Source organism: Tachypleus tridentatus, chromosome 4 (assembly GCF_004210375.1).
Source record: "Tachypleus tridentatus isolate NWPU-2018 chromosome 4, ASM421037v1, whole genome shotgun sequence".
Classification (NCBI taxonomy): domain Eukaryota; kingdom Metazoa; phylum Arthropoda; class Merostomata; order Xiphosura; family Limulidae; genus Tachypleus; species Tachypleus tridentatus.
In genome coordinates, this window is record NC_134828.1 from 111,218,550 (window position 1) to 111,290,638 (window position 72,089).

The window sequence follows — 72,089 nt, forward strand, 5'->3', positions numbered from 1 at the left end:
TGACCATTTTGTTTCTAAACTATTTATCCACCAATTTGTTTAGCAATCATTAACATTGTTGGATATATTAACCTTAACAGCACGAGTCACTTAGAAAAAAACAACCCACCGGTATTCCATTTACATGAACTAATTAACGTTTGAGTGTTCTAGAAACGGTTATTATTTCATCTGAATAATTTATTTACTCCACCGAACTAAGAAATTCTCTCGTAGTAAATGTACTGGACGACAATCCGAGTCTTAAGGTTCGAGACGTAGAACATATTCTGACCTGGCCGTTTAGCTCATTGTTTGTATGGAGTGTCATTCAGATAAGCAAACAAACTTAACAGTGGATACACTGAGCATTGGATTGTAACAGCCAAAAATATATAAATTACTCAATGTGATGGTACCAGTGGACCCTACCGACGATGAATAATATATAAACAAGTCGGTAACTTCAGAGCTAAGGTTTGATCTTGTGAAAGTAATAAAGAAAGCTAAGTAAGAAAACAAATTATTATGTTATTAGGATTTTTCTTAATTTAAAGTATTTTACATTGCTAATTGCGTGTTCTATTCAAATTTGTGATCTATACACAATAACATATTCACAGGGCTTTTTAGATCAATTTGACGTATTTTAAGGTCACAAATTAACATAGAAATTTCTTTTCTTTTTCTTAACCTTGCTATTCAATATTCCAGCATTTAGTGTTTCACAGCTCGGTGTTGTAAATCGTTTTCATAGTTACAACAATACCACAGCAAAGATGATTACTCGTGCCATATCGAACTTTTAATCAAATACAGAAATCGTGAAGATTCCAGCAAAATATCTTGTTTGTGTTAGATAGAGATTAGTGACATCTAGTGTAGAGAAATGTCATTATAGTGAAATTATGTAGAGTTGTGGAAGACAAAGTTTGTTATTGTAAGAATAGTGCCAACACGTGCAAAGAACCGTCAGTCTCTAAAAGCACTAACTAACACATATATATATGTATAAGTTGTAGGGTTTCTTTTTATTGAAGTTAGGAATTCGCGGCTGCTTTAGCGTGTGAAGCGTATAATTCGCCTCATATTAGTACAGCGATTACCAAATGTATTAATCGGATTCCCAGCATGGCCAGGTGAGTTAAGGCGTTTGACCCATAATCTGAGGATCGCGTGTTCGAGTCACGGTCGCACAAAACATGCTCGCTCTTTCAGTCGTGGAGGCGTTATAATGTGACGGTCATTCTCACTATTCGTTGGTAAAAGAGTAGTCCAAGAGTTGGCGGTGGGTGGTGATGACTAGCTGCCTTCCCTCTAGCCTTACACTACTAAATTAGGGACGGCTACCGCAAACAGCCCTCTAGTAGCTTTGTGCGAAATTAAAAAAACAAACATTATTTGGATTATGATTCAATATTGTCTATAAAACTATATTTCATTATTATACTTTTATTAAATACCGTAATTATTAGTCCGAAAATTATCTTAAATGGTTTAACTGCGGAAACCAACAATAATTCTTCATGAGTAGGTTAATAGTATGTTATTAGTGATGTTTAGAGATCAGCATATATCTGTGCTTTAAACGGAATTCGTTACTGCAATGCGCTTCAAGATAAACTGTGGCATAATACCTAAATCAATTACAAACTTGCTGGATGGAAAACTTCATATAAGTACGGTTTCTTTAGTGTTGCGTGCCTTTGTGTAACTTAGTGTGAACGTTCAGTTTGAACGTTCTGTGATCTTGTTACAGAGCTGTGGGTTTATCTTTACTGGTTACGGGAAATGCTGCAACCATATTTTTGTGCTGTTGTTGAAGTTATGAGTATCCGCAGGCTTGTTACGGTATATAACCTTGAAGAACACTGCACTTTGGTACTGTTGCTGGGTTCGAGCCTGGCTTTAAATATCGTTTCACTTTTTAAGCTAATTTTTAATAGAATTAAAGCCATAATTGTGTGAAAAAATACTGAAGACAGAACTCTGTGTTCTTACACTTTCATGTAATAAAGATTTAAACCTTGTTTTATGAAAACAAGACTGCAGTTTAACATTATGTTAATCATAAATATTAACACCCTTAATTTAAAACCTGTTTCAAATATTTCGGTTTTCACAGTTAATGGCTCCAGACTATTGATAATCAGTTTAAAACCTGTTTTGAATATTTCGGTTTTGACAGTTAACGGCTCCAGACTATTGATAATCTGTTTAAAACCTGTTTTGAATATTTCGTTTTTGACAGTTAACGGCTCCAGACTATTGATAATCTGTTTAAAACCTGTTTTGAATATTTCGGTTTTGACAGTTAACGGCTCCAGACTATTGATAATCTGTTCAAAACCTGTTTTGAATATTTCGGTTTTGACAGTTAACGGCTCCAGACTATTGATAATCTGTTTAAAACCTGTTTTGAATATTTCGGTTTTGACAGTTAACGGCTCCAGACTATTGATAATCTATTTAAAACCTGTTTTGAATATTTCGGTTTTGACTGTTAACGGCTCCAGACTATTGATAATCTGTTTAAAACCTGTTTTGAATATTTTGGTTTTGACAGTTAACGGCTCCAGACTATTGATAATCTGTTTAAAACCTGTTTTGAATATTTCGGTTTTGACAGTTAACGGCTACAGACTATTGATAATCTGTTCAAAACCTGTTTTGAATATTTCGGTTTTGACAGGTAACGGCTCCAGACTATTGATAATCTGTTTAAAACCTGTTTTGAATATTTCGGTTTTGACAGTTAACGGCTCCAGACTATTGATAATCTGTTTAAAACCTGTTTTGAATATTTCGGTTTTGACAGTTAACGGCTCCAGATTATTGATAATCTGTTTAAAACCTGTTTCGAATATTTCGGTTTTGACAGTTAACGGCTCCAGACTATTGATAATCTGTTTAAAACCTGTTTTGAATATTTCGGTTTTGACAGTTAACGGCTCCAGACTATTGATAATCTGTTTAAAACCTGTTTTGAATATTTCGGTTTTGACAGTTAACGGCTACAGACTATTGATAATCTGTTTAAAACCTGTTTTGAATATTTCGGTTTTGACAGTTAACGGCTCCAGACTATTGATAATCTGTTTAAAACCTGTTTTTGACAGTTAACGGCTCCACACTATTGATAATCTGTTCAAAATCTGTTTTGAATATTTCGGTTTTGACAGTTAACGGCTCCAGACTATTGATAATCTGTTCAAAACCTGTTTTGAATATTTCGGTTTTGACAGTTAACGGCTCCAGACTATTGATAATCTGTTCAAAACCTGTTTTGAATATTTCGGTTTTGACAGTTAACGGCTCCAGACTATTGATAATCTGTTCAAAACCTGTTTTGAATATTTCGGTTTTGACAGTTAACGGCTCCAGACTATTGATAATCTGTTCAAAACCTGTTTTGAATATTTCGGTTTTGACAGTTAACGGCTCCAGACTATTGATAATCTGTTTAAAACCTGTTTTGAATATTTCGGTTTTGACAGTTAACGGCTCCAGACTATTGATAATCTGTTTAAAACCTGTTTTGAATATTTCGGTTTTGACAGTTAACGGCTCCAGACTATTGATAATCTGTTTAGAACATGCTTTAGTAAATACGAATTTTAATATTCTTTTATTCAAAGTTTACAGACACTTGAAAAATCAGTTAAACGAAAGCGTGCAATCACGCACGAATGTTTAATGACGTCATGGAACAAGTAGGCAAGTTTCCTTATTTGGATTTACTCTAAGCCAATAAAATGTGCGAGATAGAAGTAGCAAGAAATGAGATATTCACTTCTATCTACGTACAGAGACGACTGACTTACAAAAACTTTACGAAGAAACCAGACAAGAAATAAAAGGGTGTGGATAATGAATAACTAGCAAAATATCTTAGCTTTTCGAAATGTGATGCGTTAAAACATTGACGCGAATCAGCTGTGTGTGTAAAACGAAGAAATGGTGACGTCATGCAAAAAGTCCTAATACGAAGCAAGTTATAGTTTATATTATCAGGGGACAGAGAAAGAGTATGGATGGACTGTTTGTTTGTTTGTTTTCTCAGTTTCGCGCAGAGCTACACGACAGCTATCTGTGCTAGCCGTCCCTAATTTAGCAGTGTAAGACTAGAGGGAATGCAGCTAGTCATCACCACCCACCGCCAACTCTTGGACTACTCTTTTACCAACGAATAGTGCGATTGACCGTCACGTTATAACGACCCAACAGCTGAAAGGGCGAGCATGTTTGGTGTGACGAAGATTCGAACCCGCGACCCTCAGATTACGATTCGAATGCCTTAACCACCTGGCCGTACAGGGCTTGTATGGGTGAAAAATGTCAAAGAATGGACTTCTAGACTAAAACAGTATCGAAAAGAGGCAAAAAAAACGAAACATGGCAGACAATGGTCTCTAAACTCTGTGCACTAATTGATTGAAATTACAACGAACAATAACATTCACAGAAACACATTAAACGTTTCTTTGACCTAGATACAACTTAAAATACATCTTTAGATTTATTTGAGTGATATATTATTGTACTCATATAGCCCGAAGTCATAAGTTTAGTAGTTTTCCTTACATAACGAAAATATAATCCCTGTTTCTTTAAAAGCAGCCCAAATTCCATGCCATACTAAAGCAAACATTAGAAATTACTTTCTTAAACCAATATACCCAGTAAAAAAACTCTACAAAATCTCTCTTGTAATCGATATTAAAGTTTTTGTTGTTGTTTTCTAAATCTACGTTAAAAACTAATCTTTAATTACAGTAATGTGTTTTCAAACCAACTTCTGTCCACAGAGTTTGGAACTAAAATGAAAATCTCATTTCAGTTGAAATCCCAGTAAATCCTACCTGGATGAGATTACATCTCAGTTACCAGTTACGTCGTACTTAACGACCATGAGGGTGTCCCTTTCAAGTTCATAAGTTTAGTCATAAGAATATTTTTAAGTATAAATGGAACTAACAGTATTCGAGTGTTTTGCACTAAATAAAATATTTATTGCTTAAGTAAAGGCTTTCAACAAAAACATATTAAGAAGCATCTAAGTGGCAAGAGTTTCAAGAGGAATATTTGTGACACGAAGTTCTAGAACTAAATTAAATAACCATTTATATGAAGATTTTTCAATAAACGATTAGTTTAATATGTGTGGCCAACAACACTGAACCTTTCACACAACATAACTGTTTGTATGTTTTGTGTTCTTTTTTGGAGTTAAGTACGAAGCTACACAATGGGCTATCTGTGCTCTGCCCACAACGAGTATCGAAATCCTGTTTCTATTGTTGTTAGTTCGCAGACATTCTGCTGTACCACTGGGGGACACATAACACAGAAGTGTAATGTTCGAGCCCAAGATATTCCACGGAGTACGTTGTAAGAATGACAGTTAATCCAGAAATCGGTTTAATAGTAGATGTTTAAACGGAAGATATTAAACATCCAGTAGTCAGTTCTACTAAATTTCAACAGCCTTGCCAGAAAGCCGGGTTTTACTTATGGGCTTGGATCCTTACTATAGATATCTGTGACTTGTTAGCGATAAACGTCAACAATAAAAAACCAGAACAGAGTCATCTTGTTCTAAAATAATATACTAAAACAATTAAAACTTGTATACAAATGTTTGTTGCACTGTTGGTTACTACAGTTGCACTTATAGAGCTATAAATAATTGTCTATATTTTATCAAAGTCCAAACAGGATGGTTCAACTACTTTAGAACACAATTACTCTTCTTTACTCTGTTATTACAACATAATCTGTGATAATTTCACTTTTAAAATTGCCACTGTTAGCTCTATATGGCTAAATTCACCATCACGCTGTCTAGATCTATCTTTCGAACTAAATGTTTGAAACGTATTTATACCCCGACAGAAGCCTAGAAAGTTCCACACTCTACTACATATTATGATACAATAATATTATATGAAAACCACGAATAAACTTAGAGGACTCATGACTCAGTAACACAACAATGATCAATTTTCAACTATTGAACTACACTGTGCATGATTCGCAAAACTTTACGTAAACAAACTTGCAATACACTACCGTTCATAAAACAACTAAATTTAACACTCGCGCTATATAAACTATCTAACTCATAACACTTCTAATAAACTTAAAAAGAAACAGGCATGCGTTTCTAATACCAAACCTTCGAGTTTCTGATCTAGCCGTTTAACCCATGTATTGCGTCAGATGGCTTTCGGGCTCTCGTATACTCCCAGTGGTTCAGCGGAAGGTCTGCAGGCTTACGACTCTGTAAGAAATAAATTTCAATATTCCTGTTGAACACAGGACAAATATCCCCCTGTGTAGTTTTATGCCTAACAAAAAACGAACTTTACAGGCTGACATGCTAAACGTGTGTTTGGGTAGAACATTTCTGGTCCAAGATGAGCGGCCTGGCATACCAGGTGAGTTAAGTCGTTCGCCTCGTCATCTGAGCAGTTGCGGGTTCGAATCCCGGTCGCACCAAACATGCTCGCCCATTCAGCCGTAACGGCGTTATACTGTGACTGTCAATCCCACTATTCATTAGTAAAAGAGTAGCCCAAGAGTTATCGGTGGGTGGTGATGACTAGCTGTCTTCCCTCTAGTTTTACACTGCTAAATTAGGGACAGCTAGCGCAGATAGCCCTCGTGTAGCTATGCGTTGTACTAAAAGAAACGAGTTGAGCTGTACTTCACATTACGTGAGCTGATTATTGTAATGAAATATCTATTTAAGGCGTAAAAATATTTTACAGAGAAGATATCCTTTATTCATTTGATGAATACATACAAATTACTATAATGAAAGAGAAAATCAATTGTTATATGTTTATTAATATTATTGAAATGTCGTTCAATTTACTCTCACACACGCAGATATATATGTATATATAGAAATATACATATACATATAACTTTACGAAAACATCCAAATAGTAATCAGACATTAAATCCATTCCAGTGCAAACATCATAACTATATAACAATGTTATCTCTTCATCTGCAATACTCAGATAAACCTGAATGTATTTTCAGTTGTGTTTAAGAAACTTTTAAAGAATAAATACATTTTTCACATTATTTTGTACATATTTAACTTGTGCACTGAATACTTTTATAACGAGAATTCTAAATATATTCAGGCGCATTCCACTGCAAGAACCTTGACAAATTTTGTCTTGAAAAATATCCGATTTCATTAAAATATTGATATAATCTCCGTCTCGGTTTCTTTTGGAGCTCGCGTTCACGTACGTTTCTAGCTAAATAATCTAATAAAGTAGTAAATTATATGTGATTTATTTTTTTACTAAAGTTGACTCAACACTATTAATCGTTTACTGAAACATCACAAAACATTTAAAATAAATTATCATTAGTCATGGAGCAGATAGAAGATTCGTGGGAATATTTTATAAACTAAAGTTTGCTTTAAGAAAACACAACGTTATTAACTGATTTTAGGCATTACTCTCCAAAATATTCATTGAACTGACAAGAGAGGTTTGGTGATTTCCACAAAAACTGATAAGGCTTAGAAGACCTCAAATGTAAAATACGCAACACATGAAATACGTAAACCATTTTATATACATGTCACGGTGTTAATTTAATGAATAAAGATAATCTTACCATAACTTACAAATATTCTGACGGTGGACAACAAATGTACACACATTATTTAAACAAATATTACATATTGTTGGTTCAAATACCTGAATCTTCTCGAGTTTCTATTATTCTTTATATGATGCGGGTAACGTTAAATACCACAGTCATTGTTATAATACCAAACCCACATCGGTTTATATGCTGTGTTTGCCAAGGGGAATCGAACCCCTGGTCTTAGCGTTGTACATCCGTAAACTTACCATAATACCAAGGGGGTTTAATCTAATGGATAGCGATAATGTCCACCACAGAAACAACTCCTACGCTCCAGGCAAACGCTGGTCGTAAAACATTCACATACTGTATATTGTACTCTGCCTACAGTTAATTAGTATATCAAACGTACCGTCGTGAGAATGTTACCAACTAACAAAACCTTCACGTGTAGTCTCTCAAATGGTAGACATTATTTTAGATCTTCATAAGCATAAGCTAGTAAACAGCTGCATCATTAAACGTGTCACACCAGGAACTGGTAAGTTACAATTGTCGTCATTTTAATAATCAGTGGTATTATATTCATGAAATGGGTGTAAAACGTTTGAAAAGCCACAGGTGCTGTGATTACAATCTTCATTCTTAAACGTGGTATCAAATAAACAGCGGTATATTAAACACAGAAGTTATTAAACAATTAACAAACTTTCACACATAAACATCAACAATGCTTATTTACTGTTCCTCATTCTTTGGCATCATTTAGGTCCCAGGGCCTTAAAGTGAGAAGTGTAAATTTGTGGGATTACTGAGTATTTAAAGAAACTGCAAATTGAAAAAAGTCCTTGTCGAGAAACCGAGTCCTGTGGATGGTATTCCAAGAAGCCAAATGTCACTGGAAGCGCACATCACGATAAATATGTGCTTATAAAGTGTGCAATAGAGAATAGAATGCTTTGATTCCTCGAGTCGGTTCATTTCGTGACAAAGAACAATTCCTGAAGGAAATTCCAGAGGATAGATTACCAAATGCACGTGGCTAGAAAGAAGGACGTCATAAGATGGTGGACAACGAGAAAGATTCTTTCACCCACGTTTCTAGTGTGTCCTAGTGAATAATTAATATATTCTCATTAGATTACACCAAAAACTAACCATCTTCAATTTCACAAAATAAGCACATATCTTAACATTCACCGCCTTACTAAAAATATCTGAATAACCATAGCATATTATATCGTAATATTTTCCACAATATAGGAATTACTATCCCACAAGGCATGATATAAATTAGGTTCCAGAATCTATTTTCTTTTCATAGTTATCTGTCAGTAAAATAACATGGTGTAAGACAGTAGTATGGTTGTTTATTTAACGTTCCACACCTTTCACACACAACTGCACTGTACCTGTTCTATTTCTACCTATGTACTTACTTAGTTCCCTTGAAGTAAGTGTAAATAGAGTAGAGAGTGATGTTACATGTTATTAAGATGTGTCTACAGATACTTCTGGTAGCTTAGTGTTTTATAGTTTGGTTATGTCACTTCTTTCAGATGTGTCTACAGATACTTCTGGTAGCTTAGTGTTTTATAGTTAGGTTATGTCACTTCTTTCAGATGTGTCTACAGATATTTCTGGTAGCTTAGTGTTTTATAGTTTGGTTATGTCACTTCTTTCAGATGTGTCTACAGATACTTCTGGTAGCTTAGTGTTTTATAGTTAAGTTATGTCACTTCTTTCAGATGTGTCTACAGATACTTCTGGTAGCTTAGTGTTTTATAGTTTGGTTATGTCACTTCTTTCAGATGTGTCTACAGATACTTCTGGTAGCTTAGTGTTTTATACTTAAGTTATGTCATTTCTTTCAGATGTGTCTACAGATACTTCTGGTAGCTTAGTGTTTTATAGTTAGGTTATGTCACTTCTTTCAGATGTGTCTACAGATACTTCTGGTAGCTTAGTGTTTTATAGTTAACTTATGTCACTTCTTTCAGATGTGTCTACAGATACTTCTGGTAGCTTAGTGTTTTATAGTTAAGTTATGTCACTTCTTTCAGATGTGTCTACAGATACTTCTGGTAGCTTAGTGTTTTATAGTTTGGTTATGTCACTTCTTTCAGATGTGTCTACAGATACTTCTGGTAGCTTAGTGTTTTATACTTAAGTTATGTCAGATGTGTCTACAGATACTTCTGGTAGCTTAGTGTTTTATAGTTAGGTTATGTCACTTCTTTCAGATGTGTCTACAGATACTTCTGGTAGCTTAGTGTTTTATAGTTTGGTTATGTCACTTCTTTCAGATGTGTCTACAGATACTTCTGGTAGCTTAGTGTTTTATAGTTTGGTTATGTCACTTCTTTCAGATGTGTCTACAGATACTTCTGGTAGCTTAGTGTTTCATAGTTAGTCACTTCTTTCAGATGTGTCTACAGATACTTCTGGTAGCTTAGTGTTTCATAGTTAAGTTATGTCACTTCTTTCAGATGTGTCTACAGATACTTCTGGTAGCTTAGTGTTTTATAGTTTGGTTATGTCACTTCTTTCAGATGTGTCTATAGTTAGTGTTTCATAGTTAAGTTATGTCACTTCTTTCAGATGTGTCTACAGATACTTCTGGTAGCTTAGTGTTTTATAGTTTGGTTATGTCACTTCTTTCAGATGTGTCTACAGATACTTCTGGTAGCTTAGTGTTTTATAGTTTGGTTATGTCACTTCTTTCAGATGTGTCTACAGATACTTCTGGTAGCTTAGTGTTTTATAGTTAGGTTATGTCACTTCTTTCAGATGTGTCTACAGATACTTCTCGTAGCTTAGTGTTTTATAGTTAAGTTATGTCACTTCTTTCAGATGTGTCTACAGATACTTCTAGTAGTTTAGTGTTTTATAGTTAGGTTATGTCACTTCTTTCAGATGTGTCTGCAGATACTTCTCGTAGCTTAGTGTTTTATAGTTAAGTTATGTCACTTCTTTCAGATGTGTCTACAGATACTTCTAGTAGCTTAATGTTTTATAGTTAGGTTATGTCACTTCTTTCAGATGTGTCTACAGATACTTCTCGTAGCTTAGTGTTTTATAGTTAAGTTATGTCACTTCTTTCAGATGTGTCTACATATACTTCTCGTAGCTTAGTATTTTATAGTTAGATTATGTCACTTCTGTAAGGAGTGCCTCCGGATACTTCTGGCAGAACAGTTGTTTTGTTTTTTTTTCTTTTTTCAGTTGGATTAACAACTACTTCTTTTTATAATTGACATTTGATTATCAACTAATCTATTATATTATTTACATGTGACTATCAACTATTGTATTATATTACTGACATGTGACTGTCAATTATTGTGTTATATGATTTACGTGTGACTATCAACTATTGTGTTATATGATTGACATGTGACTATCAACTATTGTATTATATTACTGACATGTGACTATCAACTATTGTGTTATATGACTGACATGTGACTATCAACTATTGTGTTATATGACTGGCATGTGACTATCAACTATTGTATTATATTACTGACATGTGACTATCAACTATCATATTATATGATTGACATGTGACTATCAACTATCATATTATATGATTGACATGTGACTATCAACTATCATATTATATGACATAAGTTTCAAAAACAATGCAGAGGATAAGTTTTAACACAACAAATACATTACCTTAGATATGTGGTTTTTTTATTTGTTCATAGATATTAAAATACTTTACTGTAATATCCTTGCTTTCATTGTTTTATTTTAAGTGTGTAATGCTACACAATGAGGTTAATTGTGCTGTACCCACCGAAGCCCAATATTTAGAATTATATACAAGACCTCTGATTTACCATCCACCGAGAGGCCCTGGGTTGTACAATCATTAAAGTATAACATATAAGTAATATAGCCTATTTAAGCATAATGTTTGATATTACACACTAGTCACTGAATAAACGTTCGAATTACACAAATAAAACATTTGCTTCTGAATTATATCTTCGTCAGCAGAAATTAATATCGAAGAAAGAGAGTTGTTGGGGTGGTCTTTAGTATATTGTAATAAGAATATAGACAGCATTTAATATTTCTTTATTTAACATGTCAGTGACTTAAATCTTATGTTTAATCGCAGACAATTATACGAGAACCAAGTAATGTAGTAGAACAAATTAGAACCGTCAGCACGAACTTCTCTGGTTCTAGCGCTGGTTTCCTGAATAATAAATACTTAGAACTTCTGGACGTGATAATTGTAGGGTAAGTGGCGTTAACACTTTTGTCGTCTTTGTAAATAGACATAAACATAACTTTTATGAAGGAACAAAATAAAAATGGTATTTATTCTAAAACAAACTCTGATTGAAATATTCCTTCAAAGCGTTTCATAATACTATGAGGGAAAAAATGATATGTTTCACCGTTTGTTCTATTTTCAGAAGTTTAATGAGATACGGTTCAAAGTAGTTTGGTTGTGTCATAAATAATATTAAAGTTATAGTTATCATACGAATTTTCTTGAGAAATAAAACACAAGCTGTGTGTGAGTTCGGTGGAGCTCAGTCGACTTTGATAGGCTATATGTTTCATTAAACTGACAGTGTAATACATTCATTTTCTAGAAGTCTGCCGCTAGCTACTTTTTAATGGGGTAATTTATTAAAGCTAAATAAATCTTTTATCTAATTCATCCATGATAAGGCAAGCTGTCTTACGTCGTGAAACGTAGGCAAGCTGTCTTATGTCGTGAATCGTACGACACGTATAAAAGTGAACTAGAACTCACGTATAAAATATCCTTCTTATTAGTTTTGTCTACAATTTATAATGATATTAAGAAACCATACTTTAACAAGCTACTGATCATATATTAGCCTAAAACACTAGTGTGTAATTAAATTGCTATAAACCTCTTTTTGTTCCTTCTATTTTAGTCATTAGATATTAATTTAATATTTGTCGCTGGCACTATTATTAAACGTTTTGTAAGAGTGATTTCGCTGGCCTACTTTACTTCCTTCCGCTACTTTTACAATCTTCTGCCTACATCCATAACAGGTTTGGTTACAAAGAAATCAAATTCCAACAGGGTAAGGCTCGGCATGGCCAGGTGGTTAAGGCACCTGACTCGTAATCTGAGGGTCGTGGGTTCAAACGCCCGTCATCACACAAAACATGCTCACCCTTTCAGCCATGGAGGCATTATATTGTGACGGTCATTCCCATTATTCATTGGTAAAAGGGTAGCACAAGAGTTGGCGGTGGGTTGTGATGACTAGCTGCCTTCTCTCTAGTCTTACATTGCTAAATTAGGGACGGCTAGCGCAGATAGCCCTCGTGAAGCTTTGCGCGAAATTCAACAAATAAAATCGTAAAATTAAATATGCAGAGTTGTAGCTTTCTACAAATACATTATAACTCTTATACAAGTTATAGTATGTAGGTATATATATTATCAGTGTTATATCAGTGTTATATTAGTGTTGTACGTTTGTTTACAGTGTTGGTAAAAAATCACAAAAATTGGCTCACGTAGATCGACACTTTTTTCAACTTTTGATGTGGTTATTTGTTGTTGTTTGTGTGTGTGTTTATATGAAATGTTATTTCCAGAAGTTGTTGCCTTATGTTGTTTCTAGACTCAGTCTTCATTGCTTACTGATTTCCTTTCAACTTATAGAACTCATTTTTTTTTTACATCAGTGGCTGTACGAACATATGCAGCACGTCAACTACAGACTCACTGGAGATTTTGTCTGTTTGGTCCTGACCACGTGTGAACTTTCTCCACACAGAAAGATAAAAGTAATATAAGTCTGTTTCACTGGCGACTTAATACCAACTTTCATTCTTTATAAGGTAATAATTCACTACGTTGACAACCATGAAAACATCGACGTAGCATTGCAATAAAAATATAAAAAAATGTTATCCAAAGAAGCGACAGTCCTTAATAAGCTAATAACATATCTTGATAAACGTTATATAATAATTATTATTATTCAGTGGTTAGTTAACAACATACGGGCTCTTTATTTTCAACTACAGTGAGGGTTTTTTTTAAATTTTACTTGATAAAGCACTTGATAATTTAATTAAGTTTCTTTAACTCAGTAACAGGGTTATTTGGTTCTTTTTTTTTACTGTAACGTAACGTAATTTAAAGAGAAAAGTCCTACATCTGAACTTACTCTAACATAGAGCGCCATAAAATATTCCTAACTAATATTATCTCACTTGCTTTATAAATTCATATTTCACGTCTTACACAGTGGTGCACATTTCAGTAAAGCAGCCCTACCACTTACAGTGCCCAATTTCATGATGCAGTAATAATATTCTCCCTCTTATCATATCCTATTTCATAACTTACAAGCATAACACAATCTTTTATCATGTCATAAGTCAGCAGTTAAATATAACCTTTATCGTACAGTTTATATTTTACCAATACATGTCTATCTCTTATCTTTACCGAGTTCAATAGCATATTTTATCCTTTATCCTAGCATAGTTCATATTTAACCAACAGAAGTTTATCTTTTATCCAGCCATAGCTTATTGTTCAGCAATAAAAATTTACCTTTTACCTTTTCCTACTAAAGTTCAGCAATAAAAATTTACCTCTTACCTTTTCCTACTAAAGAAATTTCTACTTTTTATGCACACGTTGGAGCGTGCATATATTTTTTCGGACACATTTTTATCGTATTTATATGCAAAAAGAAACAGAAATTCTTGCTATATTTAGTTTAATATTCTATTTGGTAAAAACCTGACTCTTACCGTCATTTTTATGTGCATGTTCTCGAAGACCTGAAAATTTATCCTTTCCAAGATGGCGTCGATTTTCTGAAGCAAGAAACCCTTTGGAATCTACAGACACAGAAATGAAAAAGCGCCATTTAATATCCATTTAAAATAGCTTTATATCACAAATGTTTTTCAAGATTAAAAAGAAGAAAACGTTCTCCTGCAGAATACACACGAGCACGGGAGAGATTGACTGTTTTCCAAGAGCAGTGACGTTTCTCTCACGACAGATTGCTGAGCATTATTAGCTATTTTATTGTGATGTTTTATCGCTTTTGATGTCTTTAAAGTGTTTTCAGTTTCGACGTTATAAATCACTTAACGTAACAGTTGCATGTCAATTGACAAAAAGAAATACATTCAATTTAAAAGTAAATAGAAGATTTCCAACTATAATTGGAACGTTAAGATGTACAGTTATTACACATTTCGTGTGATTTACGACGTAATTTTAAACACACGACATACGCCATTTTTAACTTTTGTAAATTAATAAACCGTCCCCTAAACTCTATGAGGTTTTTTTTTCATATTTCTATTAACACATCCAGTGTGTGTAAATGTATTGTTGGTAGTAGGTAGCTAACGTGGTTTGATTAAATTCGGAAGCAAATGAACAGGAATTAGTCATGATAGTTTGGTTTGTAATTTCGCGCAAAGCTACTCGAGGGCTATCTGCGCTAGCCGTCCCTAATTTAGTAGTGTGAGACTAGAGGGAAGGCAGCTAGTCATCACCACCCACCGCCAACTCTTGGGCTACTCTTTTACCAACGAATAGTGGAATTGACCGCACATTATAACGCCCCCACGGCTGAAAGGGCGAGCATGTTTGGCACGACGGGGATGCGAACCCGAGACCCTCAGATAACGAGTCGCACGCCTTAACACGCTTGGCCATGCCGGGTCCATGTGAACAAAAAAATACTGAGTCAGAGTTCACACTTTTCAATTGTAAAAACTTCAAATAAAACCATAACCAATAAATACCATAGTCTTGATAACAAAATAACATTTTCGGTCCATTTCCGGACTCGTCACCAATTTTCGTTAAAGACTACGAACGATATAGTAACAAAGATGACAGAAAAAAAACTTACGACATCAAATATGAAAAAGTATTCTCAAAAAGGAAAAAGAAAAAGACTTATTTAATATTTTATTTATGAGACATAAGAATTGTACCTACTCTGTGGATCTGCCTGCTTTAAAACATCCTTTAATCGATTTCTTTCTTCAGATTGTGCGTTATTTATGAGACATAAGAAGTGTACCTACTCTGTGGATCTGCCTGCTTTGAAACATCCTTTAATCGATTTCTTTCTTCAGATTGTGCGTTATTTATGAGACATAAGAATTGTACCTACTCTGTGGATCTGCCTGCTTTAAAACATCCTTTAATCGATTTCTTTCTTCAGATTGTGCGATTAAAATGTCTGGTGACTGAGACAGGATGTGAGTATTCGGCTCATGATTAGACTTCAAGCTGGTTCGCTCATCTGTTTCTAAAGCACAAATGGAATTGAGAGAGGCAGTATTACAAAATAACGGTATCGAAAATACATTTCATCATTGTACCATTACCATTTATTGGTACCAAAACAGCGACAATATAAACTATCTTATCCGTCCTCATGATAGAATAGTTGACCCAGCATGGCCAGGTGGGTTAACGTTCGACTCATAATCTGAGGGTCGCGGGTTCGAATCCCGGTCGCATCAAACATGCTCGCCCGTTCAGCCGTGGGGGCGTTATAATGTGACGGTCATTCCCACTATTCGTTGGTAAAAGAATAGCCCAAAAGTCGGCGGTGGGTGGAGATGACTAGTTGTCTTCCCTCTAATCTTACATTGCTAAATTAGGGACGGCTAGTACAGATAGCCCTCTAGTAGCTTTGTGCGAAATTACAAACAAACTTATGACAAAATAATTCATTGCTAAATTAGTTTCTAATTACAGTGTTTCAGTGAGCTCAGTTATTCATCCTAAAACAGCATATAAACGATATAATTACAGCAGAGTATCTGATAAACTTAACAAAAAAACAAGAGACAACGTACCAGAAACAAAACGTGTCTCTGTTTATCTTTGAAAATATTAAATTACTCTATAACTATTACTGATGTTAATATGATAAAAGTTAACTTCTGTTAGGAAAAAGTTTATGACAGTCCATTACCCTTTCAGTAAGCTTTCTAGAAACTGAATTTTTAAGATAATCGGTTTATATAACTCCTTTAAAAGGTCTATACAGGACAACAAAAACTAAGAACCCAATGGACAAGATTCATCACATCATGTGAACTATTCAATAAATAAAGTGATTGATAAAATATTGCACCACTCTATTTACGTGAAAAACCTTTCATAAAGGATGTTCATAAATACACAGTTTGCTTCTCGGATACATTAATTACAGATAAGAAACCAGCCGGAAATCTCCAGAACAAAATGTCTTCAAAGACAGGACTGTTTCAAACTTCTGGCCGAGGCCGTGGACTATATGAACAAAAATAAGGACTTTCAGTTTTTTTATAAAAATTAAATAAGGTATTCTATCAGTATAACTTTGTAAAGGTGTTTGATACCATGAAATACTTAAGCCTTACCAAGTGCACAACAAACCAAACACCATGTCAGATTATGTGTGTAAAAGTGTTTAATACCATGAAATAGTTAAGCCTTACCAAGTGAACAACACACCAAAAAACATGTCAGATTTTGTGTGTAAAAGTGTTTAATACCATGAAATAGTTAAGCCTTACCAAGTGAACAACACACCAAACATGTCAGATTACGTTTCTAAAGGTGCTTAATACCATGAAATAGTTAAACCTTACCAAGTGCACAACAAACCAAACAACATGTCAGATTATGTGTGTAAAAGTGTTTAATACCATGAAATAGTTAAGCCTTACCAAGTGAACAACAAACCAAACACCATGTCAGATTATGTGTGTAAAAGTGTTTAATACCATGAAATAGTTAAACCTTACCAAGTGCACAACAAACCAAACACCATGTCAGATTACGTGTGTAAAAGTGTTTAATACCATGAAATAGTTAAACCTTACCAAGTGCACAACAAACCAAACACCATGTCAGATTATGTGTGTAAAAGTGCTTAATACCATGAAATAGTTAAACCTTACCAAGTGCACAACAAACCAAACACCATGTCAGATTACGTTTGTAAAGGTGTTTAATACCATGAAATAGTTAAGCCTTACCAAGTGCACAACAAACCAAACACCATGTCAGATTACATGTGTAAAAGTGCTGAATACCATGAAATAGTTAAGCCTTACCAAGTGCACAACAAACCAAACACCATGTCAGATTACGTTTGTAAAGGTGTTTAATACCATGAAATAGTTAAGCCTTACCAAGTGCACAACAAACCAAACACCATGTCAGATTACGTTTGTAAAGGTGTTTAATATCATGAAAAGTTGAACCTTACCAAGTGCACAACAAGCCAAACAACATGTCAGATTATGTGTGTAAAAGTGTTTAATACCATGAAATAGTTAAGCCTTACCAAGTGAACAACAAACCAAACAACATGTCAGATTACGTTTCTAAAGGTGTTTAATACCATGAAATAGTTAAACCTTACCAAGTGCACAACAAACCAAACACCATGTCAGATTATGTGTGTAAAAGTGCTTAATACCATGAAATAGTTAAACCTTACCAAGTGCACGTGTGTAAAAGTGTTTAATACCATGAAATAGTTAAGCCTCACCAAGTGCACAACAAACCAAACACCATGTCAGATTACGTGTGTAAAAGTGCTTAATACCATGAAATAGTTAAACCTTACCAAGTGCACAACAAACCAAACACCATGTCAGATTACGTGTAAAGTGTAAAAGTGTTTAATACCATGAAATAGTTAAGCCTTACCAAGTGCACAACAAACCAAACAACATGTCAGATTATGTTGTTTAATACCATGAAATAGTTAAGCCTTACCAAGTGAACAACAAACCAAACAACATGTCAGATTACGTTTGTAAAGGTGTTTAATACCATGAAATAGTTAAACCTTACCAAGTGCACAACAAACCAAACACCATGTCAGATTATGTTTGTAAAGGTGTTTAATACCATGAAATAGTTAAACCTTACCAAGTGCACAACAAACCAAACACCATGTCAGATTACGTGTTGTAAAGGTGTTTAATACCATGAAATAGTTAAACCTTACCAAGTGCACAACAAACCAAACACCATGTCAGATTAAAAGTGCTTAATACCATGAAATAGTTGTAAACAACAAACCAAACACCATGTCAGATTACATGTGTAAAAGTGCTGAATACCATGAAATAGTTAAACCTTACCAAGTGCACAACAAACCAAACAACATGTCAGATTATGTGTGTAAAAGTGTTTAATACCATGAAATAGTTAAACCTTACCAAGTGCACAACAAACCAAACAACATGTCATATTACGTTTGTAAAGGTGTTTAATACCATGAAATAGTTAAACCTTACCAAGTGCACAACAAACCAAACACCATGTCAGATTATGTTTGTAAAGGTGTTTAATACCATGAAATAGTTAAACCTTACCAAGTGCACAACAAACCAAACACCATGTCAGATTATGTTTGTAAAGGTGTTTAATACCATGAAATAGTTTAGACTTACCAAGTGCACAACAAACCAAACACCATGTCAGATTATGTTTGTAAAGGTGTTTAATACCATGAAATAGTTAAACCTTACCAAGTGCACAACAAACCAAACAACATGTCAGATTATGTGTGTAAAGGTGTTTAATACCATGAAATAGTTAAACCTTACCAAGTGCACAACAAACCAAACAACATGTCAGATTATGTTTGTAAAGGTGTTTAATACCATGAAATAGTTAAACCTTACCAAGTGCACAACAAACCAAACACCATGTCAGATTATGTTTGTAAAGGTGTTTAATACCATGAAATAGTTAAACCTTACCAAGTGCACAACAAACCAAACACCATGTCAGATTATGTTTGTAAAGGTGTTTAATACCATGAAATAGTTAAACCTTACCAAGTGCACAACAAACCAAACACCATGTCAGATTATGTTTGTAAAGGTGTTTAATACCATGAAATAGTTTAGACTTACCAAGTGCACAACAAACCAAACACCATGTCAGATTATGTTTGTAAAGGTGTTTAATACCATGAAATAGTTAAACCTTACCAAGTGCACAACAAACCAAACACCATGTCAGATTACGTTTGTAAAGGTGTTTAATACCATGAAATAGTTAAACCTTACCAAGTGCACAACAAACCAAACAACATGTCAGATTATGTGTGTAAAAGTGTTTAATACCATGAAATAGTTAAACCTTACCAAGTGCACAACAAACCAAACAACATGTCAGATTACGTTTGTAAAGGTGTTTAATACCATGAAATAGTTAAACCTTACCAAGTGCACAACAAACCAAACACCATGTCAGATTATGTTTGTAAAGGTGTTTAATACCATGAAATAGTTTAGACTTACCAAGTGCACAACAAACCAAACACCATGTCAGATTATGTTTGTAAAGGTGTTTAATACCATGAAATAGTTAAACCTTACCAAGTGCACAACAAACCAAACACCATGTCAGATTACGTTTGTAAAGGTGTTTAATACCATGAAATAGTTAAACCTTACCAAGTGCACAACAAACCAAACACCATGTCAGATTATGTTTGTAAAGGTGTTTAATACCATGAAATAGTTAAACCTTACCAAGTGCACAACAAACCAAACACCATGTCAGATTACGTTTGTAAAGGTGTTTAATACCATGAAATAGTTAAACCTTACCAAGTGCACAACAAACCATAGACTAATTCTAATGTTTCAACAGCTTGTTTGAATTTAAGTACAAAACTAGACAGATCTCTTCTCCACCCTTCGCAGATATCAAAACTCGAATTTTAGCTTTGTGAGATGTGTGACTTATCGTTAAGCCACGGTGTGAGGATGGTCAAACTTAAAGTAAATGTTTCAAAACCAATCATCTAGTAGTTAAAATTCCTTCTCTTTGTGGTGAGGAAGCCACGATCACATGAAGATAATGCATTACATCACCCTTCCACGTCCACAACAATATTTTTACGCACCACGTGCTAACCATTCTCTGATATTTAACATGGCTGTACACCTATGAAATTTAGTTTATTTAGTCTCTTAAACCTCATTTTGAAGGCCGATGCCCGCATACAATTCAGAGTTAAAAATGTATCTTGTTTGGTGAACTGCACTGTTTTGTTCACTGTACTGAGTACCTCCCACACAGACGTGGGGCTGGAATAGCTTTCTTATAAATAAGGCAGAATTTGTATCCGAACTCTTTAATAACTAAACATTGAAAAAAATAGACCACCACGTTTACTAAATCCATAATTAATTGAATGTGTAGGCTAACTAAACTTTGGAAATTACGGCTTGTTATGTTAACACAAAATTACGTATAACATAATGAAAAATAATAAGCAAATTGAAATGCCTTTTACTACGGTTTGAGGAGTTACATAATTTTACAATAATAGGATTATATAATTATTAAGAAATGGGGTTATTAAACACTAAGAAATGGGTATTTTTTTCTTTGTTGAATTTTGTCCAAAGTTACGCGAGGATTATCTGCGCTAGTCTTTTCTAATTTAGAAATGATGGATTAGAGTGAAGGCAGCCAACCAACACTCCCCACCGCCAACTCTTGGTGTTCTCTTTATTATCTGAGAAAAGTAGGGTTAACCGACTATAATGATATTCGAGCTCGTGATCCGCACATTATGAGTCGAGCACCCAACCCGCCCACCAGACTCTGTGTGATTCATATTTCTTCCGTTTGAGAGAATCATTTAAAAGTGACAGTCAGAGAATTAATGAAAGGTGAATGGACGTAATAACAGAGAAAGGAGACATTTTTATAAAAACGGAGACATTTAATAACGAGGAGGTTAAGACCTCATGCTGTAAAAACGTGGTCGTAGCTCCTTGCTTTCACAAAGTTATTTAACACTTTAGGCTTAAGTATCGTGGTTGTAATACATCAAGCTTGAAGGTATTACATACTGTATAATGTCAGAGACCCTTCGGATTTCCCTATTTCATTCCTTGCACTACATATATATGATCCATAATCTACAGGTTCTATATTGAGGACGGTAAGTTTTACGTGGGACTTGTACGTGTTTTGCGCCAGGTATGTTTTGTACTTGTCTTCTCTGTCGTGAATGTGATCAGCTTCTCGAAACCAGAAAGATGCTGCTGTTGGTTGGGATTCGATATAACACTCCAAAGTCCTGTTCGAGCCCAGCGGTGCCCCGACAAACTGATTAGGTATCCATATGGTAGGAGGAACTGAAAGAAATGAACCATTGATTTATATTAGATTCTTCCAAGAGCAAAGTTACCGTAAAAACAAAAAATTATTTGAATATCATATACTGCGTATTTGGCTCGACATGGCCAGGCGGGTTAAGGTGTTCGACTCGTAATCAAAAGGTCGTGAGTTCGAATCCCCTTGACATCAAACATGCTCGCCTTTTCAGCCGCGGGGGCGTTGTTATGTGACGGTCAATTCCACTATTCGTTGGTAAAAGAGTAGCCGAAGAGTTAGCGAAGGGTGGTGATGACTAGAGGCCTTCCCTCTTGTCTTACACTGATAAATTAGGGACGGCTAGTGGAGGTATCCCTCGTGTGGTTTTGCGCGAAATTCAAAAACAAACAACCAATGCTGAGTATTCATAATAATATGATTAAGTTCTTTGAAGCTATATTGTAGGTATTCGTGTTTATTGGTTGTTATATTTACAACTAGGTAAAGTTTGTTTAAGCACAGAAATACTATAAGTCATCACTTCATTAAGACTACCTGTTTCGCCGAGACAGCCTCGTTGCTTTGCGCCATTAGACGGCAAACAGGCAATCAACTAATTCTACATTCAGCAAAAAGTGTGACGAATAAAGGTTCTCAGGTATTGTTCAATAAACAGTCAGTTTTGGGTGAAATAATAATTAGAGTAATAGGAAACGTCTCTAAGAAAACAGTACAATAGTTCATATTTTTAAGCTTCTAGAAATAAATACCATTTTTATTTGTCTTGTTGGAAATACAGTTTTATTTTGGTGAGTTACTTAAAGTAGATAAACTGATAACAAACAACAGGACTGTTTATCTTCGGAGAAATATTTCAAAAACGGCTATTTGAAGAAGAGATAACGTTTGTGGCACCAGTTAACACATTTCTGTTGTTTTCTTTCGTCGAAAACAAATTGATAAAAAAATTCTCATTAATATTTAAAAAGTTTGTAACTGAACTTTCGACTAATCTGTACAAAGTTGTCCGAAGGCATAGTCAGATATTTTTGTAGTAGTAGTGGTTGTTTGATCAGTTTCAAAAATACAGCGTTCTGCAAGATATACACACTTAATAATTAATCAGATTTAGTGATAAGTTACTCAAACACAACAGTCAACTTACACTTGACTTGGAGGTAAAGTCTCCGTCGGATGGAAGGAGGAACGTTGTTTGTAGCTATGCAGAGATAAGCCCCCATATGTTCCCTGGTTACCGACATAAAAGTGATGCTGTTTCCTCCATATTGTTTAACTATTTGAAAAGAAAGATGTTGAGAAAAAATATCATATAATACAGTCTTGGATAAATTGTTTACATATTTTGTAACAAATAAAATCATTATTATTAAGATCGAATACGTTCGCTGTGTGTATTGGCATTGTTTCAGGTTTTATCGGGACGAGATTCTTCACAATGGGCGCCCGTGACTCGCTAGCGATTAACTTCTACAATAAAAGGACAGTACACAATCCACATGTTTCAAAATAATATATTCAAAACAATTTAAACGAATGTACAAAAATTTGTTGCACTGTTGGTTATCACAGTTGTGTCCAAAGCTACAATATTTATTTCATTAAAAGCCACATAAACGTGTTCAGTTACTTTAAAATACACTTTCAAAAGAGAAAGTATTTTCTATATCTCTGTTATTACACAAAAAGCTGTGAAACTCTTTTCAGAAATGACCTGTTATGGCTAAACTGATAATCACGCAGTCCAACTTCACTTTTACTGTCGCTTGCACTAAATTAACTTCAACGTGTTCAGTTACCTGGTCTCCTATACATGTGTATTGCTCAACTGAGGTTTAAAACTTTCTACAAAGTACAAAATATCGTGATGTAATAATAACCACTTAAAGCAACAAGAAAAATTCAGAATGTTTGAGTAATACGACGTTAATTCACAACAACTGAACTAGACAATAAATTATTCGTAAATAGTTACATAAGCAAGCTGACTATAACTATCGCTTCTAAAAGTAACTTATCTTAAAGCTAACAAAATATAGACTGAATAATTGTCTCGTATTAAACTTAAAATGAACAGTCGTGTTTATATAAAACATTGTCATTGTGGAACACAAAATTATTGCGAAATGTTTCTGTTAAGGACATGAATAGCAGTTTTCCACCATGATGAATAGCAGTTTTCCACTATGATGAATAGCTGCCAAAACGCCCCACATGGCCAAGCGTGTTAAGGCGTGCGACTCGTAATCTGAGGGTCGCGGGTTCGCATCCCCGTCGCGCCAAACATGCTCGCCACTATTCGTTGGTAAAAGAGTAGCTTAAGAGTTGGCGGTGGGTGGTGATGACTAGCTGCCTTCCCTCTAGTCTTACACTGCTAAATTGGGTACGGCTAGCACAGATAACTCTCATGTAGCTTTGCGCGAAATTCAAAACAAACAAACAAACAAAAGCTGCCAAAACATTTACTGAACCACCTTGTGTAAGAAAGACAGCCTTCCCTTATTTGTTCTCCAGGCAAACGACGAATACGAATCCTATCATCAGTTTTTAAAAGCCGGAAACAGGATACATATGGAAAGATGACACGTCACCATTGTCCTAACTGTAAGTTGACATGCTGTAAAATGGGGGCATGCAACAGTTGAAAATAACTGATGTTCAGTTGTTTCACAGGATGTTAAATGTGTCCTTGTCAAAATGTTGAGCGATTAGCACATCATCCCATTCTGTGATACTGTCACATTTTTTGTTTATTTGTCACTATCATATCATTAGATGTTGTATAACTATGACATCAATCAGATTACTTGGCCTGTGTTACTGTCACGTTATCTCATACCATGCAAATACCAAATTACCTCACTTGTGTTACTACATGTTGCAGTAGGTCATAGTCAATGTGGTAACACCGGTAAGATACGAACACAAGAGTTTTGTCACTATTCCTTTCTTTGCGAAAATTCGTGTAGATTATTTTGGAATTATAAGACTTCTTTAACGTAAAAATATTATAGCATTTGTAATTGTTTATAAAAGAGTAGCCCAAGAGTTGGCATTGAGTGGTGGTGATTAGCGTAGATACCATTCGTGTAGCTTTGTGCGAAATTCAAAACAAACCAAACCGAAGTCGATGAAATAAGCAGACATAACTGTTATGATTGTATTTCTTAGGCTACATAGTTCGACAGCATATCCATTGCTGGTAATATAAATCATTCCAACGTAAAAAATTGTAGACTAGTTTTGTTTTAAGAATAAACTCTAACAATTAAATTTCATCGCTGTGAGTGAATATTTTATTTAACCCTGTAACTGACATGAGAACCTAGGCTGTCTACACTTTGTTATGTAAGATCTCATCAATAGATAGAGAATATGAAGGGAAGTAACATAGCTTTATTTCCCCATCAGTTTCTTTTGATGGGGAATCCTTATTCTTCGGTCTAGACATTATTCCGTTTCAGAGAAAATATATAAATCAAAAGAAGCTATCTGATCAATAACATACTGACGCCAGGTCAGCAGGTCGTAGTCATTTCTGTTACTCGTGTCCATTGGATCTGCAGCCGGATAAAAAACTAATAAAATTCTCAAAACCAAAAAGCCCCTATTCATACACTCCTAATGGCAATCTTTCCATTGGAAAATAGCTCACGTCTCAGCTGAATTTTTTTGTTTGTTATAATTTTGCTTGAAAAAGTTGCAGACAAGTTTGTTTTTTTCATAGTTAGATATTTCAACTGAGAAAATAGAAGTGAAAAATGATTCGAAATGGTCTGAATGAAAGTATACAAGCAAATGGTAACATTTTCAGGTTGTATTTTCTGTACTATTTACTTCTGAAATAGACACAGGAAAAATACATTTATTTAAAAATCTATTAATATGTAACAGTGACACATGGAAACATGAAAGTACTTCGCTGAAAGTCAGTTAATCTAGCAGAGATCTATGTAACAACTACATCGTAACTAGCTTCTCTTCATCAACTTCTGGAATGAAGTGGACTAAATCTTAAAAGAACGTAAACACCGCCTTCCAATTGGTCATCAATATTTGTGTAACCGTTACGTTTCTACACGTATTTACAATCCTTGTGTAACCTTGACGTTTATACACTTATTAACAATCCTTGTATAACCCTCACGTTTCTACACGTATTAATAATCCTTGTATAACCGTTACGTTTCTACACGTATTTACAATCCTTGTATAACCTTCACGTTTATACACGTATTAACAATCCTTGTGTAACCTTGACGTTTATACACTTATTAACAATCCTTGTATAACCCTCACGTTTCTACACGTATTAACAATCCTTGTATAACCTTCACGTTTATACACGTATTAACAATCCTTGTATAACCTTCACGTTTATACACGTATTAACAATCCTTGTGTAACCTTCACGTTTCTACACGTGTTAACAATCCTTATATAGCCGTCACGTTTATACACGTATTAACAATCCTTGTATAACCGTCACGTTTCTACACGTATTAATAATCCTTGTGTAACCGTTACGTTTCTACACGTATTTACAATCCTTGTATAACCTTCACGTTTATACACGTATTACCAATCCTTGTATAACCTTCACGTTTATACACGTATTAACAATCCTTGTGTAACCTTCACGTTTCTACACGTATTAACAATCCTTGTATAGCCGTCACGTTTATACACGTATTTATGAACCCTCTCTCAGTTCTACCATTCACAGACATAATAGTGTACCCACCTTTACCACCTATTTTGAATGGTTTCGTTATATTTGTTGTTTTTATGTTCATTTCCTCTTTCTTTAAGAAATCTTTCATTTCAGTTTGGAAACTGACAACTGTAGATCTAAGGATATATCTCAGAACGGCTGTTAGGGTATTAACACTTTCACCAATAAAGCAGAGAACAACATTTCCACCTCCTCAGTTAATCTTCAGGTCGAAACGTTATTCTCTGCTTTATTGGTGAAAGTGTTAATACCCATACCAGCCGTCCTGAGATATATTTTTACCTCAGGTGGGTTTTAAGTCATCATGGTATCTAAGAATATCTGACCTTCAGTTCATGACCCCAAACCATCCGCTTTCTCCTGTTTATGTTGTCTGTCTCGTTCTGTATAAGACTAGTATTTGTCTACAGTACAGAGTATATCCTTTCACGCCTTATCTCTTATATGATTTATCAAGTTACCCTAGTTTTGATTCTGGTCTTTCTCCAGAAATACTCAGTTCTTGTCGGTGTTTATTTCTATTCGTGTCTGACTCTTATTCCTGTAATAAATCTAATTACTCTATTTCGGTTTGCAGTGTTCCATGGGCCTTATCTTTATAAACACAAGTACAACTGTAAAATTATTCTAGCAGTATGTTAGGGTTAGGGACTTCTGACACTAACCACGTAAAGGACTTCTTCAGAATACAGTTAGATTCCAATTTGTTTTGTTTTTCCTCTAAAGATCTGTGTATTACTTTAAATGTCCACAGTATTTATTTGACACGACAACCAGACAACAAACACAATGGTTTCGTGTTTGAGTAATTAGAGAAAAATGTGACTGCCCCCACAAAAATAAACTTTGAAAGCAGTTAGCAGATGTAGGATCTTGAACAAAGTACAAATCAGGCAATTCGAGAAGGAAACAAACTCTAATTCAGCCACTAATATGAAGGAGTGCACCTCAAACAATAAAGATACACTTGAGGTCTGCATTTTCCAACATTTCTTATCATTGTAACAGATATTTCCCATTTTAAAGGCTTAAAGAAACCACGTGTTCATCTCAGAGAACACAGATGGAAGTTATTGCAAAATAAACTTCTTTATATGCGCATCATTCCTCGTAACTATCAGCTTTGTAATCCGCAGAGAGCCATACGAAATCAGGTCGAGTCTTTCTCACTGTATCTGCTACGTTAGGGAAGAACCATGGAGGATATTAACACTAACGTGGCGTGACATCGTTTATGACAAGCATGTTCAACATTATGAACAGCAGTCGAAACTGCACTTCCACTCCATTTTATTCTTTGAGATCCAACGAGCCATTAAAAACTCTTGATGATACCCATACTATGGCAAAAATAAAGAGGGCGCTGTCTTATTATTGTTTTCATTTGTTTGTTTGTTTTGTTTGTTTTTGAATTTCGCACAAAGCTACTCGAGGGCTATCTGTGCTAGCCGTCCCTAATTTAGCAGTGTAAGACTAGAGGGAAGGCAGCTAGTCATCACCACCCACCGCCAACTCTTGGGCTACTCTTTTACCAACGAATAGTGGGATTGACCGTCACATTATAACGCCCCCACGGCTGGGAGGGGGAGCATGTTTGGCGCGACGCGGGCGCGAACCCGCGACCCTCGGATTACAAGTCGCACGCCTTACGCGCTAGGCCATGCCGGGCCTATTGTTTTCATACAAGCTTGTGGTCAACAGATATATATTCAGGCAAACCTTTTTCAATTTTTATTTCTTATTCCTGGCATTTCTAATATTTATGCAAATAAATAACATTTAATGCGTTATGCATCTCCACAACAACACAATGTGATTACTTGGCAACCCAAGTCTTCAGTTTTTCTATAAGATGTTTTAAAGGACCTGTGGACCTGCTGTTTATATTATTCTTAATTACACCAGACAAGTGTAATTTGTCATCTTTTTTTTTTAAATTACAGAAAGCAAACTGATCTGTGTACCCATCTTGTTCAAAATTACAGAAGGTAAACTGGTCTGTGTACCCATCTTGTTCAAAATTACAGAAGGCAAACTGGTCTGTGTGCTCATCTTGTTCAAAATTACAGAAGGTAAACTGATCTGTGTACCCATCTTGTTCAAAATTACAGAAGGTAAACTGGTCTGTGTGCTCATCTTGTTCAAAATTACAGAAGGTAAACTGGTCTGTGTACCCATCTTGTTCAAAATTACAGAAGGTAAACTGATCTGTGTACCCATCTTGTTCAAAATTACAGAAGGTAAACTGGTCTGTGTGCTCATCTTGTTCAAAATTACAGAAGGTAAACTGGTCTGTGTGCTCATCTTGTTCAAAATTACAGAAGGTAAACTGGTCTGTGTACCCATCTTGTTCAAAATTACAGAAGGCAAACTGGTCTGTGTGCTCATCTTGTTCAAAATTACAGAAGGTAAACTGGTCTGTGTACCCATCTTGTTCAAAATTACAGAAGGTAAACTGGTCTGTGTACCCATCTTGTTCAAAATTACAGAAGGCAAACTGGTCTGTGTACCCATCTTGTTCAAAATTACAGAAGGCAAACTGGTCTGTGTGCTCATCTTGTTCAAAATTACAGAAGGTAAACTGGTCTGTGTACCCATCTTGTTCAAAATTACAGAAGGTAAACTGGTCTGTGTACCCATCTTGTTCAAAATTACAGAAGGTAAACTGGTCTGTGTACCCATCTTGTTCAAAATTACAGAAGGTAAACTGGTCTGTGTACCCATCTTGTTCAAAATTACAGAAGGTAAACTGGTCTGTGTGCTCATCTTGTTCAAAACTACAGAAGGTAAACTGGTCTGTGTACCCATCTTGTTCAAAATTACAGAAGGTAAACTGGTCTGTGTGCTCATCTTGTTCAAAATTACAGAAGGCAAACTGGTCTGTGTACCCATCTTGTTCAAAATTACAGAAGGCAAACTGATCTGTGTGCTCATCTTGTTCAAAACTACAGAAGGTAAACTGGTCTGTGTACCCATCTTGTTCAAAATTACAGAAGGCAAACTGATCTGTGTGCTCATCTTGTTCAAAACTACAGAAGGCAAACTGATCTGTGTACCCATCTTTTTTTTAAATTACAGAAGGCAAACTGATCTGTTTGTCTACCTTTTTTCAAAATTAAAGAAGGCAAACTCATCTGTGTACCCATATTGTTCAAAATTACAGAAGGCAAACTGATCTGTGTGCTCATCTTGTTCAAAACTACAGAAGGTAAACTGGTCTGTGTACCCATCTTGTTCAAAATTACAGAAGGCAAACTGATCTGTGTGCTCATCTTGTTCAAAACTACAGAAGGCAAACTGATCTGTGTACCCATCTTTTTTTTAAATTACAGAAGGCAAACTGATCTGTTTGTCTACCTTTTTTCAAAATTAAAGAAGGCAAACTCATCTGCGCACCCATCCTTTTTAAAATTACAAATGGTAAATTGATCTGTGTACCTACCTTTCATCAAAAGTACAGAAGGCAAACTCATCTGTGTACCCATCTTTTTGACAATTGCAGAAGATAAAATGATCTGTGCACCCATCTTGTTCAAAATTACAGAAAGCAAACTGATCTGTGCACTCATATTTTTTGGAATATTTATGAGTATACATATGAGTTAATAAGGAAAACAATTAACTTACTAAATAGTAAATGAAGAGTCAGACTTACATTTTTAATAAATATTTTACTGTGAAAACTAAACGGATCTAAAAAAACTTTTGATGACAAGGAACTGAATTTTTAGAAAATAAATATTTTTAGACAGCCTGAACGGATAACAAAGTTTCCTACGTTGTTTCTTCAAGCCGTCTCTAAACTTTTAAAATAACATGTACCTTCTTGACCTCCAACTTTGAAGCTTCTGTTGTCTTCTCTACACCATTTGATGGAAGGTTGAGGATTTCCTGTAGCATTACAGGTGAGAGTGAAGTTCTCGGCGTACTCCATGACGTCAGTACTGGTACTGGTGGTGCTCCTGTCGAAAGCTGGGGGAACTAACAGATGAACAACAATTTAACTTATGAGTACCCAACTCTCTGACTAGATTCTGTGTAACTTATGACTATCCAACTCTCTGACCAGGTTCTGTTTAACTTATGAGTATCCAACTCTCTGACTAGATTCTGTGTAACTTATGAGTATCCAACTCTCTGACTAGGTTCTGTTTAACTTATGAGTATCCAACTCCCTGACTAGATTCAGTTTAACTTATGAGTATCCAACTCTCTAACTAGGTTTAAGCTGTGTTAGTTATAACAATCAGACCTCTGATTGCAATAAAGACAACCTGACAAAAGCCATCTTCTTATCAGATCACTGTTGTCTTCCAACTTACAAAAGTTGAGTCACATCCTCCTACAAGATTTTCGTAAATGAAAAAAACAACCTGATTTATCAGAACAATGTTTTCAGAAAGGTTATAAGAGTTACCAGTATTTAACAGTTTTTGTTTCTTATCAAAAACTCTCTCGACGTACTAGCGGTAAGCTTAAGAACTTACAAAGATACGAAGCAAAGGTGGATTCGCCAAGTGAACACAGCAGATAACTCAATGTAGTTTTGCTCTTCGCAAAAAAAACAACAACACCACAATAAAATGGATTTTAAATGTTTTAAACTGTAGTTGACTACGTGGTGTCTCTCTCAAATCCTACAGTTTACGTTTCAAATGGATAATATGTTATAAATAATCGAAACTGAAACTTTCATGTGTGAACGTTCTCTACAGAGTGAATAGTACCTTGGATTACCTATCAGTAAAGTTTCTTTGGAAACCATTTTACAAGAGTAGAGTTGTTGTTGTTGTTTCTCTGCCTAAACCCAAAGCTCATAACGTTTATAAGTGCAAATGACTGATCCTACACATAGATTCATTTCAAACAATCACTTCATGAGATGCCTTAATCACTTTAACGTCAGTTTTTCGTTGTATTTCTTTAACACTTACCGACAACTTCTAGATAAGCAGGTTTCGTTTTCAAGACTGGAGTGTTAATCTGACACATGTAATAGCCTTTGTCCTCCAGTGTAACCTTTTTAATTTTCAGTTTCCATATCCGTAGGTTCTGGTGGGACACACTGTAACGGTCACTCCTTAATATTAGTTTAGTATGCACCGCTATCAGCGTTTGGTTCTTTACGCGCAGCCACGCCACCTGTTGGGAAGATTTGAAGAACAGATGTAATTCATATGTTACGTATCTACCAAAAATAATTAGATAAAGTAATGAATAGTTTAAAATTTTCTGCCTTACACTGTCAGTAAAGTGTGACTATTCTTCAATCGTTACAACTCTACTCCTGTAGATCAGTTATTCGAGTTAAAACTAGAAAGGAAACGTCAAACCAGTAATTCGATAACAGAGTCTAATACAAAAGAATGATTCGCCTACAATAATATCTCTATAGTTTCTAAGTAACCCCAAAATTTGTAATTAGACCCCGTTTCCTGCACAAAGACACAAGGACCTCAGATAAAAGTTGTGTCATCTTATACGTTTCTCTTACTGACATGTAAGAAAATAAATAATTAATAAAATAAATTAACGCGCTTCTAAGAAACATTATAAAAAGCAGTGTAACTGGCCAGATTGTATATAATAAAATAATTAACAATATCGATCAAAACAATCAACGGCATCTAATAAAACTATAAGTTGTATGTAGTAAAAAAGTAGACTTTATCTAATAAAAGATGGATTGCTTCAAATAAAACGATGAATTATTCTGAACAAAAAGATTAATTATACTGAATATAAATAAATAACAAAATCTATTAAAATAATGGATTGCATTTAACAAAATAATGAATTTTCTCTTTAAAAAACGCACATTTCCTATGACACTTTATTTCTCAACATAATGGTTTTACTTTAGACAATAATACATTGTTTTAAGTAAGTGTATTTAGGATGAGAAAGTATATCATTTTGGCAGGAATAAGATTGGATTCGAAATAAAGGATGGGTAGATGTTAACACAAGTGGGTTGTTATTGGCAAAAAGCAGTCGCACTTTTAATTAAAGACATTGGGTATTTCAGGAAATAAAATTTTACGTTTTCAAGGCAAGTGGGTTACATTTTGTTAACTTTAACATTTCACGAGGTTTAAAAAAGTTGTTCTTTTTAATAACCTTACTGCATTTCGTTTTCATCATCCATTTCATTGTTAGCATTCCGCAACTTATCAGGCCACGATACTGTGGCGACCCCTTGTGGTATGTACTATTTCAAAACGTGTTTCGATTTTCTGCGTAATTAATAGTTGAGTCACAAAAGATATAATTTTGAAACACTATTTTTGGTTTATTAAACGCGTTTATAACATGTTTTTGTCATTAATAAATTTTAAAATATTAGATTTAAAGATATTTGTTCAAGTTGAACAATATCTGTTTTTTCTAATTAGACTTAGAGTAATTAAACCCTGATTGCCTACTAAGCTCTGCTCCTAATGTCATTGGTTTAAAGTACTCTATTAATACGTGATTTACTGTGTATTCTCAGCACTTGACAGTGGCACTTGCCTGCATGCCGATTAGCAACTGAGTATTTAGCAGGTAAATAGAATAAATATTCTGCGATAGTAGCGCCATCCAGTAGCAACCTACACAAATATCTCACTTCGAAAGTGCAATAAAATTTCATAAGTTAATCAAACAGCTTCACTTTGAAACAAAAAGGGTTTTGACAGCTATTCAGTGCTGTTCAATAATGTCGTATAACAAGTATGATAGTAACTATTCACTGTCTTTCACTAATGTCTTATAACAAGTATGACTGTAACTATTCACAGTCGTTCACTAATGCTTTATAACAAGTATGACAAACTATACACAGTTGTTCACTAATGTCTTATAACAAGTATGAATGTAACTATTCAGAGTTACTTACTAATGTCTTATAACAAGTATGGCTGTAACTATTCACAGTTATTCACTAATGTCTTATAACAAGTATGACTGTAACTATTCACAGTTGTTTATTGATGCCTTATAACAAGTATGATTGTAACTATTCACAGTTGTTTATTAATGCCTTATAACAAGTATGATTGTAACTATTCACAGTTGTTTATTAATGTCTTATAACAAGTATGATTGTAACTATTCACAGTTGTTTATTAATGCCTTATAACAAGTATGATTGTAACTATTCACAGTTGTTTATTAATGCCTTATAACAAGTATGATTGTAACTATTCACAGTTGTTTATTAATGTCTTATAACAAGTATGATTGTAACTATTCACAGTTGTTTATTGATGCCTTATAACAAGTATGATTGTAACTATTCACAGTTGTTTATTAATGCCTTATAACAAGTATGATTGTAACTATTCACAGTTGTTTATTAATGCCTTATAACAAGTATGATTGTAACTATTCACAGTTGTTTATTAATGTCTTGTAACAAGTATGATTGTAACTATTTACAGTTGTTTATTAATGTCTTATAACAAGTATTATTGTAACTATTTGCAGTTGTTTATTAATGTCTTATAACAAGTATGATTGTAACTATTCACAGTTGTTTATTAATGCCTTATAACAAGTATGATTGTAACTATTCACAGTTGTTTATTAATGCCTTATAACAAGTATGATTGTAATCATTTGTCGATGGCTTGTAAAAGGCTTACGCACCGTAACAACTGTTGTTGTAACAAGTGAATTTTATTGACAGAGTTCTAGTATCTTCTGTTTGTTGTATTCCATTCAGTCAGATGAGACCAGAACTGAACACAATGCGTCGTCAGTAAAATATAATACTACAAATTTTACGTAGTTGTAAGAGTATTATAATATACTCTTCTAATTTTCGAACGCCCTTTAAGGAGCAGATTAAAAATGCAGTGTTTAAATATGTAATAGGCCTGACACAATGTTTTATGACCCGTATAATTACTTATTAATTAAAAGCTGTCAAACTCTCATCCATTAACATTCTATTACTGGAAACTTTGTTATAATTTAAAATATTGTTGTAGATGCCACCTATAATTTGTGTGTTATTTTCTCAATCGGTATGGTATAAGTAAGATAAGTTTATTATGTCATCACTTTCATGTTTACATTCATGTTTGTAATATGATCTTCAGCTAGTTAAAGCTTTATCATGTTTTATATACACGTTGCTAACGTTACCTTAAGCTCTGATCCAAATGTTGCAAGGTTTGTGTCAACACTGTAAATAAAAATAGGGTGAAAGCAACACAGCTGGTGTTCTGTGTAACACAAACCTGGTGTTTGAACAATACAACACAGGTTCAGGTTACAACAACACAGTGTTTGAGTATTAACTAAACATAAGATACGAGTTTATACAATCTACAAAAACCTTACGAAAATACGTGTTTGTAAGAAATGTATATCATATACAAGACAACTGTGTTACAGTTCACACTGGTCTTTGCTTGTGGAATACTTTTTGTGTTTCTCGGTAAAACAGCATAACTTTTGTGTTAAATTAACAATACTAAACTTTAAGATGTAGCTCAACCCTTACAGCCCTCATGCCAAACATATTCTGCGCGAGTCTACTGTTTGTAATCTGTAGTTAAGCACAGAGCTACACAAAAAGCTTTTTGTGCTTTACTTACCGCGGGTATCGAAACCCAGTTTCTACAACTGTATGTCCAGAGATACACAGATGTGATACTTTGGGGCCCGCACGAGTCCCACCCGCAAACGTCACATCAGTCGTATCAATATTACCTTATGCAACACTAGTAACTTAAGCGCAACAACCATATTTAACACCGACACCATTTTTCGTTCATACCAGATATAGAGCAAATATTCGTGTCACAATTTTTGTACCCCAGTGGCTCAGCGGTATGTCTGTGGACTTACAACGCTAAAATCCGGGTTTCAATACCCGTGGTGGGCAGAGCACAGATAGCCTATTCTGTAGCTTTGTGCTTAATTCAAAACAAGTAGTAAATCTTTATAACTCAATATATCAAGAAGATAACTTAGTTTCATCCCCCGCTAGTACAACGGTAAGTCTCCGGATTTACAACGTTAAAATCAGGCGTTAGCTTCCCCTCGGTGGGCTCAGAAGATAGCCCGATGTAGCTATGCTATAAGAAAACACACACACACTCGCAGTTTTTCCCACCTCCTTCAACCAGTCATTCAAGTAATTCAAAATTTACATCATCCTAAACTATTCTTCTAAATCAGTAAGTTCACTTTTCTATAATACTCATGTCACCATTGTTATGTCTCTATATATTACTGTTATTAACTTCTCTCTATTATTAACTTGCGTATCTTACAATACTCATGTCACCATTGTTATGTCTCTATATATAACTGTTATTAACTTCTCTCTATTATTAACTTGCGTATCTTAAAATACTCATGTCACCATTATTATGTCTCTATATATTACTGTTATTAACTTCTCTCTATTATTAACTTGCGTATCTTACAATACTCATGTCACCATTGTTATGTCTCTATATATAACTGTTATTAACTTCTCTCTATTATTAACTTGCGTATCTTACAATACTCATGTCACCATTGTTATGTCTCTATATATAACTGTTATTAACTTCTCTCTATTATTAACTTACGTATCTTACAATACTCATGTCACCATTGTTATGTCTCTATATATAACTGTTATTAACTTCTCTCTATTATTAACTTGCGTATCTTACAATACTCATGTCACCATTGTTATGTCTCTATATATTACTGTTATTAACTTCTCTCTATTATTAACTTGCGTATCTTACAATACTCATGTCACCATTGTTATGTCTCTATATATTACTGTTATTAACTTCTCTCTATTATTAACTTGCGTATTTTACAATACTCATGTCACCATTGTTATGTCTCTATATATTACTGTTATTAACTTCTCTCTATTATTAACTTGCGAATCTTACAATACTCATGTCACCATTATTACGTCTCTATATATTACTGTTATTAACTTCTCTCTATTATTAACTTGCGTATCTTACAGTACTCATGTCACCATTGTTATGTCTCTATATATAACTGTTATTAACTTCTCTCTATTATTAACTTGCGTATCTTACAATACTCATGTCACCATTATTATGTCTCTATATATTACTGTTATTAACTTCTCTCTATTATTAACTTGCGTATCTTACAGTACTCATGTCACCATTGTTATGTCTCTATATATAACTGTTATTAACTTCTCTCTATTATTAACTTGCGTATCTTACAATACTCATGTCACCATTGTTATGTCTCTATATATTACTGTTATTAACTTCTCTCTATTATTAACTTTCGTATCTTAAAATACTCATGTCACCATTATTATGTCTCTATATATTACTGTTATTAACTTCTCTCTATTATTAACTTGCGTATCTTACAATACTCATGTCACCATTGTTATGTCTCTATATATTACTGTTATTAACTTCTCTCTATTATTAACTTTCGTATCTTACAATACTCATGTCACCATTGTTATGTCTCTATATATTACTGTTATTAACTTCTCTCTATTATTAACTTGCGTATCTTACAATACTCATGTCACCATTGTTATGTCTCTATATATTACTGTTATTAACTTCTCTCTATTATTAACTTTCGTATCTTACAATACTCATGTCACCATTGTTATGTCTCTATATATTACTGTTATTAACTTCTCTCTATTATTAACTTTCGTATCTTACAATACTCATGTCACCATTGTTATGTCTCTATATATAACTGTTATTAACTTCTCTCTATTATTAACTTGCGTATCTTACAATACTCATGTCACCATTGTTATATCTCTATACATTAGTTATTAACTTCTCTCTATTATTAACTTGCGTATCTCACAATACTCATGTCACCATTGTCACACCTCTGAATATTTTTAGAGTACGTCAACATTGTTATCTTCTTCAATGCAAAAAAGTTAAATTTCTCAAAATTTATGGCATTTTGTGAACTGTCTTTAAATCAGAAAATTCATACTATTTTAAAAGGGCAAGGATTGGCTCTGTATATCGCAGTTAAAAATGTGTTATAATGGTGACAGTTAAACAAGCAGACTCCATGGCAACAGATATCTTAGAAGAAGCTTTGTCATCAATACAAATACACATATCTCTGTGTAATTAACCGTGTATTTCAGTCCTTGAAATGTTTTGTACATCTATTTGTTGTTTCCCTCCCGTCTTACCCTGACATTCCTTCTGTTGTTAGTATTGACATCCTCAGTTTTATTCATAGAAGCTTTGCAACACATTGTGACTATTGTGATACTCTTTTATACGAAAAACACGCTTGTTGTTTCACTCGTCATCATCGAAATATATTTGTATTTTACTCACTCACGTGTGCAACATTCATGCTATGGTTGGTTATATTCACGTGTACAACATTCATGCTATGGCCGGTTATATTCACGTGTGCAACATTCATGCTATGGTTGGTTATATTCACGTGTACAACATTCATGCTATGGTCGGTTATATTCACGTGTGCAACATTCATGCTATGGTTGGTTATATTCACGTGTACAACATTCATGCTATGGTTAGTTATATTCACGTGTACAACATTCATGCTATGGTCGGTTATATTCACGTGTGCAACATTCATGCTATGGTCGGTTATATTCACGTGTACAACATTCATGCTATGGTTGGTTATATTCACGTGTACAACATTCATGCTATGGTCGGTTATATTCACGTGTACAACATTCATGCTATGGTCGGTTATATTCACGTGTGCAACATTCATGCTGTGGTTGGTTATATTCACGTGTGCAACATTCATGCTGTGGTTGGTTATATTCACGTGTGCAACATTCATGCTATGGTTGGTTATATTCACGTGTACAACATTCATGCTATGGTTGGTTATATTCACGTGTACAACATTCATGCTATGGTCGGTTAGATCATCTTTCTTTTTGTCGTCCCTAACAATATTTATATACCATAAACATAAGAAGTTATTTCATGCGTAAACTGCAGCACATGTTTATGCGATACGATAATTCAGGATGACCTGATAGTCTAAAACCATTAATAATTAATTAATTAATAATTTAAGAAACTGGTTTCGTCGATGATATTTTAATTCTTTAGCAGATATTTTATAAAATTCTGATCATCACTTTAAGATTGGTAATAACATGTCTCTAATATTATTTATGGATCACGATATTAGGATTGGTAATAACATGTCTCTAATATTATTTATGGATCACGATATTAGGATTGGTAATAACATGTCTCTAATATTATTTATGGATCATGATATTAGGATTGGTAATAACATGTCTCCTATGTTATTAATGGATCATATATTAGGATTGGTAATAACATGTCTCTAATATTATTAATGGATCATATATTAGGAGTGGTAATAACATGTCACTAATATTATTTATGGATCATGATATTAGGATTGATAATAACATGTCTCCAATATTATTTTTGGATCATGATATTAGGATTGGTAATGACATGTCTCCTATGTTATTAATGGATCATATATTAGGATTGGTAATAACATGTCTCTAATATTATTAATGGATCGTATATTAGGAGTGGTAATAACATGTCACCAATATTATTTATGGATCATGATATTAGGATTGGTAATGACATGTCACCAATATTATTTATGGATCATGATATTAGGATTGGTAATGACATGTCACCAATATTATTTATGGATCATGAGTTTAGGATTGGTAATAACATGTCTTCTATATTATTTATGGATCATGAGGTTAGTATCATAAGTTCAGAGCGATGGTTATGTAACTCTACCATTTAAAGTGGTGATAATATAATTTAAGGTTACTTGAACCATGATCTTTAGAATTTTAATTACCTGACTCAAACATTTAGGGTTTAGGGTATCTTAATGCATATTTTTCTCTGAAGCATTACGTGCGTGTGGTTTCTGAAATTGAATATAGAAATATAAGTATTGATACAGCTTTAAAATGAATAAACTCATCAATGGTGTACATATATAAACGTTTTTTGATTTAATTTTCAAGGTATTGTGAAATCTTAGATAAAAGCTATCGTATGACGTTTTCTAATGTCAAGCTATTCTGGATTTCGTGCTGTCACAAATCTATAATTATCTTTGCAAAAAACAAGATTTTCAGTAATGCAAGTATTATACAAATTGCCAATCGAAAATATATTGTGCAGCCAATGATCACATGGAAAACAGTGGCTGATGACACAGAAAATATGCTGACCAGCCAATTATCACATATAAAATATACTGATTAACCAATGATCAGATAGAAAACATACTGGTAAGCCAATGATCATCTTTTTCTTATGTCAGCCACATTACTTGATTTCATATTTCACAGAAACTAGTTTTGTTGATATTTATAGGCCAAATATATGACGAAACGTTTTCGTAAAAATCTCACATTGAAAATAAATCATTGATAAAATTAATTTTAACATTTGTTAAGGTCGTATTATGTGTTTAATTCAATTTTAATTTCAAAATCCAAATATTCTGGTTGTCTGAATTTCTAATGAAGATTGAACAAACAGGACAAATAACACTAAATAATATAACATTTTCTACATTGTAATTGCCCGAAATATACTGAAAATTTTCTTGTTTGTTTTAAAATAAAAACATTGCTCCTTAAATGAGTACCCAGAACGGAAAAAACAAAATTCCATTTTTTTTTTTCAGAGAAGACTTCTTCGTTTTGTGCAGTGGTTCTCATCCAGAGGTGCTCGCACCCCTTGGGGGTGCGAGATAACAGTTGGTTTGGCCACCTTCACCTTTATTTTTAAATAGATAATTACTGTGAGGGGTGCGAGAACATATTACAATTTTTTATGGGTGCGGGGCATAAAAAACGTTGGGAACCACTGGTTTAGTGCCACCTAGTGGTAATATATTGTACTAGCTTGTTTTGTTGTTCTTGTTTCGGTTTACTTGCGCGGATTTTATTTATAAACTGTTTCAATAGTATTTTTTCATTAGATAATTTTATAAAAATTAACAGTAACAGACACACACACATGTATATATATATATATATATATTATTATTATTATTAAGTTCCGGTTTACAATTTAAACTTCTATTATTTATAATTAAGAAGTTTACAACTAGGAGGACAAATTTCAACGACCCTTATTGTTCTTCAGTATTTAAAAACCTGACGATTTTCAAGTTATCATTAGTTCGTTTCAAATATTTAATATCACGAGTTCAGAGCAATGGTAATATAACACAAGTTATTATAAGTTAGTTTCAAATATTTAAAATGAAATTAGTTCAGAGCAGTGGTTATATAACTCAAATTATTATAAGTTAGTTTCAAATATTTAATATCACAAGTTCAAAGCGGTGGTTATATAACTCAAGTTATTATTAATATTAGTTTCAAATATTTAGTATCACGAGTTCAGAGCGGTGGTTATATAACTCAAGTTATCATTAGTTTCAAATATTTAAAATGAAACTATTTCAGAGCGGTGGTTATATTATTAAGATATAATTAGTTAGATTCAAATATTCAGTATCACGAGTTCAGAGCAGTGGTTATATAACTCAAGTAATTATTACTTAGTTTTAAATTATTTAAAATGAAACTAGTTAAAATTGATGTAAAGCACAGTTTGACAATCAGAAAGTAACCAATGCTAATAAAAAGATATTATGACACTCCTATAAGGTAATATAAATGAAGCAAACACATCGTTTTCAAAGTACATTATGGGAGATGTGTGCTTTGACCATTGCAGGGATCGAACCCCAAATTTGTCATAATGAGAACTCGGAGTTACGACTAGCTAATAATTAATTTACATATTTATAAATGGTGTGTCTTACGCAAGAACACCGCTCATGCTATGTCTCTAACAAGTAACTAGTACTAAAATAGGTAACTAATGTCAATACTTGTGTGTTTTACAGGTAACTGCTATCAATACTTGTGTGTTTTATAGGTAACTACTGTCAATATTGGTGTGTTTTATAGGTAACTACTGTCAATACTTCTGTGCTTTATACGTGAATGCTGTCAAAACTTGCGTGTTTTATAGGTAACTACTGTCAATACTTGTGTGTTTTATAGATAACTACTGTCAATACGTGTGTGTTTTATAGGTAACTGTTATCAATACTTGTGTGTTTTATGAATAACTACTATCAATACTTGCGTGTTTTATAGGTAACAACTGTCAATATTGGTGTGTTTTATAGGTAACTACTGTCAATACGTGTGTGTTTTATAGGTAACTACTGTCAATACGTGTGTGTTTTATAGGTAACTACTGTCAATATTGGTGTGTTTTATAGGTAACTACTGTCAATGCTTCTGTGCTTTATACGTGAATGCTGTCAAAACTTGCGTGTTTTATAGGTAACTACTGTCAATACTTGTGTGTTTTATAGGTAACTACTGTCAATACGTGTGTGTTTTATAGGTAACTACTGTCAATATTGGTGTGTTTTATAGGTAACTACTGTCGATACTTCTGTGCTTTATACGTGAATGCTGTCAAAACTTGTGTGTTTTATAGGTAACTACTGTCAATACTTGTGTGTTTTATAGGTAACTACTATCAATATTGGTGTGTTTTGTAAGTTAATACTATTCAAACGGGTACACTGTTCTCGTAATTAAAGTATATGCGTCTTTTTCTTAATTATAATTAATATGTTTGTTAGAAATTTATTTACTACTTACTTTGTGGCGATATGAATATGTACACAAATATAACTGTTACTTGATTAAGTGTGTCGTGACTTTAAGTACAATAACAATAGAACTAAAATTCTTTTAGACCACAACTAAATTAACAGAAACATATACATGAAAATTCTGCTTATTTGAAAGTAATTTGTTACTTGAAAATAACGATACAAAGGTGAAATACCTTATAATTTCCCAGATTTTCAACGATACATTGTAACACAGCGTCTTTTCCAGTCCTCACACTCAGTTTCGTTATACCAATTATAGAGGGCTCTGAAAATGTCATGAAAGCATAAGCTATTCCAAATCAACCTAACAACACTAATTTTAGAAATACCATCGACTCACTCTTTTTCATTTATATAACAAAAACAAAACTCCTTTCGTCAAGTGCTGCCATCTATACAAACCCAGCTAAATAAACAGGGATTTCAAAATTCAAAATATTTTAACCAGCCATTAAACGGGTCATCATTACATAAGTTAGTAAAACCCGTAAATTGTTATAGTTTTCTCATTAATACGTATATATTTATAGGTTCTATTTTGGATGTTTCATGATAGGATGGTTTTATGTGCAAATTTAATTACAGAATTCCCATTGGAGGCCCAACATTGCCAAGCGTGTTAAGGCGTTCGACTAGTAATCTGGAGGTCGCGGGTTCGAATCCCGGTCGCATCAAACATGCTCGCCCTTTCAGCTGTGAGGGCGTTATTATGTTACGGTCAATCTCAGTTTTTGTTGGTAAAAAAATAGCCCAAGAGTTGGCGGTGGGTGGTGATGACTAGATGCCTTCTCTCTTATCTTACCCTGCTAAATTAGGGACGGCTAGCGCAGATAACCATCAAGTAGCTTTGCGCGAAATTCTAAACAAACAAAAATAATTTTTATTTTAATGAATATTGCTGCAAGGATATAGTGTATAACCCAGTACACTGAATCTATGTTACAGTTGTGTCTCATGTTCTTAGACACTATTTAGGAGGTTCCATGAAGAGTAAATATTCGGATTTGGTTGTTGCGCCTAAGAGAAAAGCTATGAATTTAATATTGAAAACAACACGAGGCTTTCACATCAAAGTTTCCTATCTTACAATAAAAGCTTTGATATCCTGAGCACAAGTGATTTTTAATAACGTGCTTGGTATAAAACATATTTGGAAATACCAATAAATGGTGCACTGGTTTCCCACACCACGAAATGAGAACATCGCACTGATGGACAAAACATAACAACGATAAGTACTTTTCAAATCCAGTTAAATATTTTGATTACAAGAAAGATTCTTATGATATGGAACATAAATACCTTCTTCTGAAGTATACCTCTTCATGCTTGAACTAATTTCTCTTGTCTCTCGACGATAAATATACCTATAACGTTTGTCTGCTGGCCACCACGTTGGGTGTGAAAGGAAGCCTAGAAACATACACAACTTATCTTAAACTAAATGTGTTCACATACTTTGTATGTTACTTTATATTAGAAACTTTGCGGTTTTATCGAAGATTTATTTGTTTTTTATTTAATTGCTATTGTTTCACACAAGGTTTAATTAATTAACACTGATGTTGTCAACGTTTAAGAGCAAAGATAAATGGTTAAAATAATTATTTTATCTACACAGGTATTCCATTCTGAACACTTTAACCCCCCCCCCCCGGGTACCAAATCCGTTTTCTTTATAGCATTATAAGCCCTCATACTGCCACTGAACCACAGAGAGACATAAAAAAGTTTCGAAAGTAAGTTCCTGTTTTAAAAAAACCATGAGTGAAATTTGTGATGCTTCAAGTGAACGAATGTAGATTTAATAGACGCATATGTTTTGATCGAACATACATTTTGCTCCCACAATCGCGGAACTATGATTGAAAATTTTTGAAAATATAATCTTACACCTGCTACGTTTCTATAAGTTAAAAAAAAATTCCAATCACCATTTTTATCAACAGGATATTTCTATAATTTTGAATTTTATGGAGTTAATCGATTCTCCATGGTTAGCACTTTCCTTATAGGTGGAGTGAGGGCACTTGACTGAGCTCGTGAAAGTTTCATACAAAACGTTAGAATAAGAATATTTGCGCATGCTCGGTACTTATTGTAGAATGTTATCTACTCGGAACAATATATAGACGTATTAAACTAATCTGATGTTTAACCGTTGATATAACTGCGTCCGCTATCGTAGAATTTATTAACTGACTTCTGTTAACACTACTAAAATAATATTCCACACTTTTTTGTTTGAAACAACTTCTATTGTAAGAGTTTTATTCCCTATTATACATGAGCAATTTCCCTTTAACAAGAAAAATGTTTGAGGTGATGTCCAACATAATTATTTCTAATTATTATTAAAAACAGACGGATAAATAAATGATTATTAATATTTATTTATCCGTCTGTATTTCTATTTATTTTTCAATCTAAAGTCGACTAACTAATCCTTTATTTAGTTATATGTTCATCTGTGAATCTTCTTCAAGTAAGAGTGGAAAAAAACAACTAAACAGAACACTGTTATACATCCTGGTAAAACAGATATGTAAAAGACAATCTTATTTCATTTATTTCCACAGCTAGTAAATATTCCATAGCTAGCACATATTAGTCCAACATGAAAATAAAAACACGTGATTTCCACGTTACGAAGAGATGAAACAAAATGAATCTAAAGAATACACTGGTGTTTAATTAATCGATTTAATTAGCAACAAACAGTTTATATTTATTATGCTTCTAAACCATCATTCAGACTGTATCCACGACACAGATCAACGTTTGAAACTTATGTGCAGTTTTAGCACATTGTGCACGCGGCACATTTTAAGCTTTTAAAAACACTCAGTGTAATAAATAACCTTTCTTTCAGTAGTTTTCTTATGACACTTGTTCTGTCTATAAATTGTCCTTCAAAGCGACTTGCAGGTCACAGAAATGAACACAAGTGAAATGTGTTTTATTCATCTATTTATTAAATTAAGTCGCAAAACATAACCCTGAGGCCTGGCATGGCCAAGTGTGTTAAGGCGTTCGACTCGTAATCTGAGGGTCGCGGGTTCGAATTTCAGTCACACCAAACATGCTCGCCCTTTCAGCCATGGGGGCGTTATAATGTGACGGTCAATCCCACTATTCGTTGGTAAAAGAGTAGCCCAAGAGTTGGCGGTGGGTGATGATGACTAGCTGCCTTTTTTCTAGTCTTACACTGCTACATTAGAGACGGCTAGCGCAGATAGCCCTCGTGTAGCTTTGCGCGAAATTCAAAACAAACACAACACCGATAAAAGGTTTGGAAAATAAGTCATATAATTATTCTAAATGGCAAAAGTTGTGGCTCTTGAAAACAAAATAAATGTTATGTAGATAACAGCCAAACTTATTTTAATAAATATGTCTTTCATTAAAATATAATGAAACTTACATGGCAAACACAAACAAAACCTAACACTATCGTGCACTGTGAAAAAACACATTAATTCAAAACTAAGTACGTATATACAGGAAAAGAAATAGAGAGAAATAAATACCTGACTTTAAAAAAATATTAATCCAAAACTAAATACGTGTATACAAGAAAAACTATAAAACAAATACAAGAAAGTAAACTGACTCTGAATTCCGTGGTGTTAAATAAAGCTCTTCATTATAAAACAAAACTCAGATATAGCGTATGTGATTTGAAATTTCTTTTTTATATGAAGTGAATCATTTAGACACAAATAAAATATTATGTGAATATTGTGCATGCAAAACTTGGTTTTATATCCGTCTCTGTATTACTTTATTACGACTTCCAAATGAACACTAATTGGCCAGTTTATTAGCGCTCCATTCCCACGTACACATTAATTGGTCAGTTTTTTTAAGACTCCACCCCTCACTTACGTATTGAGAGAACACTAAGTTTACTTACACGTGTAATAACCAGTGGATTATGACAGATATCGGACTACGTTTTATTCCTATAACTTCAAAATATTATCACACGTGTGTGAATGAAAGGTAATGACAAGGATCTCCTTCAAAGGAGAATAATAATAATAATGATAATAGTAATAATTGTTTTGTTTTGGAATTTCGCACAAAGCTACTCGAGGGCTATCTATGCCAGCCGTCCCTAATTTAGCAGTTTAAGACTAGAGGGAAGGCAGCTAGTCATCACCAACCACCGCCAACTCTTGGGCTACTCTTTTACCAACGAATAGTGGGATTGACTGCAACATTATACACCCCCACGGCTGGGAGGGCGAGCATGTTTAGCGCGACGCGGGCGCGAACCCGCGACCCTCGGATTACGAGTCGCACGCCTTACGCGCTTGGCCATGCCAGGCCTAATGATAATAATAAAAATGATAATAATAATAATGATGATAATAATGAGTGTCCGTCAAAAAGTAGCCACATTATAAAATATCATCTGTTGTACTTATGTTCATAAATATCTGTTATCAGATTCAAAAAATGGGATTCATCTTCCACTATCGATACGAAACGCTGGTGAACTGAAAAATACAACTAGATAGTGTGGCTTAAGTTCTGTTTTAGGAGTAGAGCGAGTGTAATTAACGAATAGAAGCTTGTGGTGTAGCCTGATACTTTTGTCTTCTACTGTTGGTACCCGAGGAACAAAATATAAATACGAAGAGAAACTTATTCAACATTTGAGACTACTTATGTAGTTACAAAAAGGTATATTCTGAAGGTGGTATAATAGTTTGGGGAATATTTTCCCCAGAGGATTTGGGTTAGTTGATCCTTAAAAGGACTACCAACATCGAGAGTGTATCAAAATAATGTTGTTTGTCATTTCTCACACTCTATATACACTTTGATGAACCAAAATTTTTCCAAGATGACAATCTTACAGTTGATTCAAAGTACAGTATTCAGTCATCTTTTACATTTGTTAAACCACAGAATGTTCCTTATCAAATGGTATTCAGTCGAACAAGACATCTTATAAAGTTTATATATGTCACACTGAGTCAAGGCTATTGTAACAATAAAAATTATTAAAGATTAATATTAAATGTAAGCTTGGTCAAAGTGACCAGTTATTGCACAGAAAATTAAAATTTCAGTGGAGCATGATACAGGTTATAAATTAGCTTCTTGTTTCAAACACAAAAGTAACGAAACAGTATCATAATGAAATAGTTTTAAACCGTGTGAGGTTACTTACCTTCTATTTTTAAATAGATGATTTTTCGCTGAAGTTGACTGGATGAAAGGCTAACAATGCACACGTACAAACCAGAATCGTTAGGCCTAACACTTTCTATGACTAAACACCAGTTTTGATTTTCATTTCTTCGAACACTAATTCTATGGTCGTTGATAACAATCTGGTTTTGTAATGCTAGAAGTTTTTCTTCGTCCTTGTATATCCACGCCACCTAGTTTTAAATTTAAAAAGTAACAAGAAATGATCGTGTTATGACTACAATAAAGCTGTTGTCAGTTTAATTGTTTTGAATTGTGCTTTAAAAACTGATATAAAATTTAAAGTGATAAATAAAACTTTGTATCAACATTTTCGGATCATATAATTATGCAAAAATAAAAGAAAACAGTATTTGCACAGATAACTAGTGAAAATATATTCCTGTACTTATACCAAACATGCTCGCCCTTTCAGCCGTGGGGGCGTTATAATGTGACGGTCAATCCCAATATCCGTTGGTAAAAGAGTAGAACAAGAACTGGCGATGGTGGTAAAGACTAACTGCCTTCCCTCTAGTCTTACATTGCTAACTTAAGGACGGCTAGCGCAAATAGCCCTCGTGTAGTTTTGCGCGAAATTAAAAACAAACTAAAACAAACCTGTATTTATACAGCTTCAATGTCGTGGCTGATCATGTTAGCCGCTACAATTCTGACGTATGGGTTACGTTTACGAGGACAGGAACAGAAAATATGCATAGTGAGTTCATTTTTCATCGATTCTCAATATTAACTAGTTGCACAGTGTGCTTAGCCGTGCCATTATTATAATATATTAATGCTCAAAGTAACTGAAACATCCGCTGTGATTACTTAAAATCAGAAACAGCTAAAGAGAATAGAAATAAAAAACAATATAAGATAACCTTAACAATGGTGAACCGTCGTTTCGTAGTACACTAGCAGATGTCCTTTGAAACAATTCAAACGTAAATTTCCATAAAATAGTAATGAATTGGTTTGAATGTCGCGCAAAGTTACACCATGGATATATGCGCTAGTCGTCCTTAATTTAGCAGCGTAAGACTAGAGGGAAGGCAAGTAGTCATCAACTCTAGGGCTACTCTTTTACGAATGAATAGTGGGATTAACCGTCCATTATAACGCCCCCATGGCTCAAAGGGTGAGCATGTTTGGTGAAACGGTAATTCGAACCCGTAAACCTGAGACTGCGATTCGAGCACTCTAACCACTAGGCCACGCCAGGACATAATAATGAATCAATATAAAATGTTCAATCAACCCAATTCCTTAGATCGTAGGGTATACTCAATATGATTGTCTAGTGGACCGTTTACAACCGTTTTATATTACTCTATGTGTCAATGAAGGAAATTGTATCGCGTATGTTTTTAAGTAAAGGAGACTGACTACAGTGTATTGTTGATAACAATGTTTGAGATTCAATTAAATAGGTGATCCAATAAGCAAAATGGGTTTGATGAATTGTCACATGGATTTTTTTTAACAGCTGAAATTTCTATGAAAAGTGTCAAAGGGGAAATATTATTTTCTACTTAACTTAAGCTATATTGAAATAAAATAATGTATGCTCATAATCCCAATATGAACAACAACAAAATATGCACAAAATAATATTTTTCATTTCACGCTCTCACTTTTGAAATATTTCTTTCAATCAGTCGACAAAGGAAAACCCATTTCGCGAAATACTCAGAGAAAAAGAAACATTTTCGTTCTTAATACATTTTTTCTCAGACTAACAAACACTGATAGATCGATATTAATATAAAGTTTTTTTTTCAAATAGTTTTCATGTTATTTTCTCTTACAACTAAGCATTTTGAAATATAATTTCTTTTACACTATTAACCGTTAGAGAGATACAGAGCATGAGAGGCAGACATATTGCTTATATACATATATATATTTTATTTTTTATCTCATTTTACCTATTTTAAAGTGTGAGGGATACTTCCACAATCTTTATTATTGAAAATATTCATATTATATTAATTGTTCTTAAGAGGTAGTTTTTGTTGTTCCTTTTCCTTGATTAATGGAACTTTGTTAAATGGTTTACTGATACAGATAGAAAGTGTGAAACATTGATGTGTGTGTGTTTTCTTATAGCAACGCCACATCGAGCGAGCTACTGAACCCACCGAGGGGAATCGAACCCCTGATCTTGGCGTCGTAAATCCGGAACCTTACCGCTGTACTAGCGGAGGGCTGATGTTTATACAGCTGCGATCAGCTAGTCTAAAGTAGTCACTAAAAGAACGGCTATCACATGAATAAAATCAATATTATAAACAGTGTTAAGCCTAAGCAGTCTTCAACTTTGTTAAGCCTAAGCAGTGTTCAACTTTGTTAAGCCCAAGCAGTCTTCAACATTGTTAAGCCTAAGCAGTGTTCAACTTTGTTAAGCCTAAGCAGTCTTCAACATTGTTAAGCCTAAGCAGTCTTCAACTTAAACCAATTATAGCTTTCTCTATAAAAGTGTGTATACATAAATGAAATCAGCTTATCATTTAAGGCGATACTAGTCAACTTTCAAAACTCAGAAACAGAGTGTTGTTTCAGACTTCCACTTTCAAACCTGTAAAACATAGGTTTTTCCTTTATTTTAACAGACCTGAGCTTTCAACAAACATAGATAAAGCAAAGCTCGAATCGTACAATGTGAAACTTTTCAATTGATTCCACTACTTTTAAGAGACATAAAAGTTTAATGCTCATAAATAAAACAGTGACGATATATTTTTGTGCAAAACTTTTCAATTTTTTTGATCAATTTATGAATTTACAGTCGTTTTCCACTCTCACTTTAAAAAAGGAGATATGACTTACTAGATGCTAAATTGAGTTTTATGACTAATTAACATCGAACTTATCTTTATCATACACATTTAATAAAACATTAAACTTCTAGACGAACATTACCTTATTCGTGTACAGAAAAGATAGCATATTATTTTAAACTATTTCCAAACTTTGATACTTTCACATTATAGAACATTATAATGCAATATTCTACGGTCCATTAGTGTAACTATAGTGTTATGGTTTGATTGCTACAATTTCGTTAAACTTGGTGATTACGTTTTCGGTTTCAGATTATTTGAAAACACTGCATGTTTTTACATAGTATTGACCCGGCTCTCGACTCGTAATCTGAGGATCGCGGGTTGGAATCCTCGTCACACTAAACATGCTTGCTCTTTCAGCCATGGGGGTGTTAAAACAGTAGTCCAAGAGTTAGCGGTGAGTGGTGATGACTAGCTGCTTTCCCTCTAGTCTTACACTGCTAAATTATGGACAGCTTGCGCAGATAGCCCTCGAATAGCTTTGTGTGAAATTCAAAAAACAAATAAAATACATAGTATTATTCTACTGTCTTCATGAGATTCCATTAGAGATGAGACCTTATAAGTGTTTTAAAATTAAAACTAATCACTTTGAAAACGTTACTTTATGTTCCCCATGTGTACAAGAACCACGTTAGTAATTTTGAATTGTGTTACCCTTATAGAAAAGTAATTACATTGTTATCGTTGGTGAATACTAGCGCCATCTCTAGTTATGAGGTTGATGATTATGTTTGCTGTTAGCTCTATTGATACATAATTACACTGATACTGGTGTTATAAATTAACACAACAGTAATCACATTCATCCTATTTTTATAGTATATTTTATATTATATATTTTATACTAACACAGTATGTGTGTTAATAACCTAATAAGGTAATGAGTACAACAGTCATGTTAATTGCCTTTGGGGATTAATGTCGCGTCTATAATAACAGCATTTATAGCATTAGCACAAATATACCATAAGCTCACAATGATTACGTTTGAAATCTTGTTCTATATTACGTAAAACATGTATGAATCACGATGGCGTCATTATTTTACATTAAACTTAGGTATAAACTAAATACATCCATAGTTTTTTTTGTATATCAACCTAATGTGTATGCTAATCACGTTAATAATTTTTATATGATAAACCAATTCTTACAGTACCCAAATTGAGAATCTGGTTGTATATGTATTCTATACATTATTAGCATAGCATTATGTTATCCCTTACATACAGTGATAATTTTGATAGCTATATCTCATATTAATTCCATAAGACAAAAGTAAACACTGATGTATACATTTCGAAATCGTTGTTACAACTTGTCTATATGAACTCCATACATACAATAAAGACGACAGTGGCCCAGCACTGTCTGATCATAGAAATTCATAAGTACAATGTCAGCGACTAGACCAGTATGCTTTCATATAGAATATATGATAATTTGTTTTACTTTCCAGCCGCTTATACTTTAATATACATACTGAGAAAGGAAGTTGTGTAACTTTTCTAAACGGAGAACATTCTTGCATATGTCGTGTACTGTAAGTGAATAAAACTTCTTGTAGGTCTCTTTACGAAAAGTCCTTTGGACTCAAGTTGATCCATATTCCTTTGTTTTCCAATGTTATTATGTACAAGAGATAATTTGAGCTTGAAAATTTTAAACCATAGTTCCTAACAAATCTTTATGGTATGAATGTACGAATATTTTGTTTATAAAGGGCTGTTACCTATCCTTATAAAATACAATCAATTCTCAATGTTATCACAATACCTCTAAACACCAAATAATGTCAAATATGGTTCTGATAGAAACTGTTTCAAAGTAGCATTATATCAGTCATCATAAAAAACTGTTTCAAAGTAACATTATATCAGCATGTTCAAGACTTTTCATTACAATGTACTCAGCTCTCTGCAGAGACGTCAGATGTATATAGTCTTCAGTTACCACCACAACGGCAGAATATAAAATTACTACAGAAATGACGGGTGTTAAGAAAACTGTAAATATTGCTATAAATTAGCTAAAGAAAGTTATAAAAAAAAGGAATCATAGATTATAATTCAGAAAGTCATAATAACAAGTCAGTTTTAAACAGTTTACGGATGGATTTCGTGATTTAACTAAACCGAATAGAATATGATATAAATTGAAAAACCTAAATAACTTTATTTAATAAAGTTCCCACTGTTAATATTTCTTTAATTGTATACTTTGAATATTATGCCTTCACACGTGTACACATGTGACTAAATATTAATATTATTTGACTCTAACGTTAGTAATAGCAAGTGTCTTTTTAGTCTAGTTTAAGTAATAGGCCTAATACGTAAATGTAACGTAAGGCTTAGGTAAAACATTACTGTATTGAAATCCTTGCTAACTTTTACTTTGCTTTCGTCTACTGTTCAGTGTCAAAAAACTTAAATGTTCATTAAACAACTGATAAAATATCGATACAATTCTATTTAACTTATCACGGTACGATAAGAATGCCTAAGATATTATTTATTTTGCAATTAGGCCTAAAGACGTAGTGTTTAATAACTTAACCGTGGTCTAAATTGTAAAACTTCTTATGAAAGAAACAAATGTAAATTTCAAATCTAAATCATTTTCAATTAAACTATTTTGCTGTTGTATCATCGAATTTAATAAAATAAAATAAATAATAAAAAACAAATCTTTCTAACAAATCAATGTACCACAAAACAAAACACCACAGCTGGCCTAACAACAATAGTAGGTGATAGTTTTGTTCCGAAATGACAATATCTATGGTTGAAAATTACCAAAAAAAGATCGTTTCACGAAGACAGAAAGTGATAAATATATTTAATATTCACGATCATAGAGTACTGTTATTACACATAGCTCAGTTAACATACAATTTTCAAAATATCTTTGTCAAATAAAAACAATTTAAACGTGTGCACTTATCATAGTTTGATTGTTAAGTGTCATCCTATTACCTAGAATTGAGGTGGTGTTGTTAAATGTGTGCCTGTTAAAGGATACTTATAATGAATTGTTGTTATATATAGCTCCGTTAATGTACACTATTCAAACTATTGATATCAAATATTATTAACGTATACACTTATAACAGTTGTTATCAAACAAGGTTAACGTACAGACTTATCAAACTATTGTTATTAAACAAGGTTAAATACACACTTATCAATCTATTGTTAATAAACATAGCTTAGTTATTGTACACTGTTCAAACTGTTGGTATCAATTCATGTTAACGTACACACTTATTAAAGGTGTTATCAAACAAGGTTAACAAACACACATTTATCAATCTATTGTTATTAAACACAGGTCAAATAAATTAGTTATGACAGTATTTTTGTTAAATACGGCCCCATTAACGTGGTCTTTATATATATGATAATTCATATACTCTTCAAAAAAAACGCAAAAGGCAAAATATGAGACAAATTGTTAACACGTTTATTCTGGGTAGTTCTGTATGACATGTGTGAAACTTTGCACATTCACTGCTGAACATCCAAAATCTGCAAAGCAAAGTCCACGTTCACTAGGTGAAGTTTAACTCACTCAACGTCAATAACGAGTATGCTCCCCGTGAGCATCAATAACTGCTTGGCATCTCCTGCCCATGAAAGCGATGAGATGACGAATCACATCCTGTGGAATGGCTGTCCACTCAGCCTGCAAAGCTGCTGCAAGCTGAGGTAGAGTCTGCGGTTGAGGTTGTCGCCGTCGCAAACGTCGGTCCAACTCATCGATGGGGTTTAAATCTGGTGATCTGGAGAGCCAGGGAAGAACGTTGATGTTGTGGTGTTTCAAGAAGACAGTGGTGAGTTTGGCTGTGTGAGAACGGGCGTTGTCATGTTGAAAAACGTCGTTGACGTTCACCATAATGGGTTGCACATGGGGCCTAAGAATCTCGTCGACGTATCGTTGAGCCATAAGATTCCCTTGAATGTGCAAAAGGTCTGTTCTGGCATTGTAGGCGATGGCAGCCCACATCATGACGCTGCCACCACCATATATGTCAACATCCTGCACACAGTTTGCTGCAAAACGTTCACCTTGGCGACGGTAAACACGTGTCCTTCCATCCTCCCTACGAAGCATAAAACGTGATTCATCGCTGAACCAAACATGCCATCGTTGATGAGGCCATACCCGATGTGCCCGAGTCCAATGCAGCCGTGCTTGACGATGTTGCTGGGTGAGGATGACGCCTCTGACTGGACGTCGAGGTCGGATTCCTGCATCTCGTAGACGGTTGCGTACGGTCTGATCGGAAATCCTACGCAGCCCTCGTATGGTTGAGGCAGTAGACGTCGCAGTGGTGGTCCTATCCCGAAGGTGACGTAACCGGATGTAGCGATCTTGTGCGGGCGTGGTCACACGAGGTCTGCCAGATCGTGGACGGTCACGAGTTAATCCATGTTGTTGGTGACGATTCCATAGCCTTGTGATGGTGCTTGGGTGGACATTCACAGTTCTGGCAAATCTGATCGAGATTCGCCTGCTTCCAAGCGACCAATGGCGTTGTTGCGTTGTGCTTCAGTCAGTCTTGGCGTAACTGTATTGCGTGTCGGTGGCTTAACACTGAGCTATGGAAACCGAGAACCCGTCACTTTTATAGGGATTTTGCACATGTTGCACTTGCAGAACATGCAGATCTCTCAAACAAATTTATTGGACACGAATGCGTTTTGGCGAAAAATCCGATGTTTTCCTCCGTTTTCAAAGTGCACAACTTTTATTGTCATTTTGGTCTGACAATCAGTGCCTTAACACGTGTAACATCACATACTCTGAGCTTGTAACGTTATTACATATATTTCTCTTTAAAATAACAAAAGTATCCCTTTTGCGTTTCTTGTTTTGAAGAGTATATTAACATAAAATATTTACAACCCACAATGGTGTTCAAAAATTCCTTCGTGAGTCACAGAAACCACATTCTACCAATCAGCTTTCTTCGTTATCATCTATAGTTATCCCAAGGAGAATTTTTACATGAAACAGAAAACCTGTAAACAAACCTGCCCGTGGTACGTGAGCACGTGTATCAAGTTCGTTCCCGTTAGCTTGTGAGTGGTAATGTGAACATAGTTTCAAACATGGATTACTATGGGGCCAGAAACAAAAGTTGATATCAAATACGTGTTCAAGGACCCTGAAAATCTAACATTACACCCCTAATATAACTGGGTGGCCTCCTGAGGAAGTTTTATCCCATTTGGTTCCCCTCTTGTAGATGAGCTATGCCATATGGAAAAGAAAACCCTGACCACTTCAAGTGTGATGCAAAGTGTGGTCCTGCTAGCTCCAAAACTCAAAGAGAAGTTCATAAACAAACAAATTCACAAACATACAACGTGAATCAATATAATATTTCATAAATTACCGTTGCTAATTGGATACGTGTTAAACATAATCTTGCAAACACACAATAAAAATGATTGTTGAGCTTGGAATGAAACACTTTTGTACTCACCATGGCATGTTTCGGAACGTGCACGTTGCAATGAAGGATTACACGAGACCCAACAGGGTGCGTTAAATACAAAGTTTCATTTGTTCCTGATGAGGCAGTGGCTATAACTGAAATATATAGACAAAAAACAATTACGAAATTGCATTAATTATCTTACAATAAATAAGTAGGCTATTTTGTATTTAAAAAATAATCATTATTTTTAAATAAAAATAATTATTTAAATTTATTATTACTTTGTTAAAGTAAATAAAGTAAGTAAAGAAGAAACTGAATAAAATTTAAAATTTTCTGGAAAGTTTGTAAAACATTAGTCTCTAGATATTTTACACACGGCCTATTTTGCAATTAAAAAAGTAATTAATAATATAATATTTTATAATATATAAAATATATATTTTTGATATAATACAAAAATTGCAAAATATTAAACTTCGTAAGTATTATTAATTAAGCTTATTTAGTTTTCCCTTATTTTTATTAGTACTGGTATGAGATTCTACACCAAGGTAGAGAGATGATTAATTTAAGCGAGTGTTAAACATAATTAGTAAGTTACAACTCTTTTAGATGTTGGGAGTTTGAAATTATTACCAAGAGCCGGACAGTTGTTGTGGACAATACTGTTTTTGATTTATATAGTTCTATTATTGTTCTTTAGTCATGACGAAGCTTGAGCTAGTGTATTATGCGGAGAACTTAGTGAATAGATCCTTCTTTAAAATATATTAAAATGATCTAAGCATTACAAAACCAATTAGGAAAAAATATATAAAATGTATTAAATTTTTCATAATATTATTTAGAAGTTGGGAAGAGTATACAAGGATTTATTAAGAAACTTAATTGGTATTTTTAGTTAGTCAGTTAGTTAACTCGCTTTAATAAAAAGGGAATTTATGTTTTGATAAAGAAATAAAGATATATAAAGTTGTTCAATAGAAAAATTAATACGTAAGTGATTTTACTGTGTAAGTATTTTCTTTGAACTTAAATGTTGTTTGTTTGCAGTTAAGCACAAAACTACACAATGGTCTATTCGTTCTTTACTTACAATGGGTATCGAAACCCTGTTTCTGTCTTTGAAAGTTTGCAAGTATACCAATATATCACTGGGGGCTTGAACTTAGTTCTATAGCTAACTAGTAAAACTTGAAATAATTTATTTGATTATTATTAATTTGAATAGGCTTTAACTTCTACTTTTTCCCTAAAAAACCCCCATCAACAACAGAAACTGTTACAATACTGGCATCGGAAGTGGTATTATTGTGATAAAATCGAGACCAAAAATTACAATAAAGTCAAGAAAGATAAAACAAGGACAACAACGACGCCAAAATAAAACATTTGGAAGCTCAATCCCAACGATCAACCAACTTACGTAACAAGATAATGTAACATTGAAATTTCAGTGGAAACAATAACAGGAAAACAAAATTATAAAGACAATCAAAGTAAAGTGCAAAAGATCACAATCCAGGACGTTTGGTAGTTTGAAGGAAATACATCGTCCACTGTGATTGTTTTTGAAAAATAACTGACAGCAAAACTGATTAACTTAAAAAAAAATGCTTTGCCAGAAGTATATAAACAGAAATTACACAGACAGTGTTTCACTTTCACCTTCAATCTATAAGGGAAAATCGGAAAAAAAAAATGCTTTTAAAGGGTGGTAAGTAAAATAAGCTACTATTATTGTAGGAAACCTTCTTAGTAAATCCTAGAAAGTGATGAACTAATCACTGATAATGTATCACAAACTTAATTTGAGGATAAGAATATTCCATGTGTTTGAGTTAACATGAATATATTTAAAGAACTCAGTGCAAGGATCAATGGATTTATTATTATTAAACTATATAGCATGTTGATTGGCAGTCGATCTATAACTACTATTAGTCTATCTTATCTGGTAATGAAACTTGAAAAAGTGCCTTTCAGTGAAAAAAACGCAAAACAAGAAGATAAATTGATGGGAACTGTAAGTGGTCATAAAGTTCCAGCAAGAGGAACGTTGAAGTTAGAAAAATGAAGCAAGAAAAACTGTATATTGGAAATAAACTCCGTGTAAAATATGAAGTTAGGCCTAGACTTTCTTCAAACAATTTCACAATTAATGTCCAGAAAAAACCTGTTTACTACACGACAATTACACTAGCAGAAGTTAAATGATCAGTGGAAATAAGGATAGAAAAACAAGATAAAAACAAACAACTAAAATGCAAAAGAGCAAAATCCAGAATGGGTAAATCAAACGATCGCTTAATGTGATTTCTTTGAATAACAGTTGTAAGTGAAACCAACAGGTTAACTACAGAGAATACTTTGCCAGAGGTACAATAGCATGCTAAACAGTGTGAGGTTTTTGTCGATACCATTTCCAGTGTTAAAATAGCAAATGCTGATAAAGAAATAGAAGCCTTCATATCTTTCATATAAGATTTTGTTTTATTGACCCAAACTTTTATTGGCCTTTATTTCACACATTTAATTAATAATAGCAACGTTTGTATTTAAGAATAGCAATACTGTTGATAGTCAAAGGTACTTTAATTAATCATGGAAGCTTAACTTAATTTAATTATACAATTGCTATCCTTGTGGAATTTGATCATTCTGAACATTTCACAATCCAAAGAGGGGGCAGTGTTGTAAGCTATATTATAATTTATAATTTTTATTTTTTTGTCAAATAGAGGTTTCATGCCTAAAGCCTTGGAATTGTGCTAAGCTGTTGGAACAGAACAAAAAGGTAGATGTAGTTTATTATTAACAAGAAACAAAATGTTTTAATTGTCATTGAGAGAGCCGTAATTTTAATTCTTTTTTTACTGCATGATACACAAAAGCCCACCTAACAACAGAAACTGTAATAAGAGTATTATTTTTAGTTGTTCAGTGTTATTTTGTTTGTTTGCTTTTCATTTATAATTAATTAAATAAATCTCGTTGTTTGTTTTTTTTTCGCGCAAAGCTACTCGAGGGCTATCTGCACTAGCCATCCCTAAATTAGCAGTGTAAGACTAGAGGGAAGGCAGCTAGTCATCACCACCCACCAACTCTCTTACCAACGAATAGTGGGATCAACCGTCACATTATATATAACGCCCCTACGGCTGAAAGGGCGAGCTTGTTTGGTGCGACGGGGATTCGAACCCGCGAACCTCGGATTACGAGTCGAACGCCTTAACACGCTTGGCCATGCCGGGTCCAAATCTCGTTAAAAACGTGAAGCTGACTAAGACGAAATTTGAGCAATAGCAAAAGCCTGATTTATTTTAAATGTTTAATGTATTTGTGTGATAACCATGTTATACAGATAATTCCTAATTGTCCTTACATTTGTATATAAAATTAAATTTCATGATTTCTCCTGTTTTACTCGTCTACTTTGTGCTTTATCAAAGTTTATCATTACATAATTTGATAAAGAACTCATCTCAAAGTGCAATTTTAAGTTGCTAAATCTAATAATAACACTATTACCGAGTACAAGACAATGCATTAGATTCATAATAAAGACGTAGTTTAACGTCTGTATAATTCACTCATTGGTGTATCATATTTTCGACCTTATTGATACCTTATGTAACACACGTTGATGAAGACCACTAGCTTCATGTATAGCCCTCCTAAATTTTGAGCTACTGACCAGAGGGACAAAAAATGGTCAGTAGACGCACCGCTTAAAAGGCTAGATTTAAACCAAATAGCGAAAACTGTTTGTTTTTCTTCTTATTGCTTTTTAAACTTTGTATGTTTTAAAACTGCTTCTGTGCAGTAGGAAAGCAAAGGCCTGGTGGTTTGAATAAATTTTGGACGTTTTCAAAAAACTACTAAGTACGAAAGTATTGGTCTCACATTCCAAATATTGTCGTAAAATAAAGATATTTACAACAAATAAATGTTGAAAACAATGGATCTAAGTTTAAAGATCTAACTTGGTTTATTATGTAGTGACTGTTTCATTTGGAATGATTTGTTTTGATATTATAGGATATCCGGAGGATAATATGAACAGTGAGATTACCCAACTGACAAATCAATGTATTATCGTCATTAAACGTGTTTGTTCCTTGACACTGAATGACCCTAGTTACACAAGTGTATTTAATTAGCTTTATTATCCTATAGGTCAGTTTTTACTTCTGATCTGTGTAGGAAACGTACTCGGAAAAAGGTTACTGATAATTTTGCACAAAAATATTGCAATTATGATGATACAGGACACTTCACAATGACCCGGCATGACCAGGTGATTAAGGCGCTCGACTCGTAATCTGAGGATCGCAAGTTCGAATCCCCGTCACATCAAACGTGCTCGCCATTTCAGCCGTGGGGACGTTATAATGTGAATGTCAATCCCAATATTCGTTGGTAGAAGAGTAGCCCAAGAGTTGGCGGTGGATGGTGATGACTAGCTGCATTCCTTCTAGTCTTACACTACTAAATTAAAGACAGCTAACGTAGATAGCCCTTGTGTAGCTTTGCGCGAAATTTAAAAAAAAACAGAAACAACAAAAAACAGACACTTCACGAAGTTAGAGTGGCTGTTCTAGTAACGAAACTCTTCTGAATTGTTCAGCAAAAGAGAGTTTTATTCACCACTGTACCCACTAACACACACCTACTTTGTTTATATTAATAGACTCAATGTAGAATATACCGCAACAAGGTTGTGTTCGAAGGTTAGTCAGTTCTTTAGCCAGGATTTCGAAGATATTTATGAACACTTCAAGGTTTATTATAGGACATTCCATCAGGGTGAGAGTTTCCTCTGATAACATAAACTATTTAATAATGTTAAAACAAAAACCACACAATAAATGTCAATCGTAAAAACTTCGATTATTTGGTTTGTATAATGGCCATTACTTCGATAACGTTGTTATATTAAAATCAGACACAAACTATCAAACCCTTACCCCCAGTAGCTCATTCTGTGCAATAGGACAAACTATTATAGTAAAACTCGGAGAATGGGGATATGTTTAATTAATCAACAATATTTATAAAACAACGTAACATATAATAATATTCTCTTGTAACTTTATCTTATTGTTGTATAAGTATTTTCTATTCAAGCTGCTATTGTTACTTTGTTCTATTTTACTGTTATTATTATATTTACTTAATCAATGGTATTGTTAGAAACAACGTATAATAACATTCTATTGTAACTTTTCTTGACTTCGTGTATTTATTTTTATAATCAAGCTGCTAGTGTTACTCTGTTCTATTTGAAGCTGAATGTTGAAATCAGATATTTGATCAATATGTGACTAATTTGTTACAATGAAACAAACTATCTGTAGTTTAGTCACTTTGTTAGTGGCTATCTGGATCATATTTTAGGCATTCTTTATGACTAATCACACTTAAAATAATGTAATCATTACCAGGGCTGGTCTCAATAAGGAGGACAGTAATGTTATATGAAGAAGAAGCTACACAGCAGTTCAGCAATGTTATATGAAGGAGAAGCTACACGGTAGTTCAGTAATGTTGTATGAAGGAGAAGCTACACAGTAGTTCAGCAATGTTATATGAAGAAGAAGCTACACAGTAGTTCAACAATGTTATATGAAGGAGAAGCTACACGGTAGTTCAGCAATGTTATATGAAGGAGAAGCTACACCGTAGTTCAGCAATGTTTAATGAAGGAGAAGCTACACAGGAGTTCAGCAATGTTATATGAAGGAGAAGCTACACAGTAGTTCAGCAATGTTTAATGAAGGAGAAGCTACACAGGAGTTCAGCAATGTTTAATGGAGGAAAAGCTACACAGGAGTTCAAAAATGTTATATGAAGGAGAAGCTACACGGTAGTTCAGCAATGTTATATGAAGGAGAAGCTACACAGGAGTTCAACAATGTTATATGAAGGAAAAGCTACACAGGAGTTCAACAATGTTATATCAAGGAGAAGCTACACAGGAGTTCAACAATGTTATATGAAGGAGAAGCTACACAGCAGTTCAGCAATGTTTAATGAAGGAGAAGCTACACAGGAGTTCAGCAAAGTTATATGAAGGAGAAGCTACACAGTAGTTCAGCAATGTTATATGAAGAAGAAACTACACAGGAGTTCAACAATGTTATATGAAGGAGAAGCTACACAGGAGTTCAACAATGTTATATGAAGAAGAAGCTACACAGGAGTTCAACAATGTTATATGAAGGAGAAGCTACACAGCAGTTCAGCAATGTTTCATGAAGGAGAAGCTACACAGGAGTTCAGCAATGTTTAATGGAGGAAAAGCTACACAGGAGTTCAAAAATGTTATATGAAGGAGAAGCTACACGGTAGTTCAGCAATGTTATATGAAGGAGAAGCTACACAGGAGTTCAACAATGTTATATGAAGGAGAAGCTACACAGGAGTTCAACAATGTTATATGAAGGAGAAGCTACACAGGAGTTCAACAATGTTATATGAAGAAGAAGCTACACAGGAGTTCAACAATGTTATAATGAAGGAGAAGCTACACAGGAGTTCAACAAAGTTATATGAAGGAGAAGCTACACAGTAGTTCAACAATGTTATATGAAGAAGAAGCTACACAGGAGTTCAGCAATGTTTCATGAAGGAGAAGCTACACAGGAGTTCAGCAATGTTTAATGAAGAAGAAGCTACACAGGAGTTCAACAATGTTATATGAAGAAGAAGCTACACGGGAATTCAACAATGTTATATGAAGAAGAAGCTACACGGGAGTTCAGCAATGTTATATGAAGGAGAAGCTACACGGGAGTTCAGCAATGTTATATGAAGGAGAAGCTACACAGATGTTCAGCAATGTTATATGAAGGAGAAGCTACACAGGAGTTCAACAATGTTATATGAAGGAAAAGCTACACAGGAGTTCAACAATGTTATATCAAGGAGAAGCTACACAGGAGTTCAACAATGTTATATGAAGGAGAAGCTACACAGGAGTTCAACAATGTTATATGAAGAAGAAGCTACACAGGAGTTCAACAATGTTATATGAAGGAGAAGCTACACAGGAGTTCAACAATGTTATATGAAGGAGAAGCTACACAGGAGTTCAACAATGTTATATGAAGGAAAAGCTACACAGGAGTTCAACAATGTTATATCAAGGAGAAGCTACACGGGAATTCAACAATGTTATATGAAGGAAAAAGCTACACAGGAGTTCAACAATGTTATATCAAGGAGAAGCTACACAGGAGTTCAACAATGTTATATGAAGGAGAAGCTACACGGTAGTTCAGCAATGTTATATGAAGGAGAAGCTACACAGGAGTTCAACAATGTTATATGAAGGAAAAGCTACACAGGAGTTCAACAATGTTATATCAAGGAGAAGCTACACGGGAATTCAACAATGTTTAATGAAGGAGAAGCTACACAGGAATTCAACAATGTTATATGAAGAAGAAGACAGCAACAATACACAGGAGTTCAACAATGTTATATGAAGAAGAAGCTACACAGGAGTTCAACAATGTTATATGAAGAAGAAGCTACACAGGAGTTCAACAATGTTATATGAAGGAGAAGCTACACCGTAGTTCAACAATGTTATATGAAGGAGAAGCTACACAGGAGTTCAACAATGTTATATGAAGAAGAAGCTACACAGGAGTTCAACAATGTTATATGAAGGAGAAGATACACGGTAGTTCAGCAATGTTGTATGAAGGAGAAGCTACACAGATGTTCAGCAATGTTATATGAAGGAGAGGATACACAGGAGTTCAACAATGTTATATGAAGAAGAAGCTACACAGGAGTTCAACAATGTTATATGAAGAAGAAGCTACACCGTAGTTCAACAATGTTATATGAAGAAGAAGCTACACAGGAGTTCAACAATGTTATATGAAGAAGAAGCTACACAGTAGTTCAACAATGTTATATGAAGAAAAAGCTACACAGGAGTTCAACAATGTTATATGAAGAAGAAGCTACACAGGAGTTCAACAATGTTATATGAAGGAGAAGCTACACCGTAGTTCAACAATGTTATATGAAGGAGAAGCTACACAGGAGTTCAACAATGTTATATGAAGAAGAAGCTACACAGGAGTTCAACAATGTTATATGAAGGAGAAGATACACGGTAGTTCAGCAATGTTGTATGAAGGAGAAGCTACACAGATGTTCAGCAATGTTATATGAAGGAGAAGCTACACAGGAGTTCAACAATGTTATATGAAGAAGAAGCTACACAGGAGTTCAACAATGTTATATGAAGAAGAAGCTACACCGTAGTTCAACAATGTTATATGAAGGAGAAGCTACACAGGAGTTCAACAATGTTATATGAAGAAGAAGCTACACAGGAGTTCAACAATGTTATATGAAGGAAAAGATACACGGTAGTTCAGCAATGTTGTATGAAGGAGAAGCTACACAGATGTTCAGCAATGTTATATGAAGGAGAAGCTACACAGGAGTTCAACAATGTTATATGAAGAAGAAGCTACACAGGAGTTCAACAATGTTATATGAAGAAGAAGCTACACAGTAGTTCAACAATGTTATATGAAGAAGAAGCTACACAGGAGTTCAACAATGTTATATGAAGAAGAAGCTACACAGGAGTTCAACAATGTTATATGAAGAAGAAGCTACACAGGAGTTCAACAATGTTATATGAAGAAGAAGCTACACAGGAGTTCAACAATGTTATATGAAGAAGAAGCTACACAGGAGTTCAACAATGTTATATGAAGAAAAAGCTGCACAGGAGATCAGCAATGTTTAATGGAGGAAAAGCTACACAGGAGTTCAAAAATGTTATATAAAGGAGAAGCTACACGGTAGTTCAGCAATGTTGTATGAAGGAGAAGCTACACAGATGTTCAGCAATGTTATATGAAGGAGAGGATACACAGGAGTTCAACAATGTTATATGAAGGAAAAGCTACACAGGAGTTCAACAATGTTATATCAAGGACAAGCTACACAGGAGTTCAACAATGTTATATGAAGGAGAAGCTACACGGGAATTCAACAATGTTATATGAAGAAGAAGCTACACCGTAGTTCAACAATGTTATATGAAGGAGAAGCTACACAGGAGTTCAACAATGTTATATGAAGAAGAAGCTACACAGGAGTTCAACAATGTTATATGAAGAAGAAGCTACACAGGAGATCAGCAATGTTATATGAAGGAGAAGCTACACAGATGTTCAGCAATGTTATATGAAGGAGAAGCTACACAGATGTTCAGCAATGTTATATGAAGGAGAGGATACACAGGAGTTCAACAATGTTATATGAAGGAGAAGCTACACCGTAGTTCAACAATGTTATATGAAGAAGAAGCTACACGGGAATTCAACAATGTTATATGAAGGAGAAGCTACACAGTAGTTCAACAATGTTATATGAAGGAGAAGCTACACAGGAGTTCAACAATGTTATATGAAGGAAAAGCTACACAGGAGTTCAACAATGTTATATGAAGGAGAAGCTACACAGGAGTTCAACAATGTTATATGAAGGAGAAGCTACACAGCAGTTCAGCAATGTTTAATGAAGGAGAAGCTACACAGGAGTTCAGCAATGTTATATGAAGGAGAAGCTACACAGTAGTTCAGCAATGTTTAATGAAGAAGAAGCTACACAGGAGTTCAGCAATGTTTCATGAAGGAGAAGCTACACAGGAGTTCAGCAATGTTTAATGAAGAAGAAGCTACACAGAGGTTCAGCAATGTTATATGAAGGAGAAGCTACACAGGAGTTCAACAATGTTATATCAAGGAGAAGCTACACAGGAGTTCAACAATGTTTAATGAAGGAGAAGCTACACAGGAGTTCAACAATGTTATATGAAGAAGAAGCTACACAGGAGTTCAACAATGTTATATGAAGGAGAAGCTACACAGTAGTTCAGCAATGTTATATGAAGGAGAAGCTACACAGGAGTTCAACAATGTTATATGAAGGAAAAGCTACACAGGAGTTCAACAATGTTATATGAAGGAGAAGCTACACAGGAGTTCAACAATGTTATATGAAGAAGAAGCTACACAGGAGTTCAACAATGTTTAATGAAGAAGAGAAGCTACACAGGAGTTCAACAATGTTATATGAAGGAGAAGCTACACAGGAGTTCAACAATGTTTAATGAAGAAGAAGCTACACAGGAGTTCAACAATGTTATATGAAGGAGAAGCTACACAGGAGTTCAACAATGTTATATGAAGAAGAAGCTACACAGGAGTTCAACAATGTTATATGAAGAAGAAGCTACACAGGAGTTCAACAATGTTATATGAAGAAGAAGCTACACAGGAGTTCAACAATGTTATATGAAGGAGAAGCTACACAGGAGTTCAGCAATGTTATATGAAGGAGAAGCTACACAGATGTTCAGCAATGTTATATGAAGGAGAGGATACACAGGAGTTCAACAATGTTATATGAAGGAAAAGCTACACAGGAGTTCAACAATGTTATATGAAGAAGAAGCTACACAGGAGTTCAACAATGTTATATGAAGGAGAAGCTACACAGGAGTTCAACAATGTTATATGAAGAAGAAGCTACACAGGAGTTCAACAATGTTATATGAAGGAGAAGCTACACAGGAGTTCAACAATGTTATATGAAGGAGAAGCTACACAGGAGTTCAACAATGTTATATGAAGGAGAAGCTACACAGGAGTTCAACAATGTTATATGAAGGAGAAGCTACAGGAGTTCAAGTTATATGAAGGAGAAGCTACACAGGAGTTCAACAATGTTATATGAAGGAAGCTACAAGCTACTACACAGGAGTTCAACAATGTTATATGAAGGAGAAGCTACACAGGAGTTCAACAATGTTATATGAAGGAGAAGCTACACAGGAGTTCAACAATGTTATATGAAGGAGAAGCTACACAGGAGTTCAACAATGTTATATGAAGGAGAAGCTACAGGAGTTCAACAATGTTATATGAAGGAGAAGCTACACAGGAGTTCAACAATGTTATATGAAGAAGAAGCTACACAGGAGTTCAACAATGTTATATGAAGAAGAAGCTACACAGGAGTTCAACAATGTTATATGAAGAAGAAGCTACACAGGAGTTCAACAATGTTATATGAAGAAGAAGCTACACAATGGAGTTCAACAATGTTATATGAAGGAGAAGCTACACAGGAGTTCAACAATGTTATATGAAGAAGAAGCTACACAGGAGTTCAACAATGTTATATGAAGAAGAAGCTACACAGGAGTTCAACAATGTTATATGAAGAAGAAGCACACAGGAGTTCAACAATGTTATATGAAGAAGAAGCTACACAGGAGTTCAACAATGTTATATGAAGAAGAAGCTACACAGGAGTTCAACAATGTTATATGAAGGAGAAGCTACACAGGAGTTCAACAATGTTATATGAAGAAGAAGCTACACAGGAGTTCAACAATGTTATATGAAGAAGAAGCTACACAGGAGTTCAACAATGTTATATGAAGAAGAAGCTACACAGGAGTTCAACAATGTTATATGAAGAAGAAGCTACACAGTAGTTCAACAATGTTATATGAAGGAGAAGCTACACAGGAGTTCAACAATGTTATATGAAGGAGAAGCTACACAGGAGTTCAACAATGTTATATGAAGAAGAAGCTACACAGGAGTTCAACAATGTTATATGAAGAAGAAGCTACACAGGAGTTCAACAATGTTATATGAAGAAGAAGCTACACAGGAGTTCAACAATGTTATATGAAGAAGAAGCTACACAGGAGTTCAACAATGTTATATGAAGAAGAAGCTACACAGGAGTTCAACAATGTTATATGAAGAAGAAGCTACACAGGAGTTCAACAATGTTATATGAAGAAGAAGCTACACAGGAGTTCAACAATGTTATATGAAGAAGAAGCTACACAGGAGTTCAACAATGTTATATGAAGGAGAAGCTAGCTATATGAAGGAGAAGCTACACAGGAGTTCAACAATGTTATATGAAGAAGAAGCTACACAGGAGTTCAACAATGTTATATGAAGAAGAAGCTACACAGGAGTTCAACAATGTTATATGAAGAAGAAGCTACACAGGAGTTCAACAATGTTATATGAAGAAGAAGCTACACAGGAGTTCAACAATGTTATATGAAGAAGAAGCTACACAGGAGTTCAACAATGTTATATGAAGAAGAAGCTACACAGGAGTTCAACAATGTTATATGAAGAAGAAGCTACACAGGAGTTCAACAATGTTATATGAAGAAGAAGCTACAGGAGTTCAACAATGTTATATGAAGGAGAAGCTACACAGGAGTTCAACAATGTTATATGAAGAAGAAGCTACACAGAGTTCAGTTCAACAATGTTATATGAAGGAGAAGCTACACAGGAGTTCAACAATGTTATATGAAGGAGAAGCTACACAGGAGTTCAACAATGTTATATGAAGAAGAAGCTACACGGGATTTCAACAATGTTATATGAAGAAGAAGCTACACAGGAGTTCAACAATGTTATATGAAGAAGAAGCTACACAGGAGTTCAACAATGTTATATGAAGAAGAAGCTACACAGGAGTTCAACAATGTTATATGAAGAAGAAGCTACACAGGAGTTCAACAATGTTATATGAAGAAGAAGCTACACAGGAGTTCAACAATGTTCAACATGTTGAAGAAGAAGCTACACAGGAGTTCAACAATGTTATATGAAGAAGAAGCTACACAGGAGTTCAACAATGTTATATGAAGGAGAAGCTACACAGGAGTTCAACAATGTTATATGAAGGAGAAGCTACACAGAAGGAGAAGCTCAACAATGTTATATGAAGAAGAAGCTACACAGGAGTTCAACAATGTTATATGAAGGAGAAGCTACACAGGAGTTCAACAATGTTATATGAAGGAGAAGCTACACAGGAGTTCAACAATGTTATATGAAGAAGAAGCTACACAGGAGTTCAACAATGTTATATGAAGGAGAAGCTACACAGGAGTTCAACAATGTTATATGAAGAAGAAGCTACACAGGAGTTCAACAATGTTATATGAAGAAGAAGCTACACAGGAGTTCAACAATGTTATATGAAGAAGAAGCTACACAGGAGTTCAACAATGTTATATGAAGAAGAAGCTACACAGGAGTTCAACAATGTTATATGAAGAAGAAGCTACACAGGAGTTCAACAATGTTATATGAAGAAGAAGCTACACAGGAGTTCAACAATGTTATATGAAGAAGAAGCTACACAGGAGTTCAACAATGTTATATGAAGAAGAAGCTACACAGGAGTTCAACAATGTTATATGAAGGAGAAGCTACACAGGAGTTCAACAATGTTATATGAAGAAGAAGCTACACAGGAGTTCAACAATGTTATATGAAGAAGAAGCTACACAGGAGTTCAACAATGTTATATGAAGAAGAAGCTACACAGGAGTTCAACAATGTTATATGAAGAAGAAGCTACACAGGAGTTCAACAATGTTATATGAAGGAGAAGCTACACAGGAGTTCAACAATGTTATATGAAGAAGAAGCTACACAGGAGTTCAACAATGTTATATGAAGAAGAAGCTACACAGGAGTTCAACAATGTTATATGAAGAAGAAGCTACACAGGAGTTCAACAATGTTATATGAAGAAGAAGCTACACAGGAGTTCAACAATGTTATATGAAGAAGAAGCTACACAGGAGTTCAACAATGTTATATGAAGAAGAAGCTACACAGGAGTTCAACAATGTTATATGAAGAAGAAGCTACACAGGAGTTCAACAATGTTATATGAAGAAGAAGCTACACAGGAGTTCAACAATGTTATATGAAGAAGAAGCTACACAGGAGTTCAACAATGTTATATGAAGAAGAAGCTACACAGGAGTTCAACAATGTTATATGAAGAAGAAGCTACACAGGAGTTCAACAATGTTATATGAAGAAGAAGCTACACAGGAGTTCAACAATGTTATATGAAGAAGAAGCTACACAGGAGTTCAACAATGTTATATGAAGAAGAAGCTACACAGGAGTTCAACAATGTTATATGAGTTCAACAATGTTAAGAAGCTACACAGGAGTTCAACAATGTTATATGAAGAAGAAGCTACACAGGAGTTCAACAATGTTATATGAAGAAGAAGCTACACAGGAGTTCAACAATGTTATATGAAGCTACACAGGAGAAGCTACACAGGAGTTCAACAATGTTATATGAAGGAGAAGCTACACAGGAGTTCAACAATGTTATATGAAGAAGAAGCTACACAGGAGTTCAACAATGTTATATGAAGAAGAAGCTACACAGGAGTTCAACAATGTTATATGAAGAAGAAGCTACACAGGAGTTCAACAATGTTATATGAAGAAGAAGCTACACAGAACAATGTTATATGAAGAAGAAGCTACACAGGAGTTCAACAATGTTATATGAAGAAGAAGCTACACAGGAGTTCAACAATGTTATATGAAGAAGAAGCTACACAGGAGTTCAACAATGTTATATGAAGGAGAAGCTACACAGGAGTTCAACAATGTTATATGAAGAAGAAGCTACACAGGAGTTCAACAATGTTATATGAAGAAGAAGCTACACAGGAGTTCAACAATGTTATATGAAGGAGAAGCTACACAGGAGTTCAACAATGTTATATGAAGAAGAAGCTACACAGGAGTTCAACAATGTTATATGAAGAAGAAGCTACACAGGAGTTCAACAATGTTATATGAAGAAGAAGCTACACAGGAGTTCAACAATGTTATATGAAGAAGAAGCTACACAGGAGTTCAACAATGTTATATGAAGAAGAAGCTACACAGGAGTTCAACAATGTTATATGAAGAAGAAGCTACACAGGAGTTCAACAATGTTATATGAAGAAGAAGCTACACAGGAGTTCAACAATGTTATATGAAGAAGAAGCTACACAGGAGTTCAACAATGTTATATGAAGAAGAAGCTACACAGGAGTTCAACAATGTTATATGAAGAAGAAGCTACACAGGAGTTCAACAATGTTATATGAAGAAGAAGCTACACAGGAGTTCAACAATGTTATATGAAGAAGAAGCTACACAGGAGTTCAACAATGTTATATGAAGAAGAAGCTACACAGGAGTTCAACAATGTTATATGAAGAAGAAGCTACACAGGAGTTCAACAATGTTATATGAAGAAGAAGCTACACAGGAGTTCAACAATGTTATATGAAGAAGAAGCTACACAGGAGTTCAACAATGTTATATGAAGAAGAAGCTACACAGGAGTTCAACAATGTTATATGAAGAAGAAGCTACACAGGAGTTCAACAATGTTATATGAAGAAGAAGCTACACAGGAGTTCAACAATGTTATATGAAGAAGAAGCTACACAGGAGTTCAACAATGTTATATGAAGAAGAAGCTACACAGGAGTTCAACAATGTTATATGAAGAAGAAGCTACACAGGAGTTCAACAATGTTATATGAAGAAGAAGCTACACAGGAGTTCAACAATGTTATATGAAGAAGAAGCTACACAGGAGTTCAACAATGTTATATGAAGAAGAAGCTACACAGGAGTTCAACAATGTTATATGAAGAAGAAGCTACACAGGAGTTCAACAATGTTATATGAAGAAGAAGCTACACAGGAGTTCAACAATGTTATATGAAGAAGAAGCTACACAGGAGTTCAACAATGTTATATATGAAGAAGAAGCTACACAGGAGTTCAACAATGTTATATGAAGAAGAAGCTACACAGGAGTTCAACAATGTTATATGAAGAAGAAGCTACACAGGAGTTCAACAATGTTATATGAAGAAGAAGCTACACAGGAGTTCAACAATGTTATATGAAGAAGAAGCTACACAGGAGTTCAACAATGTTATATGAAGAAGAAGCTACACAGGAGTTCAACAATGTTATATGAAGAAGAAGCTACACAGTAGTTCAACAATGTTATATGAAGAAGAAGCTACACAGGAGTTCAACAATGTTATATGAAGAAGAAGCTACACAGGAGTTCAACAATGTTATATGAAGAAGAAGCTACACAGTAGTTCAACAATGTTATATGAAGAAGAAGCTACACAGGAGTTCAACAATGTTATATGAAGAAAAGCTACACAGGAGTTCAACAATGTTATATGAAGAAGAAGCTACACAGGAGTTCAACAATGTTATATGAAGAAGAAGCTACACAGGAGTTCAACAATGTTATATGAAGAAGAAGCTACACAGGAGTTCAACAATGTTATATGAAGAAGAAGCTACACAGGAGTTCAACAATGTTATATGAAGAAGAAGCTACACAGGAGTTCAACAATGTTATATGAAGAAGAAGCTACACAGTAGTTCAACAATGTTATATGAAGAAGAAGCTACACAG

General features: G+C 34.2%; 1 protein-coding gene across 1 annotated transcript; it reads right to left on the bottom strand.

Annotated features, from left to right (window-relative positions):
• Positions 1-7,580: 7,580 nt before the first annotated feature.
• Positions 7,581-55,875, bottom strand: LOC143249879 (lachesin-like). Its single transcript, XM_076500470.1, has 11 exons — positions 55,767-55,875; positions 47,398-47,611; positions 43,515-43,625; positions 42,386-42,477; positions 31,433-31,640; positions 30,321-30,479; positions 22,911-23,039; positions 21,499-21,786; positions 15,777-15,914; positions 14,386-14,475; positions 7,581-8,713 (listed from the first exon to the last, which is right to left on the bottom strand). Exons 1-11 carry the CDS (start codon positions 55,767-55,769, stop codon positions 8,628-8,630), a joined length of 1,518 nt encoding a protein of 505 aa, XP_076356585.1. The 5' UTR covers positions 55,770-55,875; the 3' UTR covers positions 7,581-8,627.
• Between the last annotated feature and the right edge of the window lie 16,214 nt (positions 55,876-72,089).

Bases quoted from the DNA above. Each gene is read 5' to 3' on its own strand.
- LOC143249879 (XM_076500470.1), bottom strand. The intron at 21,787-22,910 runs GTAAGTTGACTG...CATTTCTTTCAG, and splicing joins ACTTTACCTCCAAGTCAAGT to TTCCTCCTACCATATGGATA. The intron at 14,476-15,776 runs GTAGGTACAATT...CTGTGTCTGTAG, and splicing joins AAAGCAGGCAGATCCACAGA to ATTCCAAAGGGTTTCTTGCT.